At 40.2% G+C, this 72,089-nt stretch overlaps 2 pseudogenes; both read right to left on the bottom strand.

The window, feature by feature from the left end:
• Window positions 1-1,111: 1,111 nt before the first annotated feature.
• On the bottom strand, window positions 1,112-2,606 carry LOC106557604 (annotated as a pseudogene).
• A 30,431-nt stretch (window positions 2,607-33,037) lies between these two features.
• On the bottom strand, window positions 33,038-33,133 carry LOC119865501 (annotated as a pseudogene).
• Window positions 33,134-72,089: the final 38,956 nt, after the last annotated feature.

Here is a 72,089-nt window from a genome sequence, read left to right as displayed (position 1 = left end):
TGGTTCACACTCCTCCTACTCCCTTCCTTGCACCTCCCACTCTGTGCCCTGCACTGCCTTCTGAGAAATTTCTCTCCTAGAGGACCAGCACTAATGCCATCTTTGCTCTGAAGCCTTTCTTAATACTGTTGTTTTAGAACTAAATATCATGTTGGCATATTGTATTTTGTACTGCTGTTCAGGGGGCATCCCTTTTTCTTGTGGGGACTTCCCTAGGAATCTATCAAGGTTTGCTACTCAGATTTTAGATTCTCATAGAGAAGGGCAAGGCTTTCAGTTTTATAGTTCTCCTTTCACCACCTTTCCTTAACTAAATCTAAGATGTAGTATTTAAAAAAAAAAAACTAGAAGAGATATGAGAATTGACTACACACTCACTGGAAGGGAAAAAAATGAAAAGACAGTCCACATTAAAAGTTGGCAAGAATGGGATTCTCCTGCATTGCCAGTGAGAATACAAAATGGTACAGCCTCTTTGGGAAAGAAATGAACTATTTCTTACAGAATTAAATTTATAACTACCATGAGACTCGGTCCTTCTACTCCTTGGTAATTACAGAAAGGAAATGAAAACATATGTCCACGGGTGGGGCCAGATGGCGCAGGAGTAGAGGTCCTCACCTCACCTGGCCCTACCAACTCACCTGGGCAAAAAGGAAATGGAAAGGAGCTTCTTCTCAGAAAGGTCTGTTGGCATCTGACTGTGTCCATGGAGCAAAAAGCAGAACCAGCAGTTTTCATCAAATAGGTGGTGCCTGTTTGGGAAAGTCATTCAGGGCCAGGCCCCATCCTAGGGTCTTCCACTGTACTGCTGTGTTGCCTTTGGGTGCAGAGACTTCCCCAGAGGACTGCCCAGCCTGGGGGTCCCGCACAGAGGCCTCAGGGCTATGGCACGTAGCTGATTATCAGCCCCACCTGGGCTGCTTTTTTTTTTTTTTTTTAACAATCACATAAGGAAGCATTTATTTGAGGTTTAACATGAAATCATACAAATAAAATTTGTATAAACACAATCCACATCGAGTCATAACACAGATAGCAAAAGACAAAGTAAAAACAAAGGAAACTAATTGGCGGCTATATACAGTTGGACACGGACACTAGTCTTGTACACTAGAAAGTCTTTTACAAAATAATCATCTTAGATCAACAGAAGACCAATCTTCAATGTCGTCCTGCAAGATGGGTTAACTTTAAGCAATCTTCTCCTGTTTTCTCCAATGTCCTTCTTTCGTATGGCTGATAATTGTTTTGGTGATTGCCACCCCCTCTAGATGCCGTAAGTGCTCTGTTGGCCACTGTAGTCTGCATATCCCTGTCCATATCCATAGTTCCCATAGTTATACCCAGTATAATCACAGCCGCCATAGCCACTATAGTTTTGATCACCACCATAGGCACTATTGTAATTTCCATATCCTTGATCATAATAGTTATCCTTGGTTCCAGTTTTGGCCCTGACCTCATCCACGACCCCTAGTACCACCTCGTCCACCAGCTGCAGCACCTCTTCCTCCTTTTTGTTGTTGCTATTGCTGCCTATGTACCTCTTTGGGTTGTGCAACTTTGATTTCACACTTCCCAGAACCAATTTGATGATATCTGCTTTCTAACAATTTCTTTACTGGCTCTTCATCTGTATAGGTAATAAAACAAAATCATCTTCTTTCGTTTGTTTTTGTATCCATGGGAAGTTCAATATTTTCAATCTCTCCAAAGGCTCCAAAATATTCTTTAATTTGTTCTTCAGAAGTATCTGGGCTCAATCCACCCACACCTACGAATCTGACCTGAGATTTAAAGAGAGAACAGCTGGAACACTACAGAGAGAAGGGTTTTCACTTCTAACAAGGTAAGAAGGACAAAAAAATAAAATAAAATAAAAAAGAATCAAGTGGGAGAGGGGCACCAAGAGGAACTGGACTAAGGCCAGGTGGGCAAGAGCCTGGGGGACAGGAAAGCCCAGCCCCAGAGAAGTGGGAATTTTAAAAATCCCCCATGGATTCTTCCCTGATGGAAGAGTGCTCAGCAGGGAAATCAGGCAGAACCGCAGGAGGGGCAGTGAAGCCTCCAGTCTCCCGGGTTCACTAATAGAGAAAGTGTGCCCAGGAGAAAGAGCACCGCACACCACTGGCGGATCTCAGTAAAGGGCTGGAGTGGGCCCTGGTGGGGTGTTAGAAGAAGCCGATTGGTCAGGCGGGGGCTCCAGGCAGAGGGTTCTGGACCCTGCTGCCTTTGGGAGCCCTGACTCTGGGAGCCAATTCCAGCATTAAAGGCCCCGGATCCCAGGGCGCCGAGTGGACACAGCCCATGATCCTGTGCACCTGTGACTGGTGGAGGAAGGGAGGGCACATGACAGTGAGGACTGTGCAGTCACCCCCAGGCTGTGCAGGTCAGCACCCCTGCCGTGGGAGCATCTAGGCCAGTGTGAACCAGGAGACTGCAGTAGTTACTGGGGGAGCTGACTCCAGGGATGGAGACCTGGCAGCCACCAGTGTTGTTCCTTCTGGTGTCACCATATGCGTGGGAGAGGCGGGGCTGCCAGGGAACAGAGGCCTTATGGGGTAAACAGCTCCCATTGAACTCAGCATCAGGGGGCCGGGCATCTCCCCAGGTACACACAACTGAGAGTCAGAACAGCAGGCCCCTCCTCCAGAAGACCAGCTGGAAGAACAGGGGACGAGAAAGTTCTTGACCAAGCAACACTGGAAAGCTCCAGGGGAAGTTGAGGGATTTACAGTATATAGAACCAGAAGGTACCCCTCCTTTACCCCCCTTTTTCCAGTATCACTCCTTTTTTTATCAGATTATAAATTTCCAATTTTTTTCTCTTTTCCCATCTTACCTATAATATTTAACCAGCTGTTCATTTTTAAGATTCTTCCTTTTTGACTTTTATATTTCTGAAATTACAGGTCTTAGATATATTTTCCACTTCTAGGTTTCGTTAACATACTCAACTTAACTTTGGGAGATATGCAAGATGTGTTTGTTTTGTTTTGTTTTGTGTTTTTTGTTTTCCCTGCCTCATTTGGTTCTACAATGGCATAAGTAAATGCCTTCTAAAACATGACTAGCATGCACCCAGAACCAAGTGGAATACTGTGCTGGTTCATTCTGTGAGATTATATTCTCTCTTCATTCCCACTCTACCCCTTTTTTAAATCTCATTTATGATTTGGGGGTCAATGTTGGGGCTTTCTACAAGTATTTCTCCTTTATATAAATTTGGGACTCAGCATCTTCTAACATACAGAACTTAATATATTCAGAACCAAGAGGATCACCCTCTAGGACCCCTCAGGTAGACTAAATTCTCCCTCCACTACAATTTCATCACCACCACCATCTTCCAGGCCCCACCCTTTTTTCCTCTTTACTTTTGCTTTTTTTTTTGGAGAGGGGTATTTTCTTCTTTTTTATTTTTCTTTTTTCCTTCTTCTTTGGGATTTTTGGCCTTTTATTTTTTACTATTTTTTAAAAATTATTTTTCACTTTAGTGGTCGTTTGTTTTACTTCATTCTGATCTTTGTTTTCAATATCTGGTCTCTGGCATCATCAGAAACATCTAGGGTGAAATGTACTTAGGTTGTGGTTGATATTCTTGATGCAGCCCACTCATACAGCCACTCTGCACTGAGCAAAATGACTAGAAGGAAGAAGTCAGCACAAAAGAAAGAATCAGAAACAGTACTCTCTGCCACAGACTTACAGAATTTGGATTCTATAATTTGGATTACAATCTGATGTGAGAAAGCCAATTCAGAAGCACAATTATAAAGCTACTTGGTGGCTCTGGAAAAAAGCATAAAGGATACAAGAGACTTCATGACTGCAGAATTCAGATCTAATCAGGCCGAAATTAAAAATCAATTAAATGAGATGCAATCCAAACTAGAGGTCATAACAACTAGGATTAATGAGGTGGAAGAAAGAGTGAGTGACATAGAAGACAAGTTGATGGCAAGGAAGGAAGCTGAGGAAAAAAGAGACAAACTTTAATTGTTTGTCTCTTTGTCAATTGTTTGTCACCAGGAAAGGTTAAGGGAAATAAATGATAGCCTCAGAAGGAAAAAAAAATCTATGTATAATTGGGGTTCCAGAGAGCACCGAGAGGAAAGAGGGCCAGAAAACATATTTGAACAAATCATAGCTAAGAACTTCCATAATTTGGGGAGGGAAACAGGCATTCAGATCCAAGAGATAGAGAACCCCCCAAAAAAATCAATAAAAAACGTTCAACACCTCAACATTTAATAGTGAAACTTGTAAATTCCAAAGATGAAGAGAAAATCCTTAAAGCACCAAGAGACAAGACATCCCTAACTTATATAGGGAGAAATAGTAGATTAACAGCAGACCTCTCCACAGAGACCTGGAAGGCAAGAAAGAGCTAGCAGGATATACTCAGGGTACTAAATAAGAAGAACATGCAGCCAAGAATACCATATCTAGCAAGGCTCTCATTCAGAAGGAGAGAGAAAGAGCTTTCAAGATAGACAGAAACTAATAGAATATGTGACCACCAAACCAGCTCTGCAAGAAATATTAAGGGGTACACTGTAAGAGAAACAGGAAGCCCAAAGAAGTAATCCACAAAAAACGGACTTAATAGGTATTATGAAGACACTAAATTAATATCTTTCAATAGTTACTCTGATGTGAATGGGCCAAACGATCCCATCAAAAGATGCAGGGCTTCAGACTGGATAAAAAAGCAAGACCTATCTATATGGCCATCTAAGAAGAGACTCATTTTAGACCTAAGGACACCTCCAGCCTGAGAATGAAAGGTTAGAGAACCATTTACCGTTCAAATGGTCCTCAAAAGAAAGCAGAGGTAGCAATCTTCATATCAGATATATTAAAGTTTATCACGAAGACTGTAGTAAGACATGAAGAGGGACACTGTATCATACTTAAAGGGTCTATCCAAGAAGACCTAATAATCGTGAATATTTATGCCCCTAAAGTGGGAGCTGCCAATCATCTCAATCAATTAATAAACAAAGTAAAGAGATCCTTAGATAATAACACACTAATGGTAAGAGACTTCTACATGGCACTTTCTGTAAATGACAGATTTTCTAAGCACAACATCACTAAAGAAACAAGGGCTTTAGATGATACACTGGACCACATGGATTTCACCAATATATATATACAGAACTGTGAATCTGAATGCAACTGAATACACATTCTTCTCAAGTGCACATGGAACCTCATTCAGAATAGACCATATACTGGGTCACAATAAGGACTCAACCAATCCCAAAAGATTAGGATTATACCCTGCATATTTTCAGACCATAATGCTTTGAAACTAGAACTCAATCACAAGAAGAAATTTGAAAGAAACTCAAACAGGTGGAGGTTAAATAGCATCGTGTTAAAAGATGAATGAATCAACCAGGAAATTAGAGAAGAATTAAAAAGATTCATGGAAACTAATGAAAATGAAGATACAACAGTTCAGAATCTTTGGGATACAGCAAAAGGATCTTAAGAGGGAAATACATCACAATACAAGCATCCCTCAAAAAATTGGAAAAAAATTCAAATACACAAACTAACCTTGCACCTGAAGGAACTGGAGAGAGAACAGCAAATAAAACCTACACCCAGCAGAAAAACAGTGTTAAACATTCGGGCAGAACTCAATGAAATAGAGACCAGAAGAACTGTGGAACAGATTAACAAAACCAGGAGTTGGTTCTTTGAAAGCATTAATAAGATAGATAAACCATTAGCCAGCCTTATTAACAAGAAAAGAGAAAAAATTCAAAATAATAAAATTATGAATGAGAAAGGAGAGATAACTACCAACACCAAGGAAATACACCAAAACCAAATAAAAACAAACGATTTCAAAAACTTATTATGAGCAGCTGTATGCCATAATATAGGAAACCTAGAAGAAATAGACACATTTCTGGAAACGACAAACTACCAAAACTGTAACAAGAAGAAATAGAAAACCTAAAAAGGCTGATAATCAGGGAGGAAATGGAAGCAGTCATCACAAACCTCTCAAGACACAAAAGTACAGGGACAGATGGCTTCCCAGGGGAATTCTATTAACGTTTATAGAAAAACAATACCTATTCTACTACAGCAGTTACAGAAGATAGAAAGGGACGGAATATTTCCAAACTCGTTTTATGAGGCCAGCATCACCTTAATTCCAAAACCAGACAAAGACCCCACCAAAAAGGAGAATTACAGACCAATATCCCTGATGAACATGGATGCCAAAATTCCCAACAAGATACTAGCCAATAGGATCCAACAGTATATTAAGAAGATTATTCACGATGACCAAGTGGGATTTCTCACCAGGATGCAAGGTTGTTCCAACACTCATAAAGCAATCAATGTAATAGATCATAGGAATAAGAGAAAAAACAAGAACATTATGATCCTCTCAATAGATGCAGAGAAAGCATTTGACACAATACAGCATCCATTCCTCATCAAACTCTTCAGAGTGTAGGGCTAGAGGGAACATTCCTCAGCATCTTAAAAGCCATCTATAAAAAGCCCACAGCAAATATCATTCTCAATGGGAAACACTTTCCCCTAAGATCAGGAACAAGACAGGGATGTCCACTCTCACCACTGCTATTCAACATAGTCCTAGAAGTCCTAGCCTCAGCAATCAGACAACAAAAGGAAATAAAAGGCATTCAAATTGACCAAGAAGATGTCAAACTCTCCCTCTTTGCAGATGATATGATACTGTACATGGAAAACCCAAAAGACTCGACCCCAAGATTGCTAGAACTCATACAGCAATTCGGCAGTGTGGCAGGATACAAAATCAATGCCCAGAAATCAGTGGCATTTCTATACACTGACAATGAGACTGAAGAAAGAGAAATTAAGGAGTGAATCCCATTTACAATTACATCCAAAAGTATAAGATACCTAGGAATAAACCTAATCAAAGAGGAAAAGGATCTATACCCTAAAAACTACAGGACACTTCTGAAAGAAGTTGAGGAAGACACAAAGAGATGGAAAAATATTCCATGCTCATGGATTGGAAGAATAAATATTGTTTAAAAGTCTATGTTACCCAGAGCAATTTACAGAGTCAGTGCAATCACTATTAAAATACCATGGACTTTCTTCAAAGAGTTGTAACAAATCATCTTAAGATTTGTGTGGAATCAGAAAAGACCCCAAATAACCAAGGGAATATTGAAAAAGAAAATCAGAGCCGGGGGCATCACAATGCCGGATTTCAAGCTGTACTATAAAGCTGTGATCATCAAGACAATGTGGTACTGGCACAAAAACAGACACATAGATCAATGGAACAAAACCCAGAAATGGGCCCTCGACTCTATGGTCAACTAATATTCGACCAAGCAGGAAAGACTATCCACTGGAAAAAGGACAGTCTCTTCAACAAATGGTGCTGGGAAAATTGGACAGCCACGTGTAGAAGAATGAAACTAGACCATTCTCTTACACCAGACACAAAGATAAACTCAGAATGGATGAAAGATCTAAATGTGAGACAAGAATCCATCAAAGTCCTAGAGAACAGAGGCAACACACTTTTTGAACTTGGCCAGAGCAACTTGTTGCAAGATTGACCTATGAAGGTAAAGGAAACAAAAGTAAAAACGAATTATTGGGACTTAATCAATATAAAAAGCTTCTTCTGCACAGCAAAGAAACAGTCAACAAAATTAAAAGACCACCCACAGAATGTCATTTGCAAATGACCTACCAGATAAAGGGCTAGTATCCAAGATAAATAAAGAACTAATTAAACTCAATAGGAAAGAAACATACAATCTAATCATGAAGTGGGCAAAAGACATGAACAGACATTTCGCTGAAGGAGACCTACACATGGCCAACAAGCACGTGAGAAAATGCTCTGCATCACTGGCCATCAGGAAAATACAAAACAAAACCACAATGAGATACCACCTCACACCAGTGAAAATGGTGAAAATTAACAAGACAGGAAACAACAAATGTTGGAGAGGATGTGGAGAAAGGGGAATACTCTTGCACTTTTGGTGGGAATGTGAACTGGTACAGCCATGCTAAAAACTGTGTGGAGGTTCCTCAAAGAGTTAAAAATAGAGCTACCCTATGACCCAGCATTTGGATATCCAGGGATTTCCCTCAAAGATATAGATGCAGTGAAAAACTGAGACACCTGCACCCCAATGTTTTTAGCAGCAATGCCCACAATAGATAAACTGTGAAAGGAGCCTCGGTGTCCATTGAAAGATGAATGGATAAAGAAGATGTGGTTTATGTATACAATGGAATATTAGTCAGCCACTAGAAAGGATGAATACACACCATTGCTTTGACATGGATGGAACTGGAGTGTATTATGCCGAGTGAAGTAGTCAATCAGAGAAGGACAAACCCCATATGGTTTCATTCATATGGGGAATATAAAAAATAGTGAAGGGGGTTAAAGGGAAAAGGAGAGAAAATGAGTGGGAAAAATCAGAGAGGGTGATAAAACATGAGAATCTCTGAACTCTGAGAAATGAACAAGGGGTAGAGGAAGGGGAGGTGTGCAGGGTGATGGGGTACTGGGTGACGAGCATTAAGGGGGACACTTGACAGGATGAGCACTGGGTGTAATGTGTTGGCAAATCAATCTCCAATTTAAAAATATAAAATTAATAAATACATATGTACATAGATACAACCTATTGGAAAATAGAAAATACTGAAAATTAAAAGATTGCTCATTAAAATAAAGAAAGAAGAAAACATATGTCCACACAAACTGTAGATAAGGTTCATAGCAGCTTTTACATAATAGACCCAACTGGAGACAATTCACAATTCATCAACTAATGAATGAGTAAACAAATTCTGTATCCATACAATAGAATCCTTTTTATTTTATTTTTATCTTTTAAAAAACTTTTTTATAGGAGTTCAATTTACCAACATTTAGCATAACACCCAATGCTCATCCTGTCAAGTGCCCCCCTCAGTGCTCAACACCCCCCAAAAAACAAATGCAAAGATAAAAAAAAAGAAAAAAAAGGGGCAAGCTAAGAAACAGACTCTTAACTATAGAGAACAAATTGATGGTTACCAGAAAGGAGTTGGGGGTTATAGGTGAGATAGATGTGCATTTATGTTTTTATTTTATTTTTTTTTTATTTTTATTATTGGAGTTCAATTTGCCAACATATAGCATAACACCCAGTGCTCATACTGACAAGTGCCCCCCTCAGTGCCCAACACCCAGTCACCCCAACCCCCTGCCCACTTCCCCTTCTACTACCCCTTGTTCATTTCCCAGAGCTAGGTGTCTCTCATGTTTTGTCACCCTCACTGATATTTTCACTCATTTTTCTCTCGCTTCCCTTTATTCCCATTCACTAATTTTTATATTCTCCAAACGAATGAGATCATATAATGTTTGTCCTTTTCCGATTGACTTATTTCACGTAGCATAATACCCTCCAGTTCCATCCACGTTGAAGCAAATGGTGGGTATTTGTCATTTCTAATGGCTGAGTAATATTCCATTGTATACATAGACCACATCTTCTTTATCCATTCATCTTTCGATGGACACCGAGGCTCCTTCCACAGTTTGGCTATCGTGGCCATTGCTGCTATAAACATCGGGGTGCAGGTGTCCCGGCATTTCACTGCAACTGTATCTTTGGGGTAAATCCCTAGCAGTGCAATTGCTGGGTCGTAAAGCAGATCTATTTTTAACTCTTTGAGGAACCTCCACACAGTTTTCTAGAGTGGCTGTACCAGTTCACATTCCCACCTACAGTGCAAGAGGGTTTCCCTTCCTCCACATCCTCTCTAACATTTGTGGTTTCCTGTCTTGTTCATTTTCACCATTTTCACTGTTGTGAGGTGGCATCTCATTGTGGTTTTGACTTGTATTTCTCTGATGGCCAGTGATGTGGTGCATTTTCTCATGTGCTTATTGACCATGTCTATGACTTCTGTGAAAGCTCTTGTTTCTTTGGAGATGTTGTGCTTAGAAAATCTATTGATTGTAGAAAGCGCTATATTCAGGTCACCAAGTATAAGTGTATTATTATCCAAGTATATCTTAACTTTGGATTTTAATTGATTGATATAATTGGCAGCTCCCTCATTCGTGGCATAAATATGCGTGATTGTTAGGTCCTCTTGTTGGATAAATCCTTTAAGTATGATATAGTGTCCCTCTTCATCTCTTACTATTTTCTTTCGGTTAAACTTTAATTCATCTGATATAAGGATGGCTGCCCCTGCTTTCTTTTGAGGCTCATTTGAATGGTAAATGGTTCTCCAACCTTTTATATTCAGGCTGTACGTGTCCTTACATCTAAAATGAGTCTCTTGGGGATCCCTGGGTGGCGCAGCGGCTTAGCGCCTGCCTTTGGCCCAGGGCGTGATCCTGGAGACCCCGGATCGAATCCCACGTTGGGCTCCCGGTGCATGGAGCCTGCTTCTCCCTCTGCCTGTGTGTCTGCCTCTCTCTCTCTCTCTCTCTGTGTGACTATCATAAATAAATGAAAAGTAAAAAAAATAAAATAAAATGAGTCTCTTGTAGACAGCAAATAGATGGGTTTTGCTTTTTTATCCAGTCTGAAACCCTGTGCTTTTTGATGGGTTCATTATGCCCATTCACATTCAGAGTTACTATTGAAATATATGAATTTAGTGTCATCATGATACCTAATCAGTCCCTGTTTTGTGTATTGTTTCCTTGGACTTCCTCTTTCTTTTTTTTAGAGTCTCCCATAATATTTCTTGTGGAGCCGGTTTGGTGGTCACATATTCTTTCATTTTTTGCCTATCTTGCGAGCTCTTTATCTCTCCTTCCATTTTGAATGAGAGCCTTGCTGGATAACGTATTCTTGGCTGCATGTTCTTCTAATTTAGGACCCTAAATATATCTTGCCAGCTCTTTCTGGCCTGCCAGGTATCTGTGGAGATGTCTGCAGTTATCTTCATACCTCTCCCTATAAAGTTTACGGATTTCTTGTCTTGCTGTTTTAAAGATCTTCTCTTTATCTTTGGAATTTACAAGTTTCATTATTAAATGTGGAGGTGTTGAGCGGTTTTTATTGATTTTAGGTGGGATCTCTCTATCTCCTCAATCTGGATGCCTGTTTTGCTTCCCAAGTTAGGGAGTTCTCAGCTATGATTTGTTGAAATACACTTTCTTGACCTCTATCCCTTTTGGATTCCTCGGGAACCCCAATTAAATGTAGATTTTTCCTTCTGAGGCTGTCATTTATTTTCCATAACCTATCCTCATATCAGATCTTTTAATTGTTATTTTTATGTTTTCATCAGCTTCCTTCCTTGCCATCAACTTGTCTTCTATTACTCACTCATTCTTGTTCCTTGTTAACCTTGTTAGGACTTTCAGTTTTGATTGCATCTCATTTAATTGATTTTTAATTTTGGTCTGATTTGATCTAAATTCTGCAGTCATGAAGTCTCTTGAATCCTTTCTGTTTTTTTCTGGAGCCACCAGTAGCTTTATAATTGTGCTTCTGAATTGAGTTCCTGACATTGAATTGTAATCTGAATTTTGTAACTGTGGAAGAGAGGAATGTTTTTGATTCTTTTGTGGTGAGTTTTTCCTTCTAGTCATTTTGCTCTGTGTAGAGTGGCCAAAAACAAGTTGTACTGGAAAAACGAGAAAAATAGAGAGAAAAAAAAGGAAAAAAATAGGGGGGGTGTAGTTGGGGGGGAAACAAAAAAAAAAACAAAAAATAAGGGGGAGTATCCTCTGATTCTGTATACTGTAAATCCCTCGACTTCCCCTGGAACTTTCCAGTGCTGCTTGGTCAATAAATTGGTTTTCCCCTGTCCTTCTAGCTGGTCTTCTGTGAGAGGGGCCTGCTGTGCTGATTCTCAGGTGTGTGCACCTGGGGGAGCTGCCCAGCCCTCTGCCAGGTGCAGTGCTGGGAGCTGTTTATCATGTGAGGCCCCTGCTCAGTCCCAGGTACAAGGTGACACCAAGAGGAACAACAACAGTGGCAGCGGCCAGCTCCCAATCCCTGGAGTCAGCTCCTACAGTAACTACCGCAGCTCTCAGTCTGCAGGGGCCTGGATGCTCCAGGGGCCACGGGTGCTGATCTGCACATCTCAGGGCCGTGGGTGCTAAGAGCCTCTTCGGTGTCCTGTGTCCTTCCCGCCTCTGCCCGTCTGGGGGGGGGAGTGCCGAATCTTGGGCTGTGTCCCCAAGCGCCCTGGGCTCTGGGGCTTGCACAGCTGGAATCATGCTCCCGGGCCGTGCAGCCCCCTCTGTGTGGAGCCGCTGCAGGAGCTGTGGCGGGAGCTGCTCCTGGGGCCCCGCCCGGCGTGCATCTAGCCCTTTAGGGAGCTCGGCCGCGGGGTGTGGCACGCTCTTCCCCAGGGCGCAGGTCCTCTGTTAGTGCCCCTAGGTGCCTGAGAGCATCCCTGCCCCTCCTGGGATCCTGCCTGAGCTCCCTTAGAGCGCCTTTCCGTCTGGGAAGATTGGTAAAGCTCCTGCTTTTCCTGGACTGTGCTTTCCTGTCCTGGGGGCCTTAGCCCGGCTCCTTGCGGGGGCCCCTCCCCCTTGGATGCTTTTTTATTTACTTATTTATTTTTTCCGTTTTCCTACCTTGATAGAAGTGCAAACTCTTCTCACTGTAGATTTCCAGCTGTTGTCTCTTTAAATCTCAGACCGAATTTGTAGGTTTTCAGGATGATTTGAAAGTTATCTAGGTAAGTTGGTGGCGACAGGTGACTCGGGGAGCCTACTCTTCTGCCATCTTGCCCCGCCTCAATAGAATCCTTTTTAGGAGCAAAATTGTGCACACTACTGATGTACACAACAACACAAAAGTGTGCATGCCATATGATGCCATGTATATAAAATTCTAGAAAATGCAAACCTAACCGTAGTGAAAAGATATTAGATTTGGTGTTACCTGGGCTTGGAGGTAGCGAATTAACTGCAAAGTGGCAAAAGAACATTTTGGAGTGATAAAAACATTCTTTATCTTGACTGGGTGGTGGGTACACAGATACTATTAGTCTAAATTCATGGATCTCTTCCTTTAAAATGAGTGCTTTTTATTCTGTGTATAATGATACCTCAATACAGTTGATTTTAGGAGAGTGCCTCCATTGGGTTTGCTGTTTTGTCGGCTCTCAGATGAATTACCTGTGATTTTGATGGAACTCCTGAGAACCCAGGATTAGCAGGGGGAATGAGAAAACTAAATGTTATGTCCCAGTCTATGCTAGGTCTTCATTTAATTTTTACAGATATCTTGTGAGCTGCTTTCCAGAGTAGAATCTGAAGTTTAGAGTTTTGGTGTCTTATTCCATATCAAACCTGAAAAAATAGTATATTCAGGTTTCACACGAAGAGTTTGCTTAAATCCAAATCTCTTGCTTTTATTTAATGGAGTCCATTTTCTCCAGAAGAGGCTGATACAATGATGGCTGCAGAGGGAGGACATCCACCAGAGGTTGTCTATACTGTTCTCCCTGCAGTTGGTTATATGGTAAGGAAAGTGCATGAAGAACCACACCTGTGTGGGTAACTGGCATTGATGTTGGCTTTACCCCAGACAATGCAGGACCTAGAATCCAGGTGAGGTAATGTGAATGATGCCAAAAGAAAAGATCTCTTCTTCAACAGATAGGTCCATTGCAAGACAACCCTACGTGGGAGTCCTTGGACATGGCGAGTACTTAATAAACAATGAATGAATATCCAGATGAGCTGACTAGAATAGGAAAATAAGTATAGGCAGTAAGCTCAGAGAATTTACAGATGTTTAGAGAAGTCACCTTCATATAGGACAGTTCAGAGATTTGCAGGGCTGCCCTGCACATGGACCACACAGTGGCCTGAAGCAGAGAGATGCAGCCTGGCTGAGATGGAGGAGTACTTTGCCTCCACTCCACAAGAAAAGGGAAAAAGTCTCCTGAAACAGAATGAATAAATATGAAGCAAACTCCCTCTCCTCCCCACCACCACACAAACCTAGTTCTGCTGTTTGAGTTAATAACAAATAAATTTCATAGTAACTTTTTAGAAATGGGAATTACATCTTTATCATTCAGTTTTAAAAGCCTCTCCAAAAAGGGCTGCTTAAGGCTAGAGGGTTATTACTTCTAGCTGTCAGATACAAAGAATGCCACATCCTTCCTTTTAATGAAATATATCCCAATAATTATACCCAAAAGTATAAAATAAAAGTCAACTTCCTGTCCTAAGGAAATAGGTTATTCCCTGTGAAACAAGGATGGCAGCAAAGTAATTGTAAAATCCACACTGTCTGTTGGAAGAGCAATTAAAAATTATCTTCGAGGGACACCTGGGTGGCTCAGCAGTTGAGTGTTTGCCTTCGGGTCATGTCGTGATCATGGGTTTCTGGGATCAAGTCCTGAATCGGGCTCCCTGCAGGAAGCCTGCTTCTCCCTCTGCCTGTGTCTTTGCCTCTTTCTATGTGTCTCTCATGAATAAATAAATAAAATCTTTAAAAATTAAATTATCTTTGTGATTGAAAAAATAGCATGCTTCCACAATTCCAAAGCCATTTTTTTCTCCAGCATTTTATTTTGGGGACATGTCTTATCAGTGATCTATGCATTTTTTGGAATTCTTCTTTTTTCTTTGTTTTTTTTCCCCCTTAAAAGCTTTAAGTACATTATATTCTATCACATTATTAGTGAGCCTAAGAAATGAGAAAATAAAATGCACAACACCCCTGCCCCAGGCATAATCGTGGGGTTTCTGTCATGCTCTGTCCTCTTCTCATCTGGCCTCTCCTCCTCTCCCCTCTCCCCTTTCTGCAGTAGAATAGAAATCATGCTTATAAAACAAACTTCTTAAAAGACTTATTTCACTACAAGGCAAAGGAGGGAAATTAAATTTAGGGCAAAAGTCTTGACATTTTTTTTTCCTCTTGGAAAGCACCTCCAGGGTTATGCTTTACAGGGCAGGTCCAGGCCCTGGTTTGATGAATGAGTTTGACCAAGCAGAGCATCACTACCTTGCTAATTAGTTCATAGGAGGTGATACTGTATTTAACTCATGTTTTACTCACTCTGGTAGGGAAGGAGACATTAGAGAAAGAGTAGGAGAAGCCAATCAAGAAAGAACAAGGGAGCCAGGAGGACCCCAGCAGCACAGTGGCAGGCAGGTCACAAGGAGAATGTAGCCAGCTCAGGCCTAGGGCTATGGCATTGGTTAGTGGTTTTTATTTATTAAAAATATTTTACTTTCTCTTTAAATACCCAAACAATGAATGAGTAAAGGCATGTTTTATGAAATTTAAATGACAATTTTAATGTGAGTTCGGCATTTCAAAGAATTGTTTGTGGAATGTGGAATGAATAAATGGTCAAAGGCAGGGAAGCACATCTCTATGGCAGGCTCAGAAAATGGATCAAGTTCTTTGACAAGGCTGGAGGATACCTGTAGGCAGGTGGAGGCCTGGGGAAAGTCAAGTCACCAAGATGCTGTCTGCAAATGTGAGAATCATCTCTACCTCAGAGGGGAGTGGCTTGGCAATCTGGAGAAGGAAGCTACACCTCAAAGCTACTAGTTGTATGTAAGTAAGTGATGTAGTCAAATAGAGAACCATGACACCTCTGTACAGCCCTCATCTACACAGAGAGAGTCATACTAGGATTATTACCATGCAGCATGCTGGCCAATTTAATAAGATTTGAAGGTTTTTCGAGAGACAGTGGTAAAACTTTCCAATTTTGCTTATTATATTCTCAGAGGACTAAAAGAAGCATGTCTTCATAGTGATGCTGTTGTGGAGGGCCATTTGTTACTCCAAACTTCAAAGAGCATGCCCCAGATTGGGAATACATGACTGAGCATTCAGTGGAAAGGTAATCCATGGATCTAGCATGTTCCATGAAGAGATAGCCCCAGGAGCTTCAGGCATCTCTCCTAGAGCATAGTCTACTCTGAGATGCTTCCAGAAGGAAGAGTCTGCATGGACCCACATTTCATTTAAATGTGGGTTTTCCTGAGTGGCTTACACATGCCCTGTAATAGCAGACAGTAGAGACCCCAGAAAGGTAGTTACTAAAAGTTGTCCTACACCCAGATTCAGTTTTATGGATAGGGGCCCATTCATTAGTGAGATTCAGATTCCAGCAGCTGATCCTTGCTCTTGGGAGGACCCAATGACTGGCCTTATTTCAGGCCCTGGTGGGATTCCTGAAGAACTGTGTACACTGTAGATACTAGTAAACCAAGCCTTTGAAATTATTCTCTTTAAAGAAACTGTAGGAGTGCCTGGGTGACTCAGTTGGTTAAGTGTTGGCCTTAAGCTCAGGTCGTGATCCCAGACATGAGTCAGGGGCCTCTGCTTAGTGGGAGTCTGCTTCTCATGCTCCCTTTGATCCTCCCTACCCACCACTCATACTTGCTCACGTTCTCTCTCTCTCTTCAAATAAATAATTAAAGCAACCTTTAAAAAAATAAAGAAATTGTATATTTTGGATAATGCCTCTTACTTTATTGAATAAGTTTCAATCCCTCTCTTATAAGTTGTGAGCTTTAGGTACCCCAGGACACATTTCATGTGCCTTGATATTGGCCAGTGGTTTTCACCTCATCTCTTTTCCTGTCTTTCCTGGGCCAGCAGGAAAATGCTGCCTGGAAGCAAGACTCTCTTCTCATTTTTTTTCCAAGTTTGTCTGCAAGCCTATCCAGGCAAGGCTCTGTTTCACCATGAGTGAGAAATAGCCAATATTAGTGCTTATGGTGTCACATGGGTCTTGTTGGCATAACAGTCTATGTTAAGTGACTCCAAAATTCCCACATGCACACACATATGCACACATTTCTATGTGCCATGCTCTCATTTCTGCAGGGAAGTGGAGCCTAAATTCCTAATTTGGTTGGCTGTATATACATACCTCCTCACAACAATGGCTATGTTAGTCTAGGTTCCGCAGAGAAACAGCATTAATAGAATGCATATAAACAGGGTTTTCTAATAAGCTGTTAAATCAAATGTGCAGTAATGTTATTTTCCTGTCTTCCTAGTTCACAGTCAGAAAACAGCCACAGACTTGAGTCGTAGAGTACTGAAGGAAAAGGTAGACCATACCACAGTCAGAATATATTTGTGAATAGGGGATAAGCAAAGACATTTTTAAAAAGACATCAAATACAAAAACTATAAGATGAAAACTTGATATATCTGACAACAAGAAACTTCATGATTTTGCCTTAAAAATAAAACACCAGAAATAAAGTTACCATATGGTGACACAGTAACTGAAGACATTTGCAAAGCCAAAAAACAAAAAACAAAAACAAAAAAACCAACAACTAAAGGAGATAGGGACATTTATTTTTAAGACAGAGACATAAATTATGCATTATCTTGTTTTATTCCTGAAAATTTTCTGAAAAGCAGCCAGGAGAATGAGGAATGGAAATACAAACTCTACCATCAGTAAACCAAGGGAAGCCTAACCACTCCTAAATTGCAGGTGGTTAGAAATGCCACTGAGAGTGGTAGATATAAGACAGAGACACTTTGAGGGAATGCAGAGGCAGGATGCTTAGTTGCCGGGCTAAAAATTAGCAAAGAAACTAAATGTAAAGCTGAGAGGCATACCTAGAAGTTTAAAACTCCTTGGATGTTAAAGCCTGAGGAGAGTGTATTTTTTTAATAATAAATTTATTTTTAACTGGTGTTCAATTTACCAACATACAGAATAACACCCAGTGCTCATCCCGTCAAGTGCCACCCTCAGAACCCGTTACCCATTCACCCCCAACCTCCGCCCTCCTCCCCTTCCACCACCCCTAGTTCGTTTCCCAGAGTTAGGAGTCTTGATGTTCTGTCTCCCTTTCTGATATTTCCCACACATTTCTTCTCCCTTCCCTTATATTCCCTTTCACTATTATTTATATTCCCCAAATGAATGAGACCATATTATGCTTGTCCTTCTCCGATTGACTTATTTCACTCAGCATAATACCCTCCAGTTCCATTCATGTTGAAGCAGATGGTGGGTATTTGTCGTTTCTAATGGCTGAGGAATATTCCATTGTATACATAGACCACATCTTCTTTATCCATTCATCTTTCGATGGACACCAAGACTCCTTCCACAGTTCGGCTATTGTGGACATTGCTGCTAGAAACATCGGGGTGCAGGTGTCCCAGCGTTCCACTGCATCTGTATCTTTGGGGTAAATCCCCAACAGTGCAATTGCTGGGTCGTAGGGCAGGTCTATTTTTAACTCTATGGGGAACCTCCACACAGTTTTCCAGAGTGGCTGCACCAGTTCACATTCCCACCAACAGTGCAGGAGGGTTCCCTTTTCTATGCATCCTCTCCAATATTTGTGGTTTTCTGCCTTGTTAATTTTCCCCATTCTCACTGGTGTGAGGTGGTATCTCATTGTGGTTTGGATTTGTATTTCCCTGATGGCAAGTGATGCAGAGCATTTTCTCATGTGCATGTTGGCTACGTATATGTCTTCCTCTGTGAGATTTCTGTTCATGTCTTTTGCCCATTTCATGATTGGATTGTTTGTTTCTTTGGTGTTGAGTTGAATAAGTTCTTCATAGATCTTGGATACTAGCCCTTTATCTGATATGTCATTTGCAAATATCTTCTCCCATTCTGTAGGTTGTCTTTTAGTTTTGTTGACTGTATCCTTTGCTGTGCAAAAGCTTCTTATCTTGATGAGGTCCCAGTAGTTCATTTTTGCTTTTGTTTCTTTTGCCTCCCTGGATGTATCTTGCAAGAAGTTACTGTGGCTGAGTTCAAAAAGGGTGTTGCCTGTGTTCTGCTCTAGGATTTTGATGGAATCTTGTCTCACATTTAGATCTTTCATCCATTTTGAGTTTATCTTTGTGTATGGTGCAAGAGAGTGGTCCAGTTTCATTCTTCTGCATGTGGATGTCCAATTTTCCCAGCACCATTTATTAAAGAGACTGTCTTTCTTCCAATGGATAGTCTTTCCTCCTTTATCGAATATTAGTTGACCATAAAGTTGAGGGTCCACTTCTGGGTTCTCTATTCTGTTCCATTGATCTCTGTGTCTGTTTTTGTGCCAGTACCACATTGTCTTGATGACCACAGCTTTGTAGTACAACCTGAAATCTGGCATTGTGATGCCCCCAGCTATGGTTTTCTTTTTTAAAATTCCCCTGACTATTTGGGATCTTTTCAGACTCCATACAAATCTTAATCATTTGTTCTAACTCTCTGAAGAAAGTCCATGGTATTTTGATAGGGATTGCATTAAACGTGTAAATTGCCCTGGGTAACATTGACATTTTCACCCTATTAATTCTGCCAATCCATGAGCATGGAATATTTTTCCATCTCTTTGTGTCTTCCTCAATTTCTTTCAGAAGTGTTCTATAGTTTTTAGGGTATCGATCCTTTACCTCTTTGGTGAGGTTTATTCATAGGTATCTTATGCTTTTGGGTGCAATTGTCAATGGGATTGACTCCTTAATTTCTCTTTCTTCAGTCTCATTATTAGTATATGGAAATGCCAGTGATTTCTGAGCATTGATTTTGTATCCTGCCATGCTACCAAATTGCTGTATCAGTTCTAGCAATCTTGGGGCGGAGTCTTTTGGGTTTTCTATGTAGAGTATCATGTCTTCGGTGAAGAGGGAGAGTTTGACTTCTTCTTTGCCAATTTGAATGCCTTTAATGTCTTTTTGTTGTCTGATTGCTGAGGCTAGGACTTCCAGTACTATGTTGAATAGCAGTGGTGAGAGTGGACATCCCTGTCTTGTTCCTGATCTTAGAGGAAAGGCTCCCAGTGCTTCCCCATTGAGAATGATATTTGCTGTGGGCTTTTCGTAGATGGCTTTTAAGATGTCGAGGAAGGTTCCCTCTATCCCTACACTCTGAAGAGTTTTGATCAGGGATGGATGCTGTATTTTGTCAAATGCTTTCTCTACATCTAATGAGAGGATCATATGGTTCTTGGTTTTTCTCTTGCTGATATGATGAATCACATTGATTGTTTTACGGGTGTTGAACCAGCCTTGTGTCCCGGGGATAAATCCTACTTGGTCATAGTGAATAATTTTCTTAATGTATTGTTGGATCCTATCGGCTAGTATCTTGTTGAGAAGCTTTGCGTCCATGTTCATCAGGGATATTGGTCTGTAATTCTCCTTTTTGGTGGGGTCTTTGTCTGGTTTTGGAATTAAGGTGATGCTGGCCTCATAGAACCAATTTGGAAATACTCCATCTCTTTCTATCTTTCCAAACAGCTTTAGTAGAATAGGTATGGTTTCTTCTTTAAACGTTTGATAGAATTCCCCTGGGAAGCCATCTGGCCCTGGACTTTTGTGTCTTGGGAGGTTTTTGATGACTGCTTCAGTTTCCTCCCTGGTTATTGGCCTGTTCAGGTTTTCTATTTCTTCCTGTTCCAATTTTGATAGTTTGTGGCTTTCCAGGAATGTGTCCATTTCTTCTAGATTACCTAATTTATTGGAATATAACTGTTCATAATATGTTTTTAAAATCGTTTGTATTTCCTTGTGTTGGTAGTGATCCTTTCTCATTCATGATTTTATTAATTTGAGTCTTCTCTCTCTTCTTTTTAATAAGGCTGGCTAATGGTTTATCTAGCTTATTAATTCTTTCAAAGAACCAACTCCTGGTTCTGTTGATCTGTTCCACAATTCTTCTAGTCTCTATTTCGTTGAGTTCTGCTCGAATCTTTATTAACTCCCTTCTTCTGCTGGGTGTAGGATCTATTTGCTGTATTTTCTCTAACTCCTTTATGTGTAAGGTTAGCTTTTGTATTTGAGTTCTTTCCAGTTTTTGAATGGATGTTTGTATTGCGAAATATTTCTCCCTTAGGACTGCGTTTGCTGCACCCCAAAGGTTTTGAACGTTGTATCTTCATTCTCATTAGTTTCCATGAATCTATTTAATTCTTCCTTAATTTCCTGGTTGACCCTTTCATCTTTTAGCAGGATGGTCCTTAACCTCCACGTGTTTGAAGTCCTTCCACACTTCCTGTTGTGATTTAGTTTTAATTTCAAGACACTATGGTCTGAGAATATGCAGGGGACGATCCCAATCTTTTGGTATCGGTTCAGACTGGATTTGTGACCCAGTATGTGGTCTATTCTGGAGAAAGTTCCATGTGCACTTGAGAAGAATGTATATTCAGTTGAGTTTGGATGTAAAGTTCTATAGATATCTGTGAAATCCATCTGGTCCAGTGTATCATTTAAAGCTCTCATTTCTTTGGAGATGTTTTGCTTAGAAGACCTATCTAGTATAGAAAGAGCTAGATTGAAGTCACCAAGTATAAGTGTATTATTATCTAAGTATTTCTTCACTTTGGTTATTAATTGGTTTAAATATTTGGGAGCTCCTACATTCAGGGCATATATATTGAAGATTGTTAAGTCCTCTTGTTGGATAGATCCTTTCAGTATGATATAGTGTCCCTCTTCATCTCTCACTACAGTCTTCAGGGTAAATTTTAGTTTATCTGATATGAGGATGCCTACCCCAGCTTTCTTTTGTGGACCATTTGAATAGTAAATGGTTCTCCAACCTTTTATTTTCAGGTTGTAGGTGTCCTTCTGTCTAAAATGAGTCTCTTGTAGACAGCAAATAGATGGGTCCTGCTTTTTTATCCAGTCTGAAACCCTGCGCCTTTTGATGGGGTCATTAAGCCCGTTCATGGTCAGAGTTACTATTGAAAGATATGAGTTTAGGGACATCATGATATCTATTCAGTCCTTGTTTTTGTGGAATGTTCCACTGAACTTCTTCTTAACGGGGAATCTTAAGAGTCCCCCTTAAAATTTCTTGCAGAGTTGGTTTGGAGGTCACATATTCTTTCTGTTCCTGCCTGTCTTGAAAGCTCTTTATCTCTCCTTCCACTCTGAATGAGAGCCTTGCTGGATAAAGTATTCTTGGTTGCATGGTCTTCTCATTTAGGACCCTGAATATATCCTGCCAGCCCTTTCTGGCCTGCCAGGTCTGTGGAGAGGTCTGCTGTCACCCTAATACTCCTCTCCATAAAAGTCAGGGATTTCTTGTCTCTGCTGCTTTAAGGATCTTCTCTTTATCTTTGGAATTTGCAAGCTTAACTATTAAATGTTGAGGTGTTGAACGGTTTTTATTGATTTTAGGGGGGGATCTCTCTAATTCCTGGATCTGAATGCCTGTTTCCCGTCCCAGATTAGGAAAGTTTTCAGCTAGGATTTGTTCAAATACATATTCTGGCCCTCTGTCCCTTTTGGCGCCCTAGGGAACCCCAATTAAACGTAGGTTTTTCTTCCTCAGGTTGTCGTTTATTTCCCTTAATCTATCTTCATGGTCTTTTAATTGTTTGTCTCTTTTTTCCTCAGTTTCCCTCTTTGCCATCAACTTGTCTTCTATGTCACTTACTCGTTCTTCCACCTCGTTAACCCTCATCATTAGGACTTCTAGTTTGGATTGCATCTCATTCAATTGATTTTTAATTTCTGCCTGATTAGATCTAAATTCTGCAGTCATGAAGTCTCTTGATTCCTTTATACTTTTTTCGAGAGCCACCAGTAGCTGTATAATAGTGCTTCTGAATTGGCTTTCTGATATTGAATTGTAATCCAGATTTTGTAACCCTGTGGGAGAGAGGACTGTTTCTGATTGTTTCTTTGGAGGTGAGGTTTTCCTTCTAGTTATTTTGCTCAGTGCAGAGTTGCCAAAAACAAGTTGTATTGGGAAAAGGAGAAAAAGAGGAGAGAAAGAAGGAAAGAAAAGAGAAAAGGAAAAAAGAAAAAAAGGAAGAGAAACAGAAAAAAAGTGAAGAAAAAGAGAAAGAAAGAGAAAGAAAGGGAAAAAAAGGGTGGGGGAAGCAAACAGAAATCAAAATTCAAAAAAAAAAAAACCACGAGGATGTATCTTCTGATTCTGTATACTTTAAGTCCCTTGACTTACCCTGGAACTGGTCCGTCTAGCTGGTCTTCTGGGGAAGGGGCCTGTTGTGCTGATTTTCAGGTGTTAGCACTTGGGGGAGCTGCTCAGCCCCCTGCCTGGTGCAGAGCTCAGTGGGGGTTGTTTACCCCGTGAGGCCCCAGGAGGAACAACCGCAGTGGCGGGGCCAGCTCTGCAGCCCTGGAGTCAGCTCCCGCAGTAGCTCCAGAGCTCTCCGTCTGCAGGGCCTGGAGGCTCCGGGCGGGGCCGCTGATCTGCTCAGCTCGGGGCAGGAGCGTCCTTGCTGTCCTGGGCCCTCCCGGCCTCTGCCTGTACCGGGGGGAGGCCGATTTGGGCTGTGTCCCGGCGCCCTGTGCTCCCGCCCCGCAGCCCCCTCCGCGGAGCCGCCCCCGAGCCCCCCAAGCTGCTCCGGGTCCCGCCATGTGCGCTGCAGCCCTTAGGGAGCTCGGCCCTCTCCCGGGGCGCAGGTGTCTGTTAGTGTCCCCGGAGCCCGAGGGCATCCCCGCCCTCCTGGGTCCTGCTCCACCTCCCTGCGAGCCCCTTTCCGCCCGGGAAGGTCGGTGCAGCTCCTGCTCCTCCGGGACGGGGCTCTCCTGTCCTGGGGACACTCGCCCCGGCCTCAGCCCTGCTCCTCGCGGGGCCCCTCCCCCTTGGAGGCCTTTTGTTTCTTTATTTCTTTTTCCCCGTCTTCCTAACTTGATAGAAGCGCGAACTCTTCTCACTGTAGCATTCCAGCTGGTCTCTCTTTAAATCTCAGGCCGAATTCATAGATTTTCAGGATGATTTGATGGTTATCTAGGTAATTTGGTGGGGACAGGTCATTTGGGGACCCTACTCTTCTGCCCTCTTGCCCCTCCCCCTAGAGTGTATTTTTAATTGTAGGAGCATTTCTGAGCTCTATTTGATTCCAAGAGGGAGGGAGGCATGGCTAACTGAGGATCCCATGTAGGATGTAGGACACCATTATCCTTGCAGCTGCAGTAGAGAGGAGATGTTTGGTACTGTGGCCCAGAACCTTCCATGCTCTCTGTTCTACTCCTGTCCATACTTAAATATTTCACCAATAGATGGCCCAGAGAAAAAGTACCTGATTAAAAAATAAGTAAGTGCAACAAACCTAGAACAACATCTGTAAAAATTACTCTAAGAACAAATAATGAGGAAAAGGATAGGAATAAGCAAATAGCACATGAAGAAAATTTATAGAAAAGGGTTTCTATGGGGCAAAGGGATAGTCATAGCCAATAACTTACGGAGCAGGAGCACAAAGAGAAATGAGGAAGGGCACACCAGAGCATGGAGGAGATGAAGTGTGAGCTAGTAGAGCACAGCAAAGAAGCAGGAAACAGCACAAAGCCAGCACAGAAATAGAGGAAAGATTGGAGGGAGCACGTGGAGAATAGGAACTACTGAAAACATAATAGTTTACTAGAGAGAAGATAAAAAGGAGTAAAATAAGTAATGTGAAATAATAAAGAAATAAGAAGTTAAAAAGGAGCAGTAAAATGAGGTGGTAGATAGGCAAAGGGATGCCTATCATAAACATGATTTGAGTCTGGGAAGATAAAATCTAAAATAGTGAAACAGAATATTTGAAAACATGATGCAAGAAAAGCTTCCTGAACAAGCCAAAGGAGATTAATTTCATACTGAAAGCATTCACAACACACCAATAAAACAGATACAGATTGGTTAGAACTGAGACTTACTAAAGGTACCTGATCCTCCAAAATGAAGATGAGCATAGCAAGCCACATGTAAGAGACATAGTTTAGGCTGGCCGTGCGGGTCTCCACAGCAGTGTCAATGCTAGAAGACAGGGCAGCATCACCTAAAATCCTCTACGCGAGGAAAGAATGATTCAGACATTTATACCTAGCACATGGCTACTTTGCACAGAAAGAATGGGCATGCATCGGTAAGCCTGCAGTAACTTACTCTCCTATAAGCTATTCTTGAGAGACTCACTGAATGACAAACTTCAGCAAACCAGGGAAACAACTAAATAATCAAGGGAAAAACTGAACACTGAATTTACTTAGCCCCAGAAATAAAATTAAAACAAAGAGACAGAAGCAACAGATGATTAGAGATGCCATGAGTTCTGATAATGAAATAGCAACATAACTCAAGAATAAGTCAGAAGGAAGGAAAAATGTTGGGAGGTACTATCAGTTCTTACTCCTTCATGTTGTGTAGATAAATCCAAGAATATTTAAAACCAACAAATATAATACTACATATATGGAGTCTTTTTAACAAAAAAAAGAGGTGGCTATTAACTAAAAACAGGTAGTAAAAGATGAAGGGGGGAAGATGGAATGTACTAATTTCATCATTACTCATATTGGCAATTAAGAGCTACTATCCATCAAAAAAATAGATACTAGAAGGTATAATGTAAAGTTATGTGTATAAGGTGTTAAAAGATAAACTGAAGTTTATTAAATATCTAAGAGTTTATGTGAGCAAAAAACAACTTGAATAGGGCAGTATCCAGCCCAACAGATAGAAAAAAGGGTTCAGAGGACCTGTACAAAATGAAGAGGCAAGAGCAAGAAAGTTTAAAAAAGGCAAAAAAATGAATTGGTTATTGCAAGTTTACTTGCTTTTAGGGGATGACAGAGGCCTGTCAGACAGATTACCTCCCTAGTTCTGATGAGGCAATTCTTGACTGACTGTCTTAAAATTCCATTTCTGGGAGAGTCAAAGTTTTCATTAAGTTAGGTCTCAGTTTAGTGATATGGGGCTGAGCATAAGCAGCTCCACTGTTGGCCTGTGGTCTTGCTTTTAATGGAAGGCAGTTCAATACTATCAAAATACAAATCTTTACCGTTAGAGAAAAACATAACAATAGAAATGACAACATAGGTGACAAAACTTACACTAAACGTATCTTTCATTTCAGTAAATGAAAATTCAGATTAAAATCTGAATACAGAAGTATGGGCAGTTGTAAACTAGCATACATGTACAAAGAGAAAGCTTAAGTCATCTTAACATTGGATAAAGTTGAATCCACACCAAACATCATTAATCAAAACAAACAGACACTTTAAAATGCCAAAGAGGGGAGGACACCATTTAATAGTCACAGAATGGCATAAACCATATTTATAAGATGGTGAGCACCAGAGGTTTAATGAGCACTAGCCACAGCAAGATTCTGTACCTTACATCTGCATCGTAAGGCGGACACAGAAGGCTCAAGTATAACGATTAATAAGGATTAGCTAATTACTATATTAAAAAATGTATCCTGAAAACAAGGAACAAATCTTTTCATGTGCTCACAGAACAGTCATAAAATATAATAATATGATGGGTCAAAAAACCTCAGCTTCAGTAAATTCTAAAAATCAGAAGTGTAACTATTATCCTATCTCATGTAATAAACCAGAATTTAATAGAAGAACAAGAAAACAAATAGTTCTTACCACCTGGATTTCAAGGTGCTCTCAAACAATTACTGGGCACAAAGAAAAACACATAAAAATTCAAAAGTATAAACAACAACACAATAACAAGAATACCAAGTCTACATATCAAACTTTTGGTATGCAGCTAAAGCAGGAGTCAGGAGAAAAATCATAGATTTTATTATAGGGAAGAAAGTGCAAACACAGAACATAAGTAATGATGAGGGGAAAATAATATCAGAGGTAATTTAAAAGTCTTAAGACACCTCTTTGCTTAACTCTGTGAAATATATTTGAAAACTTGAAGGAAATGATAATTTTCTAACAAACTATAATGTATCAAAACTCTCTAGAAAGAGAAAATCTCAATAGGCAGATCAATATATAAGAATTTTTTTTGTATGACTACTCAACCTTTAGAACACAGTGAAGAATTCTGGCAAACGTTTAAAGACTTGATAATTCCAAAGATCTGTAAAATATTTCAGACCAAAGAAAAATAATGTTATTTTTCAAAATATTTTGAAGAGACAAGTATGATATTAATGCCAAAGCATGATTGCATAATGGATTGTAAATTATAGACGAATCTTATTTATAGATCCTAATAAAAAATAAATAATATATAACATTTTTTATTATTTAATTATTTTTAAAAATGTTGAAAAGTCATGTGATAAAATTAAATTTCCATTTTGTTAATTTCCATTTTTATTAAAAAATTATTTAAAATCATGCACTGATACACATTATTTTTAAGAATTTTTAAAAATAGGAATTAAGAGGGAAACCTGGGTGGCTCAGTTGGTTAAGTGTGTCTGTCTTTGGCTCAGGTCATGATCCCAGGGTCCTGGGATCCAGCCTTGAGTCCAGTCCTGCTCACCGTTCAGCAGGGAGTCTGCTTCTCCCTCTCCCTCTGCCACTCCCCCTGCTTTACTCTCACTCTCCTGAGCTCTCTCTCAAATATAGAAATAAAATCTTTTTTAAAAAAATAAAACAGAAATGAAGATACACACACAAAATGTATACATATGTATATATATTTCAAAGCAAGCATTGAGCTTTGTAAGGAAATACTAAAAGCATCTCCACTAAAGTCATGGAAAATACAAAGTTGTAAAATCTTATTTATCTCTAATTTTATTTGCTGTTACTGACATTACACTAACCAAAAAAAATTTAAAAAGTGAATGAATTAAAGATGTACAAATGTGGGATGAAAGATATAAAATAACTACTATGTTTGATTAGATAAAATTGTTATCATTGAAACCAAAGATGATCAACCAACTATTTTAGCAAAAATAAGAGACTTTAGAATTCATGTATTTGGGAAAAAATAATAAAGAATAATCAGTAGCTTATGTATACACATATATATTATATATAAAATAAAATTTTATAAGATTTTACTTAAAAAGCTTCTTCTATAATAGCACAATACAAGTAAAATATCTGGGAATGCATATTGAAATGTACATGGCTATTTGAGCAACAATTTAAAACACTCCTGAAGTCCAAAAGTATATTTATATCAGACGAACATGCAGTCATTGTCATTAGGCAGGAAAGCTCCACATCAAACAGATTTCCATTCTCCCTTAGTTAATTTATGAATACGATGAGAGGACACTAATAGTATCAATAGTTATTTTCAGTAGTCAAGGTTCATGTGAAGATAGCAAGTTTTGAAAATAAAAGAATAACAAGGGGCTGTATTATAACAGCAGACAGCTGCAATAAGTAAAGCAGTGTGGAAAAAAAGCAAGAATAGATGGGCAGATTAGTGGAACAGACAATAAGAACCAAAAATACACTTAAACACATAGGCTAGTCTAGGTTGGAAACCATCTGAAAGCAGCATAAAAAGTATATTTAATAAATGGCAATGAGAAAATTTGGTAGTAATCTGGAAGATGAATAAGCTGGATGCATACCTCATTCTCTATGTCTGAATGAATTCCAAATGGTTCAAATATTTAAACATAAAAGTGAAATGATAAAAAAGCTAGAAGTAACATGGGAGAGCTAGTGTGCACACACACACAGCTTTTCTGACTACATAACAAAGCTTAGAATAAGAAAACAATAATTAATAAATTTAGTTACATAAAATTACAATTTTGACGTTGTGCACACAGGCAGTAAAGTCAGAAGCCAAATAATTATTTATGAGAAATTGGGATATGCAGCCAATATCATAGAAATAGCTCTCTGCCTGAGCATATTAAGTGCTCCTCCAAAACAAAAGACCAGCAATCTCATGGAAAGATAGGCCCAGCACTGAGAGGACAGAAGTGCAAGTGAGTGCTGTGTGGTTAAAGGACTTGCCCTTTCCTGCAGAGGGACACGCTGGAGTGCCAAGGTTTATCAAGCAGTGTGTGACATGCAGAGTGATACCACCCAGCTTTGGCAGTAGGAGTGAAAACAGATGCTCATATACATCCCTGATGGAAGTTCTCACTGGTACAGTCTCTAAAAAAGACTATTTGGAAAGTAAATTTCAAAATTAAAAATTGTCCATCCTTTGATCCAGCAATCTCACCTCTAGAAAGAGACATAAGATTAGAAACAAACTGGATGTCTCTCAATACTGTATTGGTTAAATAAATTATGAAACATCCCATCAAGGGAATGCTCCACAACCTCAAGAAGAAATAAGGGAATTCTTTATGGATTGGATATGGAATAATTTCCAGGATGGAATGTTAAGCAAATAGAGTAAGGTACAGAAGAATCCTTAAGTAATCTTATCATCTGTCTAGAAGCAAAAGGGGAAGAATATTTACGTATGTGTGAATGCTGATATGATTTCATTGCTTTCACATGCATACAATATCTTGAGAGATAGATATAAAATGAGGTGGCTGAGAGTCAGAGATAGAGGTGAGATTTTACAGAAGACCCAACTTTAGATGTTGAAATTTGAACCTCATGAGTGTATTACCAGTTGCAGACATACATAAAATTAAAATAAAAAAACAAAGCAATCAATACATAGAAACTAAAAGGAAATCTGCAGTTCAATAAGATAATGACTGAGAAACCAATAGAAAGATAAGTAAAAATTTTATAAAATGAAAATGTTCACAAACGTGCCATTTGAAGGACTCAATGAGTATGTAGAGAAGATGAACTTTTCCAGTAATCTGAGAGCTAAAATGTGACACCTGGAAAGCCCAGCAGGTAGGCAGAGAGGAATGGGGAGCCACACCAGTGCTGTAGGGCATGGGGGCACAGGGCCCTCCCTTAGGGTGAGTGGGGCAGTCTACCAGTGCTTGGTAAGTCTAAGTTCAGAGCATCTTCCAGGAGACCTAACAGTACTACCCCGGCTTCACCATTTGCTATGAAACCCTGTAATCTCCCTGACTTGTGTGCTAGCTTCCCAGAGGCCGGGCTAGTTTTTTGTTTTGCTTTTAGTTTACTTCTTTTGCTCAATGTACAGCACCTAGAAATTTGAAATGTAGGAGTCAGGTTTGTCAATCATCCAAACTTGACATATTAACATGACCTGGAAATTTTTTAAAAAGCTGAAAACCAAGTCAAGACAAATTATTCAGTCTTGGGGAGGGGGACTGCAGTGGAAACGTTGACGTAATCTCATGGGGCCAACAGCCTTCTCTGTTTCCTGTTCATGAGACAGCCATCAAGCATGATGGCAAGCACCACTCACACAGTGGGTGCATGCTCTTCCACTGGGAGATAATGCAACAAGCCCTCCCATTTCTGTGGTCTCCCCATATCAAGGAGCTTCCTATCTCCAAAGGTAGCAGAGCTAGGCCAGTCCCTCTCCTAAATGACTGTCCTTACCAAAGGGAAAAAGAAATGCAAGAACAATAAATAGATGGAGAGTTACAGATTCAGAATATTTCCACAGGGCTGACAGAGTTGCTGTTGTGGCTGTTTCTATTTCTTTTGTGTTTGATTTTTACATTACTTTTCATTTATAGGGAGTTAGAGGTCAGCTCTGTTCATCACTTATCTTGTGTAATGGCAACATTTTCAAGAACATTCTATTTTCACCAAAACAAATGACCTGTCTTGAATAGATTGTTATTATGAATGAACTATCTCTGGGTACTCTGTTCAGACTGAAGAAAACCCACAGGAGGTCTGGATAAGAGCCCAAGAGTGCAGCTTACTTGGAGTAATAGTTGCATCATGCATATATATTGGGGGCTAGGCAGGGTCTCGGAGGTCATGTCCCACAGATGGGGCTCCTACCTTAATCAGTTATTCTGGCATGAACATCTCTTCCTTTATCACCCAGGAAATAGGTTTTAGCTTCATCCCTTGTCTTTGTGACTTGGTTGTGAATGATGTGTCTGCCAGGCTAGGATGGGAAATCACTCAGTGACCTGGAATGCCAACATGTTCTGACTGATGCTCGGCCTTGGGTCTGGCTTCTTAGAATGACAATTTTGAAAAGATTTCACTCTGTTCTTGATTTGAAGATTCTCTTGGCTTAACTGAACTACTTAGTCCTCATCAAGTGTAGAGGTCATTGTGCTTTTAATTTGATTTTACCAATAATTAGTGATGTTGAACATCTTTTAGTATATCTTTTTTTTCCACCAGATTTAAATTTTCTGTGATAAAGTGTCAATTTAAATAGTCTGCCATTTTCTAATTGAACTTTTCCTTTCCCCCCCAGTTTTATTGAGACATAATTGATGTGCAGTACAATGTAAGTTTAAGATGCCCAGTGCAATGACTTGACTACATATATTGTGAAATGATGACTGATGTAGTTTTGGAATATAGGTGACGTTTGGTGGTGCAAGATCTGGAGATGACCAAGAGGATTCTTGAGATGTCTTTGGTGCAAAATGGTGGTTTTATTAAAGCACAGGGACAGGACCCAGTGGGCTGAAAGAGCTGCTGCCTGGGGGTTGTGAGGGGTGGCTGGTTATATATTTGGGAGTTGTAGGAGGTAAGAAAAAGCTTTCTTTTTTTTTTTTTTAAAGGGAGGTTTCAAAAGGATTTTCATATGTTAAAGAGGACTCAGGATAGTGCGGGCCTTGCCCTTGTCAAGTTTTTGTTTTTTGTTTTTTGTTTTTGTTTTTGTTTTTTAAGATTTTATTTATTTATTCATGAGAGACACACAGAGAGAGGCAAAGACACAGGCAGAGGGAGAAGCAGGCTCCATGCAGGGAGCCCAATGTGGGACTCGAACCCTAGAATGTGGGAATCACACCCTGAGCCAAAGGCAGATGCTGTTTCTCCTTCTAGCAAAAGGCTTAACATTAAGATAGTTGGGAGCTTCCTGGAGGAATAGTATACTTTGCCCTCTTCAAGTTTCTGTCAATGGGCTGCTGGTCGTAAGGACATTTAATTGTATCTACATTTCCTTCGGGAAGCTAAGTTATTGATAAAAATGCTTCGTTTTTGTAAATTACTAAGACATTTGTAAACAGAGGGAGACTCATGTCTTGCAGGATTGTGGTCTCCATAAGTTGACAACTATTTGTTTTTCCTCTTCTTAGCTTTAGAGAAGTCAGGAGTGCCTGAGGAATGTCACACACATCCCACCTGGGGTGAGGGGTTGGGGTGTCGGCTAGTGCTTTGTCCTCAGCTAACGTTCTGTTCCTTCCTCAATGACCACATTAAGTTTAGTTACATTCATCATCTTGTCATCAGCTAGACTCCAAGACCTGGCCTTTACTGCCCACCTGCTTGTGCTCACTAACCTCTGTCCTACTTATATTTTCCCTTAGGATCTTCTTTCAGGCTTTCCTCTTAACTTAGGCAAAATGAAACTGGAAACCACCCCCCAGGAGTTGGTGACTACCTTGACAAGACCACCTGCCAGTCCAGACCACCTAGATTCTTTGAGCCTACCCCCACCCCCAAACTCCTGCCTTTGCAGATGGATCATGGAGTGACCCCTGGAATGGCCTACAATTATCTTTATTTCGTTATAATACTGACATCTCCATCCAAGGAAGAAAACTACATCACTTGTGATGAGAAATTTTAGGATCTACTCTCTTAGCACCTTTCAGATGTACCAACAGTAGTGTTAACTACGATGCAGTTTTGGAATATAGGTGAGGTTTGGTGGAGTGGGGTCTGGAGATGATGACCAGGAAAGAATTCTTAACAGATCTTGGTACAAAATGGTGGTTTTATTAAAGCATGGGGACAGCACCCGTGGGCAGAAAGAGCTGCTGCCTTGGGGTTGTGAAGGGTGGCTGATTATATACTTAGGAGCTGGGGGAGGTCAGGAAAAGGGAGCTTTTGAAAGGACTTTCATATGCTAAAGAAGATCTACAAGATCCTGGAGGCCTTGCCATTGTCAAGGTAAAGGTTGTATTTTCCCTCTGGTAAAGCATTAACATTGAGACAGTTAGGGGTTTCTTTCTGGAATTAGGTTATTGGTAAGAATGCTTTTTTTCTTGTAAATCACTACGACATTTTGTAAACTGAGGGAGACTCACGTCTATAGGATTATAATCTCTATAAATTAACTATTTGTTTTTCCTTTCCCTTAGCTTTAAGTAAGGGAGGAGTGCCTGAGGAATGTCACACACAGGTCACCTGGGGGGGGGGGGGGGGGGCTTTTGTGAGGTGCCACCCTGTGCTTTGTCCTCAGTTAGCCTTCTGTTCTCTCATCAGCTATAGTCCTCATGTTGTATGTCACATTCCCAGTACTTATTTATCTAATCACTGGAAGTTTATACCTTTTGCCACTTTCATTGGGTAAAAATATGGAACACTTCATGAATTTGTAAGTCATTCATGCAGAGGCCATGTTACTCTTCTCTGTATCCTTCCAATTTTTAGTGTACAAGTACACTTTTTTCCTTTTTTGGAAATTTGAGTTTTTAAAATATTCTGAAACAACAAATCCCTTCTTAAATATGGTTATGTAAATATTTTTCTCTCAGCTTTGGCTTCCTTCCTTTCTTAATAGTGTCCTTATAAAGCAGAAGTTTTTAAGTGATAACATTTTATTATCAAATTTTTCCCTTTCACATATCAGAATTTTGAGATCATAATCTAAGAAATGTTATCAAATAAGCAGTTAGACGTTTTCTTGTTTTTTTTTTTTTAATTTTTATTTATTTATGGTAGTCACACACACAGAGAGAGAGAGAGAGAGAGAGAGGCAGAGACACAGGCAGAAGGAGAAGCAGGCTCCATGCACCGGGAGCCCGACGTGGGATTCGATCCCGGATCTCCAGGATCGCGCCCTGGGCCAAAGGCAGGCGCCAAACCGCTGCGCCACCCAGGGATCCCCAGCAGTTAAACGTTTTGTATGTTTTCTTCTACACATTTTCTCGTTTTAGGTTTTAAAGGTCCACAATACATTTTGAGTTAATTTTTGAATAAAGTGCAAACTGTACTTCAAGGTTTATTTATTTTGCCATTGAATTACAATTGTTAACAGTAACTTTTGTTGAAAAGACTGTCTTTCTCCACTGAATTGTCTTTTTACTTTGTAAAAGATGAATGGTCCACACAAACATATGCATAAATCTACTTCTGTATGCTGTATGCTTTTTTCTTTTTTTAAAGATTTTATTTATTTGTTGTGCCCAAGATTACCTATTCGAGAAACCACCAAGGAGCTGACACCCATGCAAACGCACAAGGGTTTATTTACGAGCTCGAGCTTGGGTCCAAGTGTACCCCACACAGCAGAGCAGAGACTTGGACCCCGAGGTTAAGAGGTGTACCAGTTTTATAGGGGCCAGTAGCCAATGAGCTTATAACACACACAGAAAGTTGCACAGTCATGTCGGTCCGCACGCAGGTGGCCAATTGAATTACAATTTACCCTATAATGACCCTTTGAGCTAACCTGTCACTCTGGTCAGAATTGGTGCGCAGGTTTGGCCGGCAAAAGGCGGGGTTTACGTTCTTTGGCGGTTAAGGGTTCCGCATTCCTATATGAGCGGGTTTCCAGTAAGGGTGTGCCCGGCGGCTTGACTAGGGTGGGGGAGTGCCTTGAGCAATAAGCAGGTCATGTGGGGGTCATACATGAGATGGCGGGTGCAGCACAAAATGGAGTTAGTCCTGCTCTGCTTGTCCAGGGGTAGGGGATTTTTGTTAAATTCCTTGGGTCCCACATAGTCATGAGACATAGAAAGACAGGCAGAGACATAGGCAGAGGGAGAGGCAGGCTCCTCAAGGGAAGCCCAATGTGGGACTTGATCCCAGACTTTGGGATCACACCCTGAGCCAAAGGTGAATGCTCAACCACTGAGCCATCCAGGTGTACCCTGCACACTGTATTCTGTTACATTGGTCTTTGTGTCTATTCCTTCATTAAAACCCACTGTAGCTTTATAGTAAGTCTTGAAAATGAGTAAGGGACAGGCAGGGCTAGGTAGGGAGAGATAGGTAGGGGGGCATGGGATGAGGCTCATAAAATTCTGAAACTTTTGGAGGTGAAAGGAAACCAATAAGATAAGGAAACAAATCAGACCATCCTGTCCTAGGTGTCAGAGGTGGGGTCTTGTTATAACAGCTACCCGTGACAACAAAGAATTACCAGATCCTAAAAAGGAAATAGGCATTTAAGGTGTTATCAATAGTCACTATCACTTACTCAATGGTGCTATCAGTAGAGATTTTTTTTTTTTTCAGTAGAGATGTTAAAAGGATTTGGGTTCCCTGGTTAGCTTTTAATAAAGACCAACCCTAAAGGCCCTCAGTGGCTCTCTCCTGAGAGCTTTTTCTTTATCCTTGCTTAATAAACTTATACGGCTTTACTCACCTTTGCCGGAGAGATTCATTCTTGGACTACGTGAGATAAGAACCTAGCTCTCCTGCCTCAAAATCAGACAGCATGAATCCTCCACTTTGTTTTTCCTGTCCAAAATTGTTTGAACTATTATAGTTCTTTTGAATTTCAATGTAATTTTTAAAATCAGTTTGTCAATATTAAAATATTATATATATATTTATAATAGAACTAAAAACAAGCATGAAATACTCAAGTATAAATTCATCCAAATATATACAGTGCCTATGTACTGAAAACTACAAATTACTTAATGGATTGAAAGTGCCAGTGTTGTTAAGTGGTCAAATTCTTTACAAGTTGATCTATAGATTCAATGCAATCCCAAAGAAAATCCCTGCAGGAGATAGATATAGATATGTTTATATCTATATCTATATCTATATCTATATCTATATCTATATCTATATCTATATCTATATCATCTATATCTATATCTATATCTCTCTATCTATATCTATATACAGTACATAGGCACTGTATATATTTGGATGAATTTATACTTGAGTATTTCATGCTTGTTTTTAGTTCTATTATAAACAGTATTGATTTTAAAATTAAAATTTGGCAATTGTTCATTGGCAATACAGAGAAATACAATTTAATTTTATTGTTTACCTTGTATCTTGCCTCCTTGTTAAATTTACTCATTAGTTCAGTGGATTATTTTTAGATTCCTTGGAATTTTTGATATAGATACGTAGGGATTTTTATTTCTTCCTTACCAATCTGTAGACTTTTTCTTTCTTTTGTTTTCCTTATCTTATTGTATTAGTTAAGACTTCCAGTGTGCTGATTAGGGATGGCAAGTACATCATTTTAAGGAGAAAACATTCATTCCTTTTATCATTCATTATAATGTTTCCTATAGAGTTTATTTTTTTAAAGATATTCTTTATTGGGTTATCTAAGTTCCCTTATATAAAAACTAAAAAGTTCACTAAGAATTTTTAATCATTAATGGGTATGACACTTTTCCTGTTATCTATTGAAATGATCATATGGTTAGTCTTATTTAATCTCTTGGTATAACAATTTATATAGATCGATTTCCAAAAGTTGACACAACTTTGCATTCTGAGGATAAACTTTGTTTGGTCATAATACACTTTTCCTTTCATGTTACTGAATTTTATTTGCTGCTATTATTAATTATTTTTGAGGATATTATGTCTCTATTATGATAGATATGGTAATAACTTATCTGATTTTGATTTCAGGGTAATGATAGCCTCATAGAATGATTAGGGAATGATTAGAAGTATTTCCTTCTCTTCTGTTTTTTAGAACTCTTTGTGTCAAATTCGTATTATTTCTTCCTTAAATATTTGACAGAATTTTCCAGTAAAACCATCCTGGACCTGAATTTTCCTTGTTAGAAGGTTTTAACAAAATATTCAATTTCTTTAATAGAGGTAGAACTATTTAGATGGTCTATTTCTTCTTGAGTGACCTCTAGTAGTTTGTGTTCCTCAAGGAATTTGTCTATTTTATTCATATTTTCACATTTACTATATGATGAATAATATTCCTTTATTAACATTTTAGTGTCTTTACAGCATATTTCTTTCCAAATGTTGACAATTTATATATATTTCCTAGTCAGAATGACTAGTCATAAATTGACTTTAAATGTCTTTTTGAGGGGCACCTGGGTGGCTTGATCAGTGAAACATCTGGCTCTTGATTTCAGCTCAGGTCATGATCTCAGGATCGTGAGATCAAGCCCCAGAATGGAATCTGCTTGAGATTCTCCCTCCCTCTTCCTTTGCCCCTCCCCCCACTCTCTCATTTGTGTGCTCTTTCTCTCTCTTTCTAAAATAAATAAATCTTTTAAAAAGCCTTTTTTGAAGATTCTTTTCTTTATATTTTAGAGAATCTGCTTTTGTGTTTTGTTTTACTTTAAATTTCAATGATTTCTGCTTTTATTGTTTTTCCCCCCCTCCTTCTGTTTGCTTTTATTTTAATTTGCTCTTTTTTTCCCATTTTCTTAAGGTGCAAGCTTTGTTCATTGATTGGAGGTCTTTCTTCTCTTTTTAATGTAAACATTAATATAATAAAGTTCCATCTGTGCTCTACTTCAGCAGATCTCACAGTTTTTGATAATATTGTATTTTTTACTTCATTCAATTCAAAGTATTTTCCAATATTCCTGGTAATTTTCTCTTTGAACTATGTTTTATTTAAACGCATGTTTTAAAGATTCCTAATTTTGGAGTATCTTCCAATTTTCTGTCTCTCCTTCTATAGGTAATGGTTCCAATATTGGTATATTCTGAAATCCTTGGGGTCCTGCATTTGATCTGTTCTATACATTTGCCACTCAAGGGTTAAAATGATCAAATCCGTATAAGGGATTTGCTAATATACAGAGTGAGTCTCTGTAATGTAGACAAACTCACAGTTGGAATGTTTCATTCAAGAAGAATCAAAATTTGGAAATAAAACAGCAGTGGCTTTATTTTCAAACTTTAGCATGTATAAGACTCCCTTGGAGAGACTGCTAAAAGGTTATGGAGCTTCAGATTCTGATTCAGTAGGCTTAGGGTAGGCTCCAAGAACTTGTACTTCTAAAAAGCCCCTCCGAGTGGCTGTGATTGCAGGTTTGTTGGCCACACATTGAGTAGTACTGGTAGAGAAAGCTTCTCATGGTCTGACCTCTGCCAGACATGTAGTTTTATTCCTCTCATCCCATCCTGCAGTTCAGTCAAATCAAATCTTTTGTGTCCTGGACCAAACTGCCCTTTCCCACTTTGTATGCCTGCCCCTTTCCGATCTCTAGAGCTGCTCATCTTTTGGGGGACAGGCAGGAATCTGCAAGCAGGTTTAAGTATGTGACACATTCATATAAAGGAATGTTCTTATGAAGCCAAGTAACTGCAGGAAGTAGTAATCGTTCTTGTAGTCACTGCTCATCCCTTTGTCCTATTAGAGACTTCAGCCCTTCAATCATGCATCCTTTTCCTCACTGGATCACTCCTGCCATGCATGCATCATTCTTATCACACAATAGTCACTGAAGGTAGTGAGGTTAAGGGATGTTACTGTACCTCAAGAAGACAGATGCCTTCGTGCATCAGGCTTCTGACAGCAACTGGCCTTGGTTTTCATCAACATATTGACTTCTGTATTTCTGGCTTTCTAAAATTAATTTCTATCTCTTTAAGTCAAATGTAGACCAAGTACACATTTCTTAGAGATAGTACTTCATAATAATTAACCATACTTAATTTGAAAGGAGACAAATCACTTTTGTGATTGGCTTAATGATTTTTTAATCTGTAGAATGTGGACATGTTACTTAATCCTTGTGTATCTCTTCTTTATCATCATTAAAATGTGGGACATAATGATAACTGTGTTTCAGGATTAAATAATATAGTTGAGATAAGATGCCGAGCACAGAATGAGATCTCACTGATTTTTCTGTATTATGGCCAATATCACTGTTGTTTCCATACCTGTCTGTACATTATGAGTTTAACTTATGGTGCTTTTATCAGCATGGAAAGAAAGGATCATACATACTGAAAATATCAATTAATTTCCTTTTAGGAAGGCAGAAAGATAGTTGGTGTTCAAGAGGATCTAATGAAAATCAGGACATTTCAGAGCTCCTCACTCCCTCCTACCTAGGAATAAGCAATGTCCAGAGTTTGATCTTTGGTGATTTCTGGTACTAAGATATATTGGACACCCATGAAGGCTCCAGGAACTGTGATCTTTACACATGAGCCATTTCCACTGAAGAGGCAGTGGTGTCATGGAGAAAATGTGGGGTCATGTCCACACTCTGGCCTTGAGAGTACAGCCTTGAGCACATGTCTCCATACCTATCCCATGAAGAGTGTTGGGAGGTTCCCAAATCTTAATAAAAGTCCACATTCCATAGAATAACTCTATCTGATCTTAAGCACTTTAGATGGATATCTACCAAGAGATACTTAATGCTAAAGTTGACACAGATTTGATTAGTGTGACCTGAGACATTACTCACTTTACACACATAATAACTACTAGGAGCATCCAACAGTTGGACCAGATTATGTTTGGTTTCTCCCAAACAATTGTTTAATTATTAGAATTAAGTATTTAGAAACTGGGTGACAAATATTTGGAAACCAGAGATTGTAATTCCATTTCATCAAGTATGAGCTATGTAGATTTTTATTTATTTATTTTATTTTTTAAATTTTTTTAAATAAATTTATTTTTTTATTGGTGTTCAATTTACCAACATACAGAATAACACCCAGTGCTCATCCCGTCAAGTGACCCCCTCAGTGCCCGTCACCCATTCTCCTCCACCCCCCGCCCTCCTCCCCTTCCACCACCCCCAGTTTGTTTCCCAGAGTTAGGAGTCATTATGTTCTGTCTCCCTTTCTGATATTTCCCACACATTTCTTGTAGATTTTTAAAAAGAAGCATATCTTCCTTGATTCCTGCAAAACAAATTACAAGACAAATGGCACATTCACTGTCTCATGTTTGATCTAAACTCTACTACCTCCCTTAGTGAATTTTTACCAATTAAAGAGGTGGTGTTATTTTTTTAAATTTATTTTCCTTTTTTTAAAATAACAAATCTAATTTTATTGCTGCTCAATTTGCCAACCTACAGAATAACACCCAGTGCTCATCCCGTCAAGTGCCCCCCTCAGTGCCTGTCACCCATTCACCCCCACCCCCCGCCCTCCTCCCCTTCCACCACCCCTAGTTCGTTTCAAAGAGTTAGGAGTCTCTCATGTTCTGTCTCCCTTTCTGATATTTCCCATTTATTTTTTCTCCTTTCCCCTTTATTCCCTTTCACTATTTTTTATATTCCCCAAATGAATGAGAACATATAATGTTTGTCCTTCAAAAATTGACTCATTTCACTCAGCATAATACCCTCCAGTTCCATCCACGTTGAAGCAAATGGTGGGTATTTGTCATTTCTAATGGCTGAGGAATATTCCATTGTGTACATAAACCACATCTTCTTTATCCATTCATCTTTCGATGGACACCGAGGCTCCTTCCACAGTTTGGCTATCGTGGCCATTGCTGCTAGAAACATCGGGGTGCAGGTGTCCCGGCGTTTCATTGCATCTGTATCTTTGGGGTAAATCCCCAACAGTGCAATGGCTGGATCATAGGGCAGCTTTATTTTTAACTGTTTGAGGAACCTCCACACAGTTTCCAGAGTGGCTGCACCAGTTCACATTCCCATCAACAGTGTAAGAGAATTCCCTTTCCTCCTCATCCTCACCAACATTTGTGGTTTCCTGCCTTGTTAATTTTCCCCATTCTCACTGGTGTGAGGGGGTATCTCACTGTGGTTTTGAATTGTATTTCCCTGATGGCAAGTGATGCAGAGCATGTTCTCATGTGCATGTTGGCCATGTCTATGTCTTCCTCTGTGAGATTTCTGTTCATGTCTTTTGTCCATTTCATGATAGGATTGCTTGTTTCTTTGCTGTTGAGTTTAATAAGTTCTTTATAGATCTTGGAAACTAGCCCTTTATCTGATACGTCACTTGCAAATATCTTCTCCCATTCTGTAGGTTGTCTTTGAGTTTTTTTGATTGTATCCTTCGCTGTGGAAAAGCTTCTTATCTTGATGAAGTCCAAATAGTTCATTTTGCTTTTGTTTCTTTTGCCTTCGGGGATGTATCTTGCAAGAAGTTGCTGTGGCCAAGTTCAAAAAGGGTGTTGCCTGTGTTCTCCTCGAGGATTTTGATGGAATCTTGTCTCACATTTAGATCTTTCATCCATTTTGAGTTTATCTTTGTGTATGGTGAAAGAGAGTGGTCTAGTTTCATTCTTCTGCATGTGGATGTCCATTTTTCCAAGCACCATTTATTGAAGAGACTGTCTTTCTTCCAGTGGATCGTCTTTCCTCCTTTATCAAATATTAGTTGACCATAAAGTTGAGGGTCCACTTCTGGGTTCCCTATTCTGTTCCATTGATCTCTGTGTCTGTTTTTGTGCCAGTACCACACTGTCTTGATGACCACAGCTTTGTAGTACAACCTGAAATCTGGCATTGTGATGCCCTAGCTAAGGTTTTCTTTTTTAAAATTCCCCTGGCTAATCGGGATCTTTTCAGACTACATACAAATCTTTAAAAAATTTGTTCTAACTCTCTGAAGAAAGTCCATGGTATTTTGATAGGGATTACATTAAACGTGTAAATTGCCCTGGGTAACATTGACATTTTCACATATTAATTCTGCCAATCCATGAGCATGGAATATATTTCCATCTCTTTGTGTCTTCCTCAATTTCTTTCAGAAGTGCTCTATAGTTCTTAGGGTATAGATCCTTTACCTCTTTAGTTAGGTTTATTCCTACGTATTTTATGCATTTGGGTGCAATTGTAAATGGGATTCACTTCTTAATTTCTCTTTCTTCAGTCTCATTATTAGTGTATAGAATTGCCACTGACTTCTGAGCATTGATTTTGTATTCTGCCACACTGCCAAATTTCTGTATGAGTTCTAGCAATCTTGGGGTGGAGTCTTTTGGGTTTCCTAGGTACAGTATCATGTCATTGGCGAAGAGGGAGAGTTTGACTTCTTCCTTGCCAATTTGGATGCCTTTAAGGTCTTTTTGTTGTCTGATAGCTGAGGCTAGGATTTCCAGTACTATGTTGAATAGCAGTGGTGAGAGTGGACATCCCTGTCTTGTTCCTGATCTTAGGGGAAAGGCTCCCAGTGCTTCCCCATTGAGAATGATATTTGCTGTGGGCTTTTCGTAGATGGCTTTTAAGATGTTGAGGAATGTTCCCTCTAACCCTGCACTCTGAAGAGTTTTGATCCGGAATGGATGCTGTATTTTGTCAAATGCTTTCTCTGCATCTATTGAGAGGATCATATGGTTCTTGGTTTTTCTCTTGCTGATATGATGAATCACATTGATTGTTTTATGAGTGTTGAACCAGCCTTGCATCCCGGGAATAAATCCTACTTGGTCATGGTGAATAATTTTCTTAATGTATTGTTGGATCCTATTGGCTAGTATCTTGTTGAGAATTTTGCATCCATGTTCATCAGGGATATTGGTCTGTAATTCTCCTTTTTGGTGGGGTCTTTGTCTGGTTTTGGAATTAAGGTAATGCTGGCCTCATAGAACGAGTTTAGAAGTGTTCCATCTCTTTCTATCTTTCCAAACAGCTTTAGTAGAATAGGTATGGTTTCTTCTTTAAACATTTGATAGAATTCCCCAGGGAAGCCATCTGGCCCTGGACTTTTGTGTCTTGGGAGGTTTTTGATGACTGCTTCAATTTCCTCCCTGGTTATTTGCCTGTTCAGGTTTTCTATTTCTTCCTGATCCAGTATTGGTAATTGGTGGCTTTCCTGGAATGCGTCCATTTCTTATAGATTGCCTAATTTATTGGCGTATAGCTGTTCATAATATGTTTTTAAAATCGTTTGTATTTCCTTGGTATTGGTAGTCATCTCTCCTGTCTCATTCATGATTTTATTAATTTCAGTCTTCTCTCTATCTTTTGAATAAGGCTGGCTAATGGTTTATCTATCTTATTCTTTCAAAGTACCAACTCCTGGTTTTGTTTATCTGTTCCACAGTTCTTCTGGTCTCGATTTCATTGAGTTCTGCTCGAATATTTATTAACTCTCTTCTTCTACTGGCTGTAGGATCTATTTGCTGTTTTTTCTCTAGCCCCTTTAGGTGTAAGGTTAGCTTTTGTATTTGATTTATTTACAGTTTTTGAATGGATGCTTCTATTGCAATGTATTTCCCCCTTAGGACTGCTTTTGCTGCATCCCAAAGATTTAGAACGGTTGTATCTTCATTCTCAATAGTTTCCATGAATCTTTAATTCTTCCTTAATTTCCTGGTTGACCCTTTCATCTATTAGCAAGATGGTCCTTAACATCCACGTGTTTGAAGTCCTTCCATACTTCTTGTGATTTAGTTCTAACTTCAAGGCATTATGGTCTGAGAATATGCAGGGGACGATCCCAATCTGTTGGTATCAGTTCAGACCCGATTTGTGACCCAGTATGTGGTCTATTCTGGAGAAAATTCCATGTGCACTTGTGAAGAATGTGTATTCAGTTGAGTTTGGGTGTAAATTCTGTAGATATCTGTGAAATCCATCTGGTCCAGTGTATCATTTATAGCTCTCGTTTCTTTGGAGATGTTGTCTTTAGAAGACCTATCGAGTGTAGAAAGTGCTAGATTGAAGTCACCAAGTATAAGTGTATTATTATCTAAATATGTCTTAATTTTGGTTATTAATTGATTGATATATTTGGCAGCTCCCACATTTGGGGCATATATATTGAGGATTGTTAAGTCCTGTTGTTGCATAGATCCTTTAAGTATGATATAGTGTCCCTCTTCATCTCTCACTACAGTCTTCGGGGTAAATTTTAGTTTATCTGATATAAGGATGGCTACCCCTGCTTTCTTTTGAGGACCATTTGAATGGTAAATGGTTCTCCAACCTTTTATTTTCAGGCTGTAGGTGTCCTTCTGTCTAAAATGAGTCTCTTGTAGAGAGCAAATAGATGGGTCCTGCTTTTTTATCCAGTCTGAAACCCTGCGCCTTTTGATGGGGTCATTAAGCCCGTCACGTTCAGAGATACTATTGAAAGGTATGAGTTTAGTGTCATCATGATATCTATTCAGTCCCTGTTTTTGTGAATTGTTCCATTGGACTTCTTCTTATAGGGGAATTTTGAGAGTCTCCCTTAAAATTTCTTGCAGAGCTGGTTTGGAGGTCACATATTCTTTCAGTTCCTGCCTGTCTTGGAAGCTCTTTATCTCTCCTTCCACTCTGAATGAGAGCCTTGCTGGATAAAGTATTCTTGGTTGCATGTTCTTCTCATTTAGGACCCTGAATATATCCTGCCAGCCCTTTCTGGCCTGCCAGGTCTGTGGAGAGGTCTGCTGTCACCCTAATACTCCTCCCCATAAAAGTCAGGGATTTCTTGTCTCTTGCTGCTTTAAGGATCTTCTCTTTATCTTTGGAATTTGCAAGCTTCACTATTATATGTCGAGTTGTTGACAGTTTGTATTGATTTAAGGGGGGGAGGATCTCTCTATTTCCTGGATCTGAATGCTTGTTTCCCTTCCCAGATTAGGAAAGTTTTCAGCTATGATTTGTTCAAATACATATTCTGGCCCTCTGTCCCTTTTGGCGTCCTCGGGAACCCCAATTAAACGTAGGTTTTTCATCCTCAGGCTGTCATTTATTTCCCTTAATATATCCTCATGGTCTTTTAATTGTCTCTTTTTCCTCAGTTTCCATTTTGGCTAACTACTTGTCTTCTATGTGACTCACTCGTTCTTCTACCTTGTTAACCCTCGTCGTTAGGATTTCTAGTTTGGATTGCATCTCATTCAATTGATTTTTAATTTCTGCCTGATTAGATCTAAATTCTGCAGTCATGAAGTCTCTTGAGTCCTTTATGCTTTTTTCTAGAGCCACCAGTAGCTGTATAATAGTGCTTCTGAATTGGCTTTCTGACACTGAATTGTAATCCATATTTTGTAACTCTGTGGGAGAGAGGACTGTTTCTGATTCTTTTGAGGTGAGGTTTTCCTTCTAGTCATTTTGCTCAGTGCAGAGCGGCCAAAAGCAAGTTGTATTGGGAAAAGGAGATAACGAGAGGAGAGAATGAAGGAAAGAAAAGAGAAAAAGAAAGACAAAAGGAAGAAAAAAGGGAAAAAAATGAAGAAAAAGAGACAAGAAAAGCAAACAGAAAGCACCACTCGAACCTCACCCCAGCCAGAACACCACCGAACCCTACGCACGACCCCACCGCCACGAAAAGGGGTGGTGGAAGCAAACAGAAATGAAAAAACAAGAAACAAAAAACAAAAAACAAAAAACAAAAACAAAACAAAACAAAAAAAAACCTCGGGGGAGTATTTTCTGATTCTGTATACTTTAAGTCCCTTGACTTCCCCTGGAACTTGTCCATCCAGCTGGTCTCCTGGGGGAGGGGCCTGTTGTGCTGATTTTCAGGTGTTAACACTTGGGGGAGCTGCTCTGCCCCTGCCTGGTGCAGGGCTCAGTGGGGGTTGTTTACCCCGTGAGGCCCCAGGAGGAACAACCGCAGTGGCGGGGCCAGCTCTGCAGCCTTGGAGTCAGCTCCCGCAGTAGCTCCGCAGCTCTCCGTCTGCCGGGCTTGGAGGCTCCGGGCGGGGCCGCTGATCTGCTCAGCTCGGGGCAGGAGCGTCCTCCCTGAACTGAGCCCTCCCGGCCTCTGCCTGTCCCGGGGGAGGCCGGCTCCCGGGCTGTGTCCCGGCGCCCTGTGCCCGGGGGCCTGGGCTGTTGGATTCACCGCTCCCTCCCCGCAGCCCCCTCCGCGGAGCCGCCCCCGAGCCCCGAGCTGCTCCCGCCCCGCAGCCCCCTCCGCGGAGCCGCCCCCGAGCCCCTCTGAGCTGCTCCGGGTCCCCCGTGCGCGCTGCAGCCCTTAGGGAGCTCGGCGCACTCTCCCGGGGCGCAGGTGTCTGTTAGTGTCCCCGGGAGCCCGAGGGCATCCCCGCCAGCCCGAGGGCATCCCCGCCCTCCTGGGTCCTGCTCCAACTCCCTGCGAGCCCCTTTCCGCCCGGGAAGGTCGGTGCAGCTCCTGCTCCTCCGGGACGGGGCTCTCCTGTCCTGGGGACAGTCGCCCCGGCCTCAGCCCGGCTCCTCGCGGGGCCCCTCCTCCCTGGGGGCCTTTTGTTTCTTTATTTCTTTTTCCCCCGTCTTCCTACCTTGATAGAAGCGCGACCTCTTCTCACTGTAGCATTCCAGCTGGTCTCTCTTTAAATCTCAGGCCAAGTTCGTATATTTTCAGGATGATTCGAAAGTTATCTAGGTAATTTTGTGGGGACAGGTGAGTGGGGGACCCTACTTTTCCACCATTGTGCCCCTCTTCCGTTGGTGTTCTTTAAAGATGACAAAGTCCCATGCATTAAAAATGCAATTAAAAAGAGAAAAAGACCAAAGTAACCAAAATGTAGATTTTTCAAATCAATCTTGAAGGAGGATGTGAAGAATATGTAAGGCTAATATATGAGCCTGCTGCCAATAGAAATATAGAAATACAGAAATAGAAATATAATGTAAGCTACATATATAACTAGGTTTTCTAGTAGCAACATTAAAGGAAGTTAAAAAAGTAAATAAATTTTTTATTATATTACAATATCAATTGTATTATATTGTATATATTACAATTGTAATAACAATTGTATAACAATTGTATTATATTAATTATTATATTATAATAACATGTAATATATAATTATATATAAACAATACTCTATATTATTTTAACATGTAATCAATGTAGAAATACTAATGAGTTATTTATATACTTTTTTCATTTAAAGCCTACAAAATCCAATTTGCATTTTACACATTAGGCACACCTAATAGTAGACTTTACATTTCAAGAGCTTAATAATCATGTGTGGCTTGTGGCTATTGCATCAGACAGTGCAGTTTTTTAATTTTTAAAATTTTAAATATTCCAGTTAGTTAACGTATAGTGTTATGTTAGTTTCAATCATACAATATAGTGATTCAACAATTCCATATATCACCTAGTGCTCATCATGACAAGTGCAGTCCTTAATCTCCATCACCTAATTCATTCATTCTACCCACCTTCCCTCTGGTAACCATCAGTTGGTTCTCTATAGTTAAAACTCTGTTTCTTGATTTGTCTCTCCTGCCTCTTTTCCCATTGCTTGTTTGGTTTCTTAAATTCCACACATGAGTGACATCATATGGTATTTATCTTTCTCTTACTGACTTATTTCACTTAGCATAATACTCTCTAGCTCTATCCATGTTGTTGTGAGTGACAAAATTTTATTCTTTTTTTAAAAAGATTTTATTTACTTATGAGAAAAAGAAAAAGAGCAATGTGAAGGGGAAGAGAGAGAAAGCAGATTCCCTGCTGAACAGGTAGCCTAATGCAGGGCTTGATTCCAGCACCTGGGTATCATGACCTGAGCAAAGGCAGAGGCTTAACCAACTGAGCCATCTAGGCGCCCCAAAATTTCATTCTTTTTTGTGGAGAAGATACTTGCATCCCTTTGTTTATAGCAGCATTATTTACAATAGCCAAACTATGGAAGCAGCCCAAGGTGTCCAGTATCCATCAATAGATGAATGGATAAAGAAAATTATATAATTATAATTTTATAATTATATAATTATAATTATATATGTATAATTAAATATATATGTAATGGAATACTATTCAACCATAAAAAGAATGGGCAGGGCACTTTTACAAGAGAAATTAAGGAGAATATCTTTGTTCTTTGTTCCTTCCTTAGTCATTTCCTAGCTTGTTGTGTGCCCCCAACAGTTTCTCTAGACACATGTCAGTGTAGGTCTCTATGACTTTGCTTTCTGCTTTTCTCTTCTGGAGCATTCTGCCTATCATCCTTGCCCACCTCTTATCCCTCTGACTAATCCCTGTTCTTCCTTCAAAGTCCTAATCAAGTGTCTAAATCAACAGCCCTGGGGAGAGCTTTACTTCCTGGCTTCCAGACCTAATGAATTTTGTTTTCTATTTGTGCACTTAACATACTTGTATTATTTATACTTATTTATTTTTTCTCCCTATTTTGAGTGTCTTGAAGGCTTGAATTGTGTATCTTTCATGCCTACATCTCAATGAATATAAATGCTAACATATTGTAGATGCTGAATACATGGCTCTAGATCTTAATTTTATTTTTTAAAGATTTAAAAAATTATTTATTTGAGAGATAGAGAGCATGAGAAGGGAGAGAGGGAGAGGCAGGCTTCTCGCTGAGTTAGGAGTCTGACACAGGGCTCAATCCCAGGACTCTGGGATTATGACCCGAGCTGAAAGCAGACACTTAAACAGCTGAGCCACCCAGGCACTCCTAAATCTTAATTTTAAACTCAGGTTTAGGGAAGCTTCTAGGGGCTTTACTTTGTCCTTCCTCTACTCTGTTTACAAAAAATACTGGAAAAGCTATCTTAGATGCTGGTTGCACCCAATGAAATATAATCATACTAATAAATATTAATAATCATTAAAAAATTTTAATACATCTTTGTTTCTTATTTATTATCATTTTCTATCTTCTTAGATATTCCTGCCTAGTGATCAATTAATAGGAAGCAACAAGAATTTGGTTGAAACTAAATTCAGTTTTCAGAAAGTATAAGCACATTCTGTCAGAAAAGAAGAAAAGAAAAGGTGTATATAAGAGGCTATTTTATTTTGAATATGGAAGAAGTAGGTGATTAGATACGTTAAGTAATAGAGTTACTATAGAATGTGATAAAGGGTCTAACCTCAGGTTGGATAGGAGGTTCACAGGTTTTGTTAATTAACTTATAACTGGAAACAGTTCATTAAATAAATGAAAGTATAAATATAACCGATATCCAAGTTCATTGCACCATACTACTCATAGTGATGGCATACTTGCTTTGTTATGCTTTTCCACACTGATGACAACCTGTGGACAAGCCACATCCTATCCTTCTATTTGGTGAGCTCTACATATACCATATGACTTTTCTTCCCAATTCAAGTATTTTTATTCTTTATGCATTGTTTCCTATTGCTTCCTAGCCTTCCATTTGCATTTCTTCTACATTTTTAAAAAAATATTATACTTGTGATAGTCGACTGTAAATTTATTTGGTCTTCATTACATATCTGTAAATCTTTGTATGAGCTCTCTGTTGTTACATAAGCACTCTACTACTTGGACATTTATTTCTTATCTCTCACAGCTCTTTGAGTTGGCTGGGCTTAGGATAGTTCTTGCTGGGATCTGTCATGTGGTTATAGGCAGATGGTGACTGTAACTCTACTCCTCTGACAGCTTGGCTGAGTTGGACATCTAAGAGGGCTGGAAGTGATGGTGTCTGCTGAAGGTGTTTAAGTAAACATCTACCTAAAGCTTTTTCATCTGGCTTGGACTTCTTATAGCATGGTGCTGGGGCTCTAAGAGCAGAAGCTTCATGTCTTCTTAGACATAGCCACAGAAAATCCAGAACATCTCTCTTGCCGTTTCCTACTGGCCAAGGGAATCACTAAGGTTAACCACACAAGGGGCAAGAATTAGACTTCACCTCTCACTGGTAAGAGCAGCAGAGATTAGTGTACACTTTCATCTACTTTCTTTCTATCTTTCAGAACAGCTTTAGTAGAATAGGTATTGTTTCTTCTATAAACGTTTGATAGAACGTTTAAGAATCCTGGGAAGCCTTCCGGCCCTGGATTTTTGTGTCTTGGGAGGTTTTTGATGACTGCTTCCATTTCCTCCCTGGTTATTGCCCTGTTCAGGTTTTCTATTTCTTCCTGTACCAGTTTTGGTAGTGTGTGGTTTTCCAGAAATGCATCCATTTCTTCTAGATTGCCTAATTTATTGGCGTATAGCTGCTCATAATAAGTTTTTTAAATCGTTTGTATTTCCTTGGTATTGATTGTGATCTCTCCTTTTTCATTCGTGATTTTTATTAATTAGTCTTTTATCTTTTGTTCTTAATAAGGTGGCTAATTGGTTTATCTATCGTATTAATTCTTTCAAAGAACCAACTCCAACTTTCAAAGATCAACTTTGTTGATCCTTTCCACAGTTCTTCTGGTCTCTATTTCATTGAGTTCTGCTAGAATCTTTATTAACTCTCTTCTTCTGCTGGGTGTAGGTTTTATTTGCTGTTCTTTCTCCAGTTCTTTAGGTGCAAGGTTAGCTTTTGTATTTGAGTTCTTTCCAGTTTTTTGAAGGATGCTTGTATTGCAATGTATTTCCCTCTCAGGACTTCTTTTGTTGTATCCCAAAGATTTTGAACTGTTCTATCTTACTTCTTCTTAATTTCCATGAATTTTTAAAATTTCTCTCTAATTTCCTGGTTGACCCATTCATCTTTTAGCAGGATGCTGTTTGAAGTCCTTCCAAATTTCTTCTTATTATTTAGTTGTAGTTTCAAAGCATTATGGTCTGAAAATATGCAGGGGACGATCCCAATCTTTTGGTATCAGTTATGACCTGATTTGTGACCCAGTATGTGGTCTATTCTGGAGATAGTTCCATGTGCACTTGAGAAGAATGTGTATTCAGTTGAGTTTGGATGTAAAGTTCGGTAAATATCTGTGAAATCCATCTGGTCCAGTGTATCATTTAAAGCTCTTGTTTATTTGGAGATGTTGTGCTTAGAAGATCTGTCATTTACAGAAAGTGCCGTGTTAAAGTCTCCCAGTATCAGTGCATTATTATCTAAGTATGTCTTAACTTTGGTTATTAATTGATTGATATAGGAGGATCCCTGGGTGGTTCAGTGGTTTAGCACCTGCCTTGGCCCAGGGTGTGATCCTGGACTCCCAGGATCGAGGGAGCCTGCTTCTCTCTCTGCCTGTGTCTCTGCCTCTCTCTCTCTCTCTCTCTCTATGTCTATCATGAATAAATAAAAAAAAATTTATATACTTGGCAGCTCCCACATTAGAGGCATAAATATTCATGATTGTTAGGTCCTCTTGTTGGATAGACTCTTCAAGTACGATACAGTGTCCTTCTTCATCTCTCACTACAGTCTTTGGGATACACTTTAATTTATCTGATATGGGGATGGCTACCTCTGCTTTCTTTTGAGGACCATTTGAATGGTAAATTGTTCTCCAACCTTTTATTTTCAGGCTGTAGGTGTCCTTCTGTCTAAAATGAGTCTCTTGTAGACAGCAAATAGATGGGTCCTGCTTTTTTATCCAGTCTGAAACCCTGCGCCTTTTGATGGGATCATTAAGCCCATCCACGTTCAGAGTTACTATTGCAAGATATGAATTTAGTGTCATCATAATACCTATTCAATCCCTGTTTTTTTGTGGATTGTTTTGTTTTTTTGTTTTTTGTTTTTTTTGCACTTTCTCTTTCTTTTCCAGAGTCTCCTTTAATATTTCTTGCAGAGCTGGTTTGGAGGTCACATATTCTTTCAGTTTCTGCCTATCTTGGAAGTTCTTTACTTCTCCTTCTATTCTGAATGAGAGACTTGCTGGATAGTGTATTTTGGCTGCATGTTCTTCTCATTTAGGACCCTGAATATATCCTGCCAGCCCTTTCTGGCCTGCCAGGTCTCTGTGGAGAGGTCTGCTGTTAACCTAATACTTCTCCCCATACAGGTTAGGTATGTCTTGTGTTTTGCTGCTTTAAGTATCTTCTCTTTATCTTTGGAATTTACAAGTTTCACTATTAAATGTCCAGGTGTTGAATGGTTTTTATTGATTTTAGGGGTGGAATCTATCTCTTGGATTTGAATGCCTGTTTCCCTCCAAGTTAGGGGAAGTTCTCAGCTATGATTTGTTCAAATACACTTTCTAGTCCTGTGTCCCTTTCGGCATCCTCTGGAACCCCAATTAAACATAGATTTTTCCGGGATCCCTGGGTGCCTCAGCGGTTTGGCGTCTGCCTTTGGCCCAGGGCGCGATCCTGAAGTCCTGGGATCGAGTCCCACGTCGGGCTCCCAGCATGGAGCCTGCTTCTCCCTCCTCCTGTGTCTCTGCCTCTCTCTCTCTCCATACATCTATCATAAATAAATAAATCTTTTAAAAAATCTTAAAAAAAAAAACAAACGTAGATTCTTCCTTCTGAGGTTGTCATTTATTTCCCTTAACCTATCCTCATGATCTTTTAATTGTTTTTCTATTTTTTCATCAGCTTCCTTCCTTGTCTTCTATGTCACTCCCTCTGTCTTCTACCTCATTAACCCTCATCATTAGGACCTCCAGTTTGGATTGCATCTAATTTAATTGATTTTTTATTTCAGCCTGATTAGATCTATATTCTATAGTCATGAAGTCTCTTGAATCCTTTATGTTTTTTTTCCAGAGCCACCAGTAGATTTATAATTGTGCTTCTGAATTGGCTTTCTGACATGGAATTGTAATCCAAATTCTGTAACTCTGTTGAAGAGAGTATTGTTTCTGATTCTTTGTTTTGTGGTGAGTTCTTACTTCTAGTCGTTTGGCTCAGGGCAGGGTGGCTAAAAGTAAGTTGTACTGGAAAAAGGAATGAGAAAAAAAAGAGAAAAGGGAAAACAAATAATAAAAAACAAAAACAAAAAAACAAAATAAAACAAATCAAAAAACTAACAAGTAGTGGTAGCCTCTGATTCTGTATACTGCAATTACCTCGACTTCCCCTGGAGCTTTCCAATGCTGCTTGGTCAAGAAATTGCTCTTCCCCTGTCCTTCCCACTGGTCTTCTGGGAGAGGGGCATGCTGTGCTGATTCTCATGTGTGTGCACCTGGGGGAGCTGCCCCGCCCCCTGCCAGGTGCACGGCTCAGTGGGAGCTGTTTATACTGTGAGGCCCCTGTTCTCTGGGGGCCCTGCTCCGTCCCAGGCACAAGGTGACACAGGGAAGAAGAACAAGACTGGCGGTGGCCAGCTCTCCAGTTCTGGAGTCAGCTCCCGCGGTAACTACTGCAACTCCTGGTCAGCATGGGTGTAGATGCTCCGGGGGCAGTGGGCACCAATCTGTACAGCTCGGGAGCGCCCGGCGGCAGGAGCGTCCTTGTTGTCCTGTGCCCTCCCGGTCTCCGCCTGTCCCAAGGGGAGCACCAGATCCTGGGCTGTGTCCGTCCCCCAGCGCCCTGGGGTCCAGGGCTTGTGCCACTGGAATCACCCTCCTGGGGCTGTGCAGCCTTTTCCGCTTGGAGCCACGGCCTGAGCTGCTCCGGCGGCGTCGTTTAGTCCCCTCCATGGGGATCCTCCACCTGAGCTGCTCCCGGGGCTGCGCAGTCCCCTCCGCGTGGAGCCGCCGCCTGAGCCACTGCCTGAGCTGTTCCCGAGGCCTCGCCAGGCGCGCGCCCCAGCCCTTTACCGAGCTAGGCCCATGGTATGTGGCACGCTCTTCCCCGGGGCGCACTTCCTCTGTTAGTGACCCCGGGAACCTGGAGGCTCTACTGCCCCTCCTGGAATCCTGCCCAAGTCCCCTGGGAACGCCTTTCCATCCGGGAAGATTGGTAAATTTCCTGCTTCTCCGGAACTGGGCTTTCCTGTCCCTGCCTTATCCTGGCTCCTTTTGGGGGCCCCTCCCCCACTCGATGCTTATCTATCAATATCTATCTATCTATCTATCTATCTATCTATCTATCATCTATCTATCTATTTTCGTCTTCCTACCTTGATAGAAGCGGGAACTCTTCTCACTATAGCATTCCAGCTGTTCTCTCTTTAAATCTCAGGCCAAATTTGTAGGTTTTCAGGATGATTTGAATGTTGTTATCTAGGTAAGTTAGTGGGGACAGGTGACTTGGGGATCCTATTCTTCCACCATCTTCCCCCACCCCCTCAGCTGACAATTTTAAATCAGCAGTAATAGGTCTGTAGCAACCGCTCTCCATATCACTCTGCAAAGCACCAGAAGTACGGCAGCGAAGAGAATGTAATAGGGGAAAATGTATCATTTAGGACTTGATATGCTGAGAAAACACAAAATGTACATGTCATGGAGACTTCAAGGGCTCAAGTGATGGTTCCAGGTGGATTTACAGCAAGCAGAACAGGTCAGTGTAAATGAGCTCTGGGCTTGGATCTATGCAAGACATTCCTCATAACTCACTCTCATCAAAATCTTCATGGAAGGCACTGATGTGGCCATGTCACTGACCAGGGATCTGAGGCTGAGAACTTTAGCAACATGCCAGGTCACTGACTGAATGCAGGGGACTGGGACTTGAATCACCCATGGGTTCATGCAATCTCCTTTCTGTGCACCTTGCTAAGAGGTTGAGGGGTGGGGATGTGGGTCGCAGGAAAGCGGGGACCAGGCTGGCATTATTAGCAGGCATGTCCCCACGCAAACTATTGGAAGAGGTCTGTGATACTGAAACTCCAGTATACCATCTTGAAATGAAAGAAAAGAAACAGTGGGTATCATGACTGGGCAGAGGTCTTCATTACTGGGAGAAAAGTGAAATTTTGGGTTTTCGCTGCAGAAATAAAAGAATTCTATTTGTATCCCTTCCTTAAGTTTTTTACCAGAAGAAATCATTCCCTTATTTTTTCAAAATGTATCACCCTGTGCATTAAAACTTTCTCTTCAGGGGCAATTTTGTCTCATGAACCCTCTTCTGTGTTTTGCAGCATCCAACTATTTCAAGACTCTCTAGCTGTTGGAAATGGAGCATCCTGCATTCTCTAGCCTGCAGTCATTCTGTTGAGCTGAATGTGTAGCGCTGGCTGAGTCAAGTCACCTGGAACTTGACCCATCATTGCACTGCTGGGAAGTCATATTTGTTACATTTCATACATCTCATGAGTTTTCCTTTTCCTGGGACTCCCTGGGAGACACAAACTCTGAACAGAAAGCACCATTTTGTTTCAACTAAGAATAAATGCAGGTCAGAAACAATCTCATCATCTCTTGAAAACCAAGGACTTAACACCAAAGCTGTTTAAAATGTGCCACAAAACTAACTCAGATCCCTCCCATGAGTCCACTCAGAAAGCACATTTTTTAAACCACTTTAATGGGGGAAAAAAAACCATTTACACAACTACTTAGAACTTTCACTTAAATGATGATTTACAGACGTCTTAAGTTAGTCTTTAAACATTCTTCAAAGGTTTGGGAAACTTTCTTTTTCTCCTTTCAATATAGCTTTTGGTAACTTATCTCGGGAACATTCCATCAGTCCTCACTTTATAAGCCTTCTATATCTGCCCCCACTTTTTAATTAATAAACTTTAAATTTTAGACTAATTTTATGTTTGCAAAAATAGTGTAGAGAGCTCCCCTATATCCCTTACACCACTATGAGCAATTTATATTAGTATGTTAACTTCATTGCAAGTAATGAGCCAATTCTTACATTTATTTATTTATTTATTTATTTATTTATTTATTTATTTGAGGGGGGGGGATGCATGTGAGCTAGGTAAGGGGCAGAGGGAAACAGAGAAGAGAATTTCAAGCAGACTGTGCACTGAGTGGGGAGCCAGATGCAAGGCTCAATCTCAGTACCCTGAGCTGAAGCCAAGAGTTGTGTGCTTAACTGACTGAGCCACTCAGGCACCCTTTGACACATTATTATTAAAGTCCAAACTTTATTCAGAAGGCCTTGGCTTTTACTTCATGTCTTTTTGTGAGTTTCAGGATCCCATCCAGGACACCACCTTGCATTTAGGCTTTATGTCTCCTTATGCTTTTCTTGGCTGCAGCAATTTCTCAGAATTTACTCGTTTTTGACAACCTAACAGTTTTGAAGAGTACTACTTAGCTATTTTGTAGAATGTCTCTTTGGACTTCTCTGTTTCTCTTATAACTAGGGTTATGGGTTTCAGGGAAGAGGGCTACAGAGGCAAATTACCATTCTCATGACATCATATCCAGGGTATAGGCCATCCCAGAGAATCCATTTTTCTTGCCTTTTCCAACTTATAGAGGCTGCCTGTAATCCATGGTTTGTAGTCCTCTTCCATCTTCAAAGCCCCCAATGGCCGATAGAGTTTCTCACATTGCATCACTCTGATACTGACTCTTCCTCCTTCTGCATTCCTCTTCTAGCATATAAAAACTATTGTTATTACTTTGGGCTCAATTGAATAATTCAGGGTAATCTCTATCTCAATGTCATCTGATAAGCAAATTTAGTTCCATCTGCAACCTTAATTCTCCCTAGTCATGCAACCCATCATATTCACAGTTTCCTGGAGTTAACAGGGACACTGGGGGATCATTAATCTGGATGAATAAAAACTAAAATCTGGGGCTACGTGTGCTTATTACTACTAGAGTAGAATTATTTCTAGTTACTCTCAGCAGAAAGAGCAAGAAACATATGCATTTTATAAACCTGTGTGTGAATACACACACATGCACACATCCATCTGTATCTATACTAAGCTCTTGACTGTAACATTACACTCCAATAGTGAGAAACTTGGTTCCCACTATCTGCCATCATTTGACTTAATTATTCAATTCCAGTGTACATGGGTAATGTATTGTCTGTCTGAATCCCTATAGGAGACAACTTCATCAAGTGGAGTATAATGCTTATGTGCAATTATTTTGCTTTCAGTCTTACAGATTATGTTTCTTTCTAAAGCTACTTAGGTCAACACTTTCTACTCCCACCCCTTTCAGGAAGGGTATTTCATGTATTTGCAATACAGTTTTTGTTTGTTTGCTTCATCTTCCTCTTCTTCTGCTGCTTCTTTTTTTAATTTTTTATTTACTTAATTAAAAATTTTTTTTATTGGAGTTCAAATTGCCAACATTTAGCATAACACAGAGCACTCATCCCATCAGGTGCCCCCGTCAGTGCCCATCACCCATTCACCCCAACCCCTCGCCCACCTCCATTTCCACCACCCCTTGTTCTTTTCCCAGAGTTAGGTGTCTCTCATGTTTTGTCACCCTCACTGATATTTTCACTCATTTTCTTTCCTTTCAATAGGGATTGCATTAAATGTGTAAATTGCCCTGGCTATCATTGACATTTTCACAATATTAATTCTTCCAATCCATGAGCATGGAATATTTTTCCATCTCTTTGTGTCTTCCTCAATTTCTTTCAGAAATGTTCTGTAGTTTTTGTTGTATAGATCCTTTACCTCTTTGGTTACCTTTATTCCTAGGTATCTTATGCTTTTGGGTGCAATTGTAAATGGGATTCACTCCTTAATTTCTCTTTCTTCAGTCTCGTTGTTAGTGTATAGAAATGCCATTGATTTCTGGGCATTGAGTTTGTATCCTGCCACATGCCGAATTCCTGTATGAGTTCTAGCCATCTCAGGGTGGAGTCTTTTAGTTTTTCTATACACAGTATCATATAATCTGCCGAAAGGGAGAGTTTGACTTCTTCTTTGCCAATTTGAATGCCTTTTATTTCTTTTTGTTGCCTGATTGCTGAGGGCTAGGATTTCTAGTACTATGTTGAACAGCACTGGTGAGAGTGGACATTCCTGTCTCATTCCTGATCTTCGGAGAAAGGCTCCCAGTGTTTCCTCACTGAGAATGATATTTGCTGGTGGGGTTTTCTTAGATGGCTTTTAAGATGCTGAGGAATGTTCCCTCTATCCCTACACTCTCAAGAGTTTTGACCAGGAATGGATGCTGTATTTTGTCAAATGCTTTGTCTGCATCTATTGAGAGGATCATATGGTTCTTGGTTTTTCTCTTGCTGATATGATGAATCACATTGATAGTTTTACGAGTGTTGAGCCAGCTTTGCATCCTGGGGATAAATCCCACTTGGTCATGGTGAATAATCTGCTTAATGTACTGTTGGAGCCTATTGGCTAGTATCTTGTTGAGAAGTTCTGCATCCATGTTCATCAGGGATATTGGTCTGTAATTCTCCTTTTTGGTGGGGTCTTTGTCTGGTTTTGGAATTAAGGTGATGCTGGCCTCATGGAATGAATTTGGAAGTACTCCATCTCTTTCTATCTTTCCAAACAGCTTTAGTAGAATAGGTATGGTTTCTTCTATAAACATTTGATAGAATTCCCCTGGGAAGCCATCTGGCCGTGGACTTTTGTGTCTTGGGAGGTTTTTGATGACTGCTTCCATTTCCTCCCTGGTTATCGGCCTGTTCAGGTTTTCTATTTCTTTCTGTTTCAGTTTTGGTAGTTTGTGGTTTTCCTGAAATTAGTCCATTTCTTGTAGATTGCCTAATTTATTGGCGTATAGCTGCTCATAATAATTTTTTAAAATCATTTGTGTTTCCTTGGTGTTGGTGGTGATCTCTCCTTTCTCAGTCATGATTTTATTAATTAGAGTCTTTTCTCTCTTCTTTTTAATAAGGCTGGCTAATGGCTTATCTATCTTATTAATTCTTTCAAAGAATATACTCTTAGTTTTATTGAACTGTTCCACATTCTTCTGGTCTGTAATTCATTGAGTTCTGCTCGAATCTTTATTAACTCTCTTCTTCTGCTGGGTGTAGGATCTATTTGCTGTTCCCTCTCCAGCTGCTTTAGGTGCAACGTTAGCTTTTGTATTTGAGTTCTCTCCAGTTTTGGATGGATGCTTGTATTGTGATGTATTTCCCCCTCTGGACTGCTTTTGCTGAATCCCAAAGATTTTGAATGGTTGTATCTTCATTCTCATTAGTTTCCATGAATCTTTTAAATTCTTGCCAAATTTCCTGGTTGACCCTTTCATCTTTTAGCAGGATGTTCCTTAACCTCCATTTGTTTGAATTCCTTCCAAACTTCTTCTTGTGATTTAGTTCCAATTTCAAAGTATTATGGTCTGAAAATATGCAGGGGACGATCCCAATCTTTTGGTGTCAGTTAACACTTGATTTGTGACCCAGTATGTGGTGTATTCTGAAGAAAGTTCCATGTGCACTTGAGAAGAATGTGTATTCAGCTGCGATTGAATGTAAAGTTCTGTAAATGTCTGTGAAATCCAACTGGTCCAGTATATAATTTAATGCTCTCGTTTCTTTGGAGATGTTGTGTTTAGAAACTCTATCAATTGTAGAAAGCTCTGTATTCAATTCTCTAAGCATAAGTGTATTATTATCTAAGTATGTCTTAACTTTGGTCATTAACTGATTGATATACTTGGCAGCTCCCACTTTAGGGGCATAAATAGTCTCAGTTGTCATGTTCTCTTGTTGGATAGATCCTTTAAGTATGATACAGTGTCCTTCTTCATCTCTTACTACAGTCATTGGGATAAATTTAATTTATCTGATATGAGTATGGCTACCCCTGCTTTCTTTTGAGGACCATTTGTATGGAAAATGCTTCTCCAACCTTTTATTTTCAGGCTGTAGGTGTCCTTACATCTAAAATGAGTCTCTTGTAGACAGCGAATATGGGTCCTGCTTTTTTATCCAGTCTGAAACCCTGCACCTTTTGATGGGATCATTAAGCCCATTCATGTTCGGAGTTACTATTGAAAGATATGAATTTAGTGTCATCTTGATGCCTATTGAGTCTCTGCTTTTGTGGATTATTTCCTTGGACTTCCTCTTTCTTTCTTTCTTTCTTTCTTTCTTTCTTTCTTTCTTTCTTTCTTTCTTTCTTCTTTCTTTCTTTCTTTCTTTCTTTCTTTCTTTCTTTCTTTTTCTTTCTTTCTTCTTTCTTTCTTTTCTTTCTTCTTTTTTTTTGGACTTCCTCTTCCTTTTACAGAGTTCCCTTTAATATTTCTTGCAGAGCTGGTTTGGTGGTCACATACTCTTTCAGTTTCTGCCTATCTTGGAAGCTCTTTATCTCTCCTTCTATTCTGAATGAAAGCCTTGCTGGATAGTGTATTCTTGGCTGCATGTTCTTCTCATTTAGGACCCTGAATATATCCTGCCAGCCCTTTTGGGCCTGCCTGGTCTCTGTGACAAGGTCTGCTGTTAATCTAATATTTCTCCCCATAAAGGTTAGGGATGTCTTTTCTCTTGCTGCTTTAAGGATTTTCTCTTTATCTTTGGAATTTGCAAGTTTCATTATTAAATGTCGAGGTGTTGAGCGGCTTTTATTGATTTTAGGGGAGATCTCTCTCTCTCCTGGATCTGAATGCCTTTCTCTTCCCAAGTTAGGGAAGTTCTCAGCTATATTTGTTTTTTTTTTTTTTTTTTTTTTTATATTTGTTCAAATACATATTCGTGACCTCTGTCCCGTTCAGTGCCCTCTGGAACCCAAGTTATATGTAGATTTTTTGTTTTGAGGTTGTCATTTATTTCCCTTAGCCTATCCTCATGATCTTTTAATTGTTTTTCTATTTTTTTCATCAGCTTTCTTCCTTGCCATCAACTTGTGTTCTATGTCACTTCCTCTGTCTTCTACCTCATTAACCCTCATCGTTAGGACCTCCAGTTTGTATTCCATCTCATTCCATCTCCCTGCCAGGGCCCCTCACCCTTGGATGCTTTTTTTATTTCTTTATTTTTTTCCGTCTTCCTACCTTGATAGAAGCGAGAACTCTTCTCCCTGTAGCATTCCAGTTGTTCTCTCTTTAAATCTCAGGCTGAATTTGTAGGTTTTCAGGATGATTTGAAAATTATCTAGGTATAATTTGGTGGGGACAGGTGACTTGGAGACCCTACTCTTCTGCCATCTCGCCCTGCTGCCTCCTCCTCCTTTTCCTCCTCTTCCTCGTCCTCCTCCTTTTTCTTCTCTTCTTTGTCATCTTCTTTTTCTTTTTCTCCTTCTCCTTCTCCTTCCTTCTTCTTCTTCTTCTTCTTCTTCTTCTTCTTCTTCTTCTTCTTCATTACACTCTGAATTCCATTCTGGGATTCCTAGCCCAGCCCCTTCGAATATAAAAGGTTGAAATGGGAGGATAGTATAAGGGTATATGAGGGTAACGACAGGGAATTAGTAAAAATAATCCAACATCCCAGAAAATATCCTGGCCAAGAGTATATTCAGCATCATCTTGATTGTTTACTACATTCTAGCCATTTTTTAAAAGACCATTATGAAAGTGACTCTTTTTTTGATTGTCTTCTTTTTTATCTTTTTCTTTGTTTTCATTTTCATCTTTGTCTTCTTCCTGGGCTAAACAAAGGTACAATGTTCCAGCAACAAGACTGCAATATTTTAAAGCCTATGATAAATAGATATCTGTATGTCCACCATTATTATTCATAAATAAATCTCACTTTATTTCCTTACTGCTTCAAGGATGTCTGTTTTGTAGATCTTAACAGAGTTTACTTACATCTCTATGCATCTTGTTATTCCAAGTACAAATACAGAGCATGTTCATTCCTCTTAGAGTATGCAGATCTGCAAGTCTTAGAAAAAAAACTAGTACTAAAGAAAAGTAAGCTGAAATATAATGAATTAGAGAAAGAATGCCTGTTGCTTTAGCTGTACGCCTATCAAGTTCTCTTTTTTCTGCTTCATATGTTACCATTTGTAGGATTAGTTCTGATCCCTAGAAATTAAAGATGGCTGGTCTATCTCAACGTGCAACTTATGAAGGGTGACTCCCAGATAGAATGGCCAATTTCCAGTCATTTACTTTGGGTTAAGGTTGCAATCATTCTTATCTTCCTATAGGCAAAACTATGGCACTAGTATTTCTTACTGTTGGCTAGACACCTATGCATTTTTCAAAGCCAAATTCAAGTTTCATGTGTTCTTGTGATGTGTTTCCTCACTATCGTAGTTTTCATTAATCTCTGAATGCTTACACCATATGTTAGCTTTTTGTGCTGGACACTTGGATCTTTTTAACACCATTTCATCATGCTGGTCAAATTTTATGCTTATCATATCTCCTCAAAAATATAGTAGTTATCACAGGTAGGATTCATTCATTGTCCTTCTCTCTGCTTCTCAAAGTACCTGTCATGACATCTTATATATAGTAAGTTATCAGTAAATGCAAGAAAATTGAGAATTAAAAGTTACTAACTGAAATCAATTCATCATTCAGGTGAAGAGTGGCTTTGTCCAAGGAACATCTACCTTCTATATTCATCCAACACAGGAGCATCTTACCTCTATTCACCATTCTGCAACATAGTAAACCAAACACACAAAATCCCACATTTTCAAGAAATATTAGGTGCTCTACCAAAATCAGAGACAGCTTTATCTTTCTTGGTGCAGGTGGCTATTTAGGAGCTAATCTGAGGAAGCATAGGCAAGAAACAGGATGAGAACAGACAGGAAATCAATAAAGTGCAGTTTACTGATCTGGTGATGTTTTGGGTGATGGGTCTTTGTCTCACTAGGACGTCTAAGGAATCTCATAAAATTCACCTAGGAGCCATACCTATAAGGACGATATTGAGCATCCATCCACTAGCTTCTAGTCTTCATAGATGGTGACTGTCCCTTGGAACCTTAACAACCACAACCCTGTCATCTGCCACAGTCCCACATCACACCCCTGGGCTACAGCTGTGGGTGGACTGAGGGACTTGTCCGGCATGGGGAAGACCCTGAACTGAAAGCAGAGAGTGCCCTTGAGGTGAGACCTGGCAATGTGCACAGAGCTGCCCTGCAAGTTGCACTGAAATCAGGTTGTCTGTGGGGGTGGGGAAGGTGTTTGCTTCACAAGACATTGTTTGATTTTCAGAAAGACAGGTTAAGACCCAAACAGATGATCTAAGCTGCTTACCTAAGTTTCAACTGAGAAAAGATCTAGGATTAGATTTTATTTTTGAAATTTTGTTTTAAGTCTTAGTCTAAAGTGTGTACCATTCTGATTTTGAGTTTTGTAAAATTGGATTGATGTAGTTCACCTTAATATGGTGTTTTGGAAGTAGTCCACCAGGGCTTTCAAACTCAGAAATTAGAGCATCTGCCAAAGGCCAGTTTTTTGACTGGTGAGAGATTATGTTTGAACTAGCAGTGCACTAACCTGCAGATCTTTATACTTCACCAAAGAGAGTATGAGAGTGGATTTGTCATGTGAGACCTACTCATCCACACTGGAAGGGTCCAGAAGATCTACCTTTTGCCACTACCACGAGAACAGAATCTTCAAGAGGGCCCCTGTATCTTTGGAGGTCAATGTTCACTTTTTTCTGTAGGCCAGACCTTACACTGTGAACTGCAGTCCTTGGATTGGGAAATCTAACTGTAGTAGGAATAATTGGACCCCAGGGTGTCAGGGACTAAATGGCAGCTTGCAACTACCAAAAGCAAGATGTACATGGTTACTGCAAAGAATGACAGACAGAGTCAAAACTGCAATCAGGATACTCTGACTTGCGCAGACCTATGGTGTTGGCTAATCAGCATTCTCGAAGAGAAATAGATGGGGAGCCTAATAAATTCTTACTTGCTCTGTATAAGCACTAAAGTTCTAGGTCAAGTGATCAAAGGCTGAATCTGAATCATAAAAGCAGAGTCACAGCCCCTCAATCAATACCGAAGTTTGAGCCAGTTTGTAGACTCAGAGCCTCTTGAATAAAGGAGAGGTGAGGTGCTCTTGAGGGAGGACATGGCAGTCCACTGGTAAAAATTTATACTGTTAATCTTTCTCTCGGCCTTTCCCAAAGGGACTTAAGGTCTCTTTCTAGGGAAACCAAATTAGGAAAAAAGAAATAATCAGTTCTTTCTGGGACTACTGGACCCTGATTCTAAACTGACACTAATTCTAGGAGATCCAAAATGTCACATGGTCCACTAGTCAAAGCAGGGATTTATTAAAGTCAGGTGATCAGTGAAGTTTTAGCTCAGGCCCTCCTCACAGTGTGCTCAGTGGGTTCCCACACCCATTCTGTGGTTATTCCCCCAGTTCTGGGATGTACTATTGGAATAAATATGCTCAGCAGCTGGCAGAATCCTCTTTTGCACCTGGTCTATGGACTGAGGATTATTATGGTAGGAAAGGCCAGGAAATGCAAACAGTACCACACCCCTCGAGGGATTTCAGAATCAGTGCCTAATCAAGCCCTTGAAAGATGCAGGGGTGCTGATTTGTACCACTTCCCTGTTCAACTCACATATTTGGTGTGTGCAGAAGAAAGATGGATATTGTATATTGACAGTGGGTTATCACAATCTTCATCAGGGTAACTAAATGGCAGCTGCTATCCAGATGTGGTTTCATTGCTTGAGCAAATTGGCATGTTCTTTAGTACCTATAATGCTGCTAGAACACCCTTTATTCTCCATCCTTTTTAATAACCACCTCTAGAATCAATTTACTTTCAACTGGCAAGGCCAGGAATACACCAGCACTCTCCTACTCAAGGGAATATCAGCTTTTAGCTCTTTGCCATAGTTTAGTTTGCAAGATCTTGGTTGCCTTTCCCTTCCACAAGATACCACACTGGCCTATTACACTGATGATATTATGCTGATTGAACCTAGGAAGCTAGAAGTCTGTATTACTGATAACATTATGTTGATGGGATTTAGCGAGCAAGAAGTAGCAACTACTCTAGACTTTTGGTAAGGCATTTAAGTGCCAGGGGGTGGGAAATAAATTAGACAAAAATTCAGTTTTCTGGTTCAGTGAAATTAATATGGGCCCAGAGATATGGGGCATGTTGAGATCTCTCTTCTAAGACAAAGGTTAAGTTTTTGTATCTGATCCCTCCTTCAACCAAAAAAAGAAGCACAATGCCTAGTAGAAGTCTGTATTTGAGGGTAATACATTTCTCATTTGGGTGCATTACACTGTTGAATGTGCCAAGTGATCTGAAAAGCTGCTAGTTTGAATGGGACCAGAATAAAAGAAGGTTTCCAACGGACTCCAGCTGCTCTGTTATCTTCTCTGTCCTTTGGGTCATATGATCCAGGAGATCCACAGTGGTTGAAGTGTCATCAGCAGTTAGGGATGCTGTTTAGAGCCTTTGACACACCCTCTATGCATCATTAGCAGTACAGGGCTTTGGGATTCAGAGCAGAGTACTGCCATCCATCAAGGATAGCTACTCTCCTTTTGAGTGATGGCTCTTGGCTCATTATTGGGCCTTTGGAGGGACTGGAAGCACAAGTAAGTTATATGAAGGAGTGGTCCAAATGGCCATGGTTCCTTCTCTTGTCACACTGTCTTCCCTCTCAAGCCTCATCTATGGTCTCATGGGGAGTTCCCTCGAATCAGTTGACAGAAGAATGAGAAGTTTCAGTTCTGCTTACACATAGTTCAGTATCATATGCAGGCATCACCTGGAATGGATTCCTGACTAGAAAAGGAAGTGAAACCCCTATTAAACCCCTTATGAAGTCCTCCTCAGTGAGGAGACCTCACAGCATCTCTCTGTGTGACCTAGAGAATGGAGAAGATTGTTTTCATGTTCTCGTCAGTATAAAGAGCATGCTCTGTCAGCCCATCACACTACTGTGACCCTTACCTACTGAGCCTTGCTATGGTCTGAGCTTGCAGGATGGCTAGCCACAAATAAGCTCCAGGGATTGCTAGGTGTTCCTCCTATGCATTAAGTCAGTTTTTCTTCCTTCTTGAAGTCGTTCCCAATATGCCTAGTTGAAGATAACACAAAATACTTAGGCTTTGGGGTCAGACAGACAGGGGCAAAGTGGCAACCAGATAAAGCCCATTTCATGGCTCACCAAAACTATGCAGACACATTGATGCATGCAGTTTTGGCACATGGTCCGCTTGCTCCTGAGCAAAAGCCATTATTGAAGAGAAGTACTATATATAGAAGGCTCTACCTAAAATACGGTGATTACAACATAATTTATGATAGGAAATATTGGACACAACCCAAATGCTGTATATTTGGATATTGGACAAATAATGTACTAAATTCAGCAGCACAATACTAAGCAAGTGTTACAAGACAAGGGATGTATGTCACACAGGGAAGGGATCAGAACATGGAGAAAAATATCATTCATTATGCTGAGTGTTGGGATTGGTGTTCTACAAAGATGGGCTTTTATCAATTAAGTTTCCAGCAGAGAGGAAACCATTCTGATCCTATGAGAAAGGAAGCCAGAGTGCCTATTTCCTGAGCTCTAATATGTCCTGTGCTGGAAACAGAGGGTTCCTTGGGGTATGTCTTACTGTGTAGAACCTCATGAGTAGCAAAGGATCCTGGTGTTTCCAGCAAGAGTTTCTCATATGATCTCTGCTGAGATTCCTACTGTCCCACAGGTAAGGAGAGATGCCAACAGGATACAAAATCAATGCCCAGAAATCAGTGGCATTTCTATACACTAAATATGAGACTGAAGAAAGAGAAATTAAGGAGTCAATCCCATTTACAATGGCACCCAAAAGCATAAGATACCGAGGAATAAACCTAACCAAAGAGGTAAAGGATCTATACCCGAAAAACTACACAACACTTCTGAAAGAAATTGAGGAAGACACAAAGAGATGGAAAAATATTCCAAGCTCATGGATTGGAAGAATTAATATTATGTAAATGTCTATGCTACCCAGGGCAATGTACACATTCAATGCAATCCCTAACAAAATACCATGGACTTTCTTCAGAGAGTTGTAACAAATCATCTTAAGATTTGTGTGGAAACAGAAAAGACCCTGAATAGCCAAGGGAATATTGGGAAAAAAAAATCAGAGCCGTGAGCATCACAGGCGGGATTTCAAGTTGTACTACAAAGCTGTGGTCATCAAGACAGTGTGGTCCTGGCAAAAAAACAGACACATAGATCAATGGAACAGAATAGAGAACCCAGAAATGGGCCCTCAACTCTATGCTCAACTAATATACGACAAAGCAGGAAAGACTATCCACTGGAAAAAGGACAGTCTCTTCAATAAATGGTGTTGGGAAAATTGAACAGTAAGGTGCAGAAGAATGAAACTAGACTATTCTCTTACACAATACAGAAAGATAAACTCTGAATGGATGAAAGATCTAAATGTGAGACAAGAATCCATCAAAATCCTAGAGGAGAACACAGGCAACATCCTTTTTGAACTTGGCCACAGCAACTTCTTGCAAGATACATCTATGACAGCAAGGGAAACAAAAGCAAAAATGAACTATTAGGACTTAATCAAGATATGATTCTCAATAGGGAAGCACTGGGAGCCTTTCCCCTAAGATCAGCAACAAGACAGGGATGTCCACTCTCACCACTGCTATTCAACATAGTACTGGAAGTCCTAGCCTCAGCAATCAGACAACAAAAAGACATTAAAGGCATTCAAATTGGCAAAGGAGAAGTCAAACTCTCCCCCTTCGCTGATGACATGATACTCTACTTAGAAAACCCAAAAGACTCCACCCCAAGATTGCTAGAACTCATCCAGGAATTTGGCAGCGTGGCAGGATACAAAATCAATGCCCAGAAGTCAGTGGCATTTCTATACACTAACAATGAGACTGAAGAAAGAGAAATTAAGGAGTCAATCCCATTTACAATTGCACCCATAAGCATAAGATACCTAGGAATAAACCTAATCAAAGAGGTAACGGATCTATACCCTAAAAACTATAGAACACTTCTGAAAGAAATTGAGGAAGACACAGATGGAAAAATACTCCATGCTCATGGATTGGCAGAATTAATATTGGGAAAATGTCAATGTTACCCAGGGCAATTTACACGTTTAATGCAATCCCTATCAAAATACCATGGACTTTCTTCAGAGAGTTAGAACAAATTATCTTAAGATTTGTGTGTTATCAGAAAAGACCCCGAATAGCCAGGGGAATTTTAAAAAAGAAAACCATATCTGGGGGCATCACAATGCCAGATTTCAGGTTGTACTACAAAGCTGTGGTCATCAAGACAGTGTGGTACTGGCACAAAAACAGACACATAGATCAGTGGAACAGAATAGGGAACCCAGAAGTGGACCCTCAACTTTATGGTCAACTAATATTTGATAAAGGAGGAAAGACGATCCACTGGAAGAAAGACAGTCTCTTCAATAAATGGTGCTTGGAAAATTGGACATCCACATGCAGAAGAATGAAACTGGACCACTCTCTTGCACCATACACAAAGATAAACTCAAAATGGATGAAAGATCTAAATGTGAGACAAGATTCCATCAAAATGCTAGAGGAGAACACAGGCAGCACCCTTTTTGAACTCGGCCACAGTAACTTCTTGTAAGATACATCCATGTAGACAAAAGAAACAAAAGCAAAAATGAACTATTGGGACTTCATCCAGATAAGAAGCTTTTGCACAGCAAAGGATACAGTCAACAAAACTAAAAGACAACCTAGAGAATGGGAGAAGATATCTGCAAATGATGTATCAGATAAAGGGCTAGTTTCCAAGATCTATAAAGAACTTATTAAACTCAATAGCAAAGAAACAAACAATTCAATCATGAAATGGGCAGAAGACATGAAGAGAAATCTCACAGAGGAAGACATAGACATGGCCAACAAGCACATGAGAAAATGCTCCGCATCACTTGCCATCAGGAAAATACAAATCCAAACCACAATGAGATCCCACCTCACACCAGTGAGAATGGGGAAAATGAACAAGGCAGGAAACTACAAATGTTGGAGAGGATGCGGAGAAAAGGGAACCCTCTTGCATTGTTGGGGGGAATGTGAACTGGTGCAGCCACTCTGGAAAACTGTGTGGAGGTTCCTCAAAGAGTTAAAAATAGACCTGCCCTACAACCCAGCAATTGCACTGTTGGGGATTTACCCCAAAGATTCAGATGCAGTGAAATGGAAATGCCGCAATACCTGCACCCCGATGTTTCTAGCAGCAATGTCCACAATAGCCAAACTGTGGAAGGAGCCTCGGTGTCCAACGAAAGATGAATGGATAAAGAAGATGTGGTTTATGTATACAATGGAATATTACTCAGCCATTAGAAATGACAAATACCCACCATTTGCTTCAACGTGGATGAAATTGGAGGATATTATGCTGAGTGAAATAAGTCAATCGTAGAAGGACAAACATTATATGGTCTCATTCATTTGGGGAATATAAATAATAGTGAAAGGGAATAAAGTGGAAAGGAGAAAAAATAAGTGGAAAATATCAGAAAGGGAGATGGAACATGAAAGACTCCTAACTCTGGGAAACGAATTAGGGGTGGTGGAAGGGGAGGAATGCGGGGAGTGGGGGTGACTGGGTGATGGGCACTGAGGTGGGCACTTGATGGGATGAGCACTGGGTGTTATTCTATATGTTGACAAATTGAACACCAATAAAAAATAAATTTATAAACAAGAAAAAAAAGAAAAATAAAAGAAGGACTTAATCAAGATAAAAAGCTTCTGCACGGCAAAAGAATCAGTCAACAAAACGAAAAGACTACCTACAGAATGGGAGAAGATATTTTCAAATGACATATCAGATAAAGGGCTAGTATCCAGTGTGCAATTACAATGTCTGCATAGCATACTTTGATATATAGTTTTAGTGTAAAACAGTGGGTCTTACATTTTTCTTAAATATTTTTTGGATTCAGGACTTCTTTTTTAGAATTTTAAGAAAGTTTTCCCCAGAGAAACGCACATACTTAAAAATTTTATAGACAATGTAATTCCAAACTACCTTGAAGTCTATCCGTGGGCTCCACAAATCCTCAAGTTAATAATATCTACCCTGGAGTATCTGATATAGTTAAACTAGAGAAAGCCTAGCCTTTAGAACTTTTTCCCCCAAATGTATCATTTTTATCAGTTTTCTAAAGGATTGAACTGGGAGGTGAATAGGATATTAGGCAGCCTGTCAGGTGACCAAGGGGAATAGAGCTGGCAGTAGTACTCCCAGGTCAAAGAAGGGCAAATGGAAGGTTCCAGACTAACTTGGAGTGTCCATGAGGACCCCAGGTTGATCCAACATTACCAATTCCTAGGACCTGCTCCAGCAGATACTGCCAGTGCTCTGCACTCCTCCTTTTCCTCTTCCACTGGAGTCTGGTTCCCAAGTGCCCACTTCTGTATATTTTTGCCTGAGTATCTCTTGGGATAGAGGCTGAAAGAGCCAGGGAGCCTGTTCCCCAGGAGCAGCCCTCAACCAGTGACAGATGTAAATCAGTGGACAAATGTCCAGATCTCCCCTGACCAAAATGGGAAAATAGGAGGCACAGGTTTCCCTGAAGGATGTGGGATGCTTCCTGACAAAAGACACTTCTCTGACTGCCCAGGCATCCCATGCCCTGCCCAGGCATCCCTGCCCATCTCCCCCTCTACTGCCCCTTATATGAAAGGAAGAACTTCTGAAATAAGCTACATGTACTCATATCAGGGCCTATTTCTGGGAAACCTTAAGGAAGGCAGCATTTCTAGCACCACTTTCCAGTGTGTCAGGTGGGTGGCTGATAGGGCCAGTGTGGATGGTGACATGGGTTTCCAGGTGGGCTGTCTTATGGGAGTGGTTCTCTAGGCAGAGCTGGGGTAAGCAACAGGGTCAAGCTCTTGGTAGGCACCAGGCTGGTTGTAGCCTTTCCCAGTGTACCGGAGTTCAGAAAAAGGCTCTACCATCCAATGGGAAATGGAGAATGGGATCAGGAACCCCAGCTCCAGTGTCACCTGAGCTGGGGCCGTGTAAGAGGTCTTATAGAATAAGGCAGCTTGGGAGTAGAACTGAGTGTCTGGGGAAGCAAGAGACCAGGTGCTGGGAAGTGGAACAGATGGCAAATCACCTTGCTTAGAGTGGATTCTTGACTGTGTCAGGACTGGACAGGGCAGGGACTTCAGGTACAAGCACTTGGTGTACAGGTGGCATCTGATAAAAGCAATTGAGGGTTTGTTTCCCTGGTACTGTGGGGTGGAGACAGGCAACATGGATCAGAGGCAGCAAAGGCTCCCAGTATGGCCTTGGCTGCAGGCTAGGCATCTGAGGGTTATTTTGAGGGTGGGGGGAGTCACTGATGAGTAGGAGCTACAGTGCCTGCCTGGGCTGGGGTGTGGTTACAGCAGGACAGGATCAAGGGAAATCTTCTCCCCACAGTGACATGTGACCTCCAAGTGCAAGGATCCCACAGCAAAGGAATAAACATGGCCCCATAGGGAAGGGAGGGAAGGAGTGAGGCACAGATAAAAAAGGAGAAGACTATCAGACACTATTGAACACACAGGGTGACAGCAAACAGAAAGAAATTAAAATGGAATGTTGGTAAAATAGGTAGAGAACAGTTGGTATATCTGGGCCCTGAGAGCAACCCTCCACCTGTCCTACTGCATTATTGGAAGATCCAGGGGTGTTCTAAACCGTTATTCCATAAAACAAATCCTCACAGGTTGATAGTAGTATTTATTCTCCATAATAATTAGCATGGTTTTTAAATCTTTCCAGGAGACAGGGGAGAGTTGAGCACCAGACACAAGGAATGATCAGCTGGGGTCTAACATTTATTGATCAGTGGACACTTCCCTCCTAGGTCATCTGCTGTCATCAGCACTGTTTTTCCCATCTAGTAATACATCTGTGTCCTAAGAACTGATATTTGCCTAAACACAGCAATTAGGAAATGTCATTGTGCATTTGATATGATTTATGTGGGTCACAGTTTCCCTTGACATACATTTAAAAGGCTCATGACCATTTCAGGTGGGACACAATCAGACATGGCATTTTCTGCTCCCCACCTTGCCTGTGATGGTGGCTTTGGACTTATTCCAGGAATCTGCTGAGCAGGCTGTGATGGTCTCTCAGCTTGCCTGTGGCGTTTTCATGAACAATATTGGGGCTTAGAGCCAATATTGTTCTCCAATAGTGGGGAACAGGGCTGCCTCACCTTCTGTTCCCAAGAAAACTCTGACATTTGATAAGGCACAAATTCACTTCTGCTCCATGTTGTCTTCTGAACTCAGGGCCCATGTCCACCTGGGGAGGATCACATCCAACTGTCCTGGGAAGCTGAGTCTCTCTCTCTCTCTCTCTCTCTCTCTCACACACACACACACACACACACATACACACAGCATGCAGCACATACATATACACAAACAGCACACATGAGTTCACGTGCATTTTTATCATGCCCCTCCTACCATCCATGGTGGCAGGTTGAAATTAGCAAGGATCACACATTGCATACAGGAGTGAGAGTGAATGGTTGTTTTGGAATTAGCCTGAGCTGGGGTCAATATTGGATCTGTCACATTATACAGCTTAAGTCACACTGGATTTGCTATATAATGGAGAACATCTAAGTACTTGCTTCCTGAAGTTGTTATAAGGATTAAAAGAGATACTGTATGAAAAAGGCTTAGTGCATTACCTCATTCATTGTTTTAATTGATTTCTTTAATTCTTTAAAACATAACTCGTGAGTTGGTCATAAGATTAGTTTAGTGCACTGTAGCCAACATTACGAAAAATTGACAGAATGAAATAGAAGATATCAGAGTACATTGAATATAATGAGGTTAAATATTTACAGCGTTCTATTTTCAAAAACAGCCTCAATAAAATCTCACATCCCATGTGCTCCTCTAGAATGAGAACTGCTTGCTCTACTGCCAAGAGATGCGGTCTAATTTCCCCTCCTCTTGAATCAGAGCAAGCCTGTGGTTATTTGGAGTAATGAAATGCGGTGGAAGTGATCTGTGATTTCTAAGTCTGAGTTAAAAAAGTCACGTCCACCTCGTTAGCTAGAACCTTCAATCTTGGAGCACCAAACTGCCATGTTACAAGTCAGGCTACTCCAAGACTGTTACGTTTTGAGGAAGCCTTGCCGCATATAGGTGCCTCAGTCCTAGGCACTAAC

Source organism: Canis lupus, chromosome 23 (genome assembly GCF_011100685.1).
Source record: "Canis lupus familiaris isolate Mischka breed German Shepherd chromosome 23, alternate assembly UU_Cfam_GSD_1.0, whole genome shotgun sequence".
NCBI classification, from domain to species: Eukaryota; Metazoa; Chordata; class Mammalia; order Carnivora; family Canidae; genus Canis; species Canis lupus.
The sequence above is the reverse complement of the archived record's forward strand: the minus strand, read 5'-3'. Positions and strand labels throughout refer to the sequence as shown.